The following is a 72,089-nucleotide window of genomic DNA, read 5'->3' as shown; positions in this document are numbered from 1 at the left end:
GTGGCTTGACCTGGGGAATGCGGCACCTGTAGCCCATTTCCTGCACACGCCTGTACACGGTGGCTCTGGATGTTTCTACTCCAGACTCAGTCCACTGCTTCCGCAGGTCCCCCAAGGTCTGGAATCGGTCCTTCTCCACAATCTTCCTCAGGGTCCGGTCATCTCTTCTCGTTGTGCTGCGTTTTCTGCCACACTTTTTCCTTCCCACAGACTTCCCACTGAGGTGCCTTGATACAGCACTCTGGGAACAGCCTATTCTTTCAGAAATGTCTTTCTGTGTCTTACCCTCTTGCTTGAGGGTGTCAATGATGGCCTTCTGGACAGCAGTCAGGTCGGCAGTCTTACCCATGATTGCGGTTTTGAGTAATGAACCAGGCTGGGAGTTTTTAAAAGCCTCAGGAATCTTTTGCAGGTGTTTAGAGTTAATTAGTTGATTCAGATGATTAGGTTAATAGCTCGTTTAGAGAACCGTTTCATGATATGCTAATTTTTTGAGATAGGAATTTTGGGTTTTCATGAGCTGTATGCCAAAATCATCAATATTAAAACAATAAAAGGCTTGAACTACTTCAGTTGTGTGTAATGAATCTAAAATATATGAAAGTCTAATGTTTATCAGTACATTACAGAAAATAATGAACTTTATCACAATATGCTAATTTTTTGAGAAGGACCTGTATATAAAGGTATGAGGTCTGTTGTTGTTTGCCAGGGGATTTTGTATGCGAGTGCTGCTGAGCTTCTTGCCGAGGCTACCGTGCCGGGACGTGGGTTGGATGTTTTTTTTTCTGCGACGCGTGTGAAGTGATTGGGAGGGATAGTTTGTAGTTTTGGGTTCCCTAACTAAAGTTCGGCGGCCGTCGCTTGTCTTCTCGAGCGCTGTACCCGGTAGTGGGTAAGAGGGCCAGCAGCCCATTATCTGCCTTTATGGTTTATTGAATTGGGTGTGTATATATGAAGTGTTTCATTCGCCGGGACGTCCTGGTTTAATGTGATTGATTAATGGTTACCGGTCCCCCGGCGTTTGTATGTGTGTGTGTGTGTGTGTGTGTGCGCGTGCGCGTGTGTGTGTGTGTGTATGTGTGTATGGGGTATTAGGGCAGGTTATCTTCTTTCATGTGCCATTTTTCACATTGTTTTATATTGACGACGGCTATGTGGTTAGCCAGAGTGGTTTTGGCCCATACTGAGTGATGTTGTGGTGTGTATTTAAGTGTGTGATTTAACTGCTGCACTTGTGCATTTGTGTACCTTTTTGGTGTTTGCTGTGTAATGAAATTGTGTATAATTGGCGAGCACATGAACTAATTTTAAGGTGTTGAAGCTCTTTGCTGAATACTTCCTGCTCATCGACTGTTTATTTATTGTAGGTCATTTGTGATTTGTCAAATACATTATTAATTGAAGTATAGGCCTACATGTGCTAACCATCTTAACCTGCTGCTTTGCCCTTTTGAGGTTTTAATATTGTAGTATTATTGTATAAGAATAAAAGTGCCATATTCATTTATTAAGGTTGTGTTCTTGAGTCTCCTGCTATTGATGCCCAAATAAATGATCTGGTCCAGTCAGGAACCTTGTGGTCTCTTTATCTACTCCTTTGACATTATTTTGGAGTGTTACACATCCTCAGTTTAGTCACGAAATGACCAAAATGGTGATTAAAACGGCAAACCTGTGCATTCATGTATGTGTATTACATTTAAGAATGTCTCTCCAATGCATGAAGCCTACTGAAATATTCTACAATTCGAGATCACAATAGGGTGCAGGATTATATGCTATGTCATTTTTTTTAATTTATAATTTAATGCACAAGTAGGCCAAATGTGAGCACAGTGCAGTTAAATGTACTAGAAAATACGCACTAATTTAATTTTGTTAATTTGTAAAGTACAAAAATTAAAAGAAAATGAAACCATATTTGAATGCATGAAATAACTCATTTTACATTCTTACATTATATTCCCTTGTACAGAGCTCGATTTAAGTATGACAAAAATGCTGCAATGAATTCATTTCGACAACTAATAGAATGTTAAACATTGACTGATAACTTTTTCAGAGCTCATTGATTATATCAAATTCAGTGAAGGTTGACTATAGTTATCAGCATGTCTCATCCATGAGTGGGCCTGTGCAGTGATGGAGAACAAGGTTTTGGGGGTGTTAAGACCCAGAACCAAGCTTACCGAGCAATAAAGCTATAGGCTAGTGAGCCCTTTTATTAAAATACCTGGAGCCTAGGTAATACAAAAATTGTCATTCACTGAGTATTACTTGATGTAATTCACAACTATCTCAATTACAATTAAATACAAAGTAATTGTATTCAGTTGTGTTACACATTTGAACGGGCATTTGATTTGCATTTGAGAGAAACTGAGAAGATCGTAAACAAGGAGACAAACTAGCCATATTTCACTGAAAATTGCCGTTGTAAATCCAAAATAGTCCATCTGTGTAATTCAAGTAGATTCAATGAGTTGAAAACTCTTGCTACTTCATACTTCAATACAAAACAATGCTGACTTTGACAAAAAAGAGATTTTTAAATGTTATAATAGTGATTTTATAGTGTTTAAATATAAATCCATTAGCAAAACATGTGAAAAGAACTATATTACAGAGTGGAAATGGTAAAGGAGACAAATGATCCTCTGCTGCGGTTTAGTGGTCATAGTGGGAATCATGACATTCCTTTTAACAGTATTTGTTTTTCAGCCAGGTGAAATCTTGGCAGAAATATTCCACTTTCCATGAATTAAGTAAAAATGAAAAAAAAAAAAGCAGATGTTCTTTAAAATAAATTTTACTATATAAAAATGGGCAAAAATATTAATACTTTTGAGGCAAATGAGATATATATTATATAAGTGAGCAATATTACATGTTTGAAAATTAAAAATTAATAAAAAGTGTTCTACAGTCTGGGCTCTGCCATCAGCAGTTAATGGGGATGTTATGTGACACACTTTTCTTTTTTCTTATATTTACTTTTCACTTTTTTCCCTATGGCTTTAAGAAAGGGGGAAGGGGGTTCAAACCACTTGTTACACTCCTGATGAGTTTGTATCCTTCCGTGCAGAAGCTAGAAATGAGCTTTTGGTCATTGACTTGCAGAAAGTTTTCTGCACGAGTTAGTGTTAGAGGCAACACTGATCTTGCATAGCCCTCGGGAAATGTGCAGTTGCGCCCCTTGCCCCCCGAAACACGAGGGGGCCCCCTTGCTCTCAAAGATGGTATCATTTTAGTTTTGTTATTGATTGGCCAGTGGTTATGAAAACATGAATGATAATTTATTTTAATGCGGTGCACTGTCACGCTCTCTACATAAAAATCAGCCAAATCATGTTATGTGAATGTCATACAGTCTCTTGCTCTTAAAGCAAATGAGTTGAAAGCTTACCGAGCCGCGGAAGAGATACTGTTTCTCGCAAGTTTTGAGACACGGACAAATGCGTTTCATCCATTCTTTCATCCCCTCAATTTTAATTATAAATGTTAAATAAATGTGTTCATTACCTGTCTAGCAATATGTGTTTGTTGAAATAGGCGGCCCATGAGAGAAAAATGTTTGGCCCGTGCTAATTTCGAATGATGTAGCATGAGACACCGGACGCAAGTGGCTCCTGTGCGATGCAACAAAATACAATAGAACCTATTATAATCAATGATGCTGCCTATACTGGATGGGGTGTGCCGCAACACGACAAATCCGATGGTAAACCGATGCCTCGTTCTGTTTATGACGTACTGACACGAAGTTCACATGATCAGCAGTGGCTGCCTTGTTGCGTCCAGTGTAGACAGCCTCACTCAGACAGAATCACTCAAATATCATAGCTATTCAAAAGCGAGAAGCGCACTGCACTTCCAACAAAATGCACAAGTTTCTAATCTAATTCATAAATATTAAACCTTTGTAATATTATTAAAACTACATACTGATTGACTGATACCTGCTTTGTCATGGAAAACACTTGCTGGTTTGCACTGAGTTTGCAGTTTTAATGTACATTTGCTTTCATTTATTTTCAAGATCTAAGGTAAACTGTTGTTGCTTTCCGTTTGGCTATAAATGTCACACAATATGATATTCAAACTCACATTATACCATTTGAACAGTCACGTAATCATTACCTGAGATTATCACTGTCAAGGTTTGTATGTTGTTCCAGCTGCGATGTTGCAGAACATAGAAACCATTTCGAAATCAGAATCCCCTGTCGCTGTCGCGCATGGTTAGGACAAAAGCTACATGGATACCTTTTATCGCGTCATGTCACGTCTGGTTGGGACACAGTGATGCAGTTTGATACCCCAAAAATGTAAGTATAAAAATATTAATGCTGACAGATCTAATAATTGAATCTGCAATTAGGGAAAGTGGAGAGAAGAGACCCAGTCTGGAGATGATCAAGAACAGTTGACTTGCATAGCAGACATGGAGATCCAGTTTTTTTGTTTGTTCATTTGCTTTTAATATTCAATATTTTAATAACAGACAAAGTTCTTTAGTTCCTCTTCAGGAACTCGAGCTGCGTCAGGAGACGCTTTAGGGAACGCCTACAGCGTAACCGGCTCTAAATACCAATGAAATCTGTCCAATGGATGGGAGGGATGTCACGGGCGAGGTGACGTAATGACCAGTTGGTATAAAAGCACGTGCAGTGAAACTGGCGTCAGCTTTCTGTCATTCAGCTAGCGCTCTGTGTTTCTGTCAGTCTTATTTACTGTTGTCTGTCTTTAGCTATGTCTAAGAAGAGCCAGTTTAAGGCTTGGAATATGGGAGAAGTGCAATACGAGCTGTGTGTTCCTCCCTGCAAACGTTTTTTGTGTGCGGGGGATACACACAGCTTGTGTGTGTTTGGCGTTCCCCGTGGCGCTGCCCCGCTTCCGCTGAGGCGGAGCGAGGACGGCGCTCGTGGGGTTCGCATCGGGATCTGATGGAGGGATCGGAGACGAGCGAGTCTCTATCTCCATCCTCACCTGTCAGATCCCATGACCGCTCCTCGAGTTCAGAAGCCCGCCTTGCGGTTACTTCCCCTCGGGCAGCGGCATTGGCGTTTCTCATGTCTTCCTCCGAGGAGGTTGACTTGGGAAGCGTCGAGCAGTGTTGGGGGTAACGCATTACAAGTAACGTGAGTTACGTAATAATATTACTTTTTTCAAGTAACTAGTAAAGTAACGCATTACTTTTTAATTTACAAGAAAATATCTGAGTTACTTTTTGGCAGCGGCTATTTGCACTAAGTGCAAATAGCATATTTTTTAGTGACAGATGCTATTTACACCAAGTGAAAATAGCAATATTTTTTAACGATATGCTATTTACACTAAGTGCAAATAGCTATTGATTATATTTACACTATGTTAAAATAGCAAGATTTTCTGCTATTTATACTACTTATTGCAAATAGTGGCAATTATCTGCACCTCAGTATTGTAGTACATTATAAAACAGTACACAATAATAACATACTGAGTGTAAATTATAATTTTAATTCAAATTTATTATTGGGACAATAAAACCCTCCCTACACCTACCCGATACTTTTTTCAACTTTTTGATTATTTCCTTCACTTTTATTGAAAATAAATGCCTTTCTGATGCGATATGAGATTTGAAAAGGGAGAAAAAAATGTTTGGCAAAAGGTGGGATCAAACTCGGGTCGATCGCGTCAAAGCATACGCCTTACCATCTACACCACTGAAACTGATGTTGAACTAACTTCTTTTTTTATTGTTGACTAACCCAATCACACGTTAGTGGGCGGAGTTAGTGTAAATAGCCTTTGCCAACAAGTAAATAGTACACTCCGTTACTTTTTCCCCATTTATTGACTGACAGTGCGCTATGTGAGCATGCTGTTACTATAGATCTAAATGTGAATGAGCATGAATTCATCCCACTCGCAAAAAACAGATTTAGTATTCATCAAAATGAATTAAACAGTGAAATGCAAACTCAGAATATGACGCAAACTGCAATAATTAAATATGTTAAACAACACAAATGTATCTAATCCCATTTTATTAACCAATGTCTTTGCTGCTGACCTTTGATGATCCAGTTTAACCATACTAGTAAGCAAGAATGACTTTAGATAAACTAACAATTGTACTTCATTGTTTTTTTATTGCCGATTCTACTTTATTCTACTTTACAGACGTGAATTTACTTTTCCTTCACAAGATACAGGGCTTTTACATTTGTATTAATGTAATTTCTTGTATTAAAAACAATCAAGCCCTGCTCATATTTAAAAAGTAACGCAAAAGTAACGTAACGCATTACTTTCCATAAAAAGTAGCTAAGTAACGTAATTAGTTACTTTTTTAGGGAGTAACGCAATATTGTAATGCATTACTTTTAAAAGTAACTTTCCCCAACACTGGCGTCGAGTATGTTGCACCCACTCTGTCACCCCAATATGAGGAGCTTGTGGAGTGTCTTGTCGAACCGCAGAGAGGGTTATACGAGCGTTTTCTACGGTTTCGGACTCTCCTCCACATCAGAGCCTGCCTTTTTTTCCCCGTCGTAGGGAAAACTATTCGGCCCGCCTCTTCGTCCCCTCATTCGATTACTACGGTAATGTGATGGGTATGAGTGAGCGCGGTTACAAAGCGATGCCACGTGTGGAACAGACGCTTGCGAGCTATCTGTCTCCTGACGCTGCGTCGTCTCTGAAGGCAAGGGGTACACGCCAGCAGGTCGGCTGGCTTCCCTGGCGGCGCGGAGAGACAAATCAGCGGTTTTGCGGAGTTCACGGATGTCCTTCGCACTAAATCTCTCGCCCCTCATCCAACTCCTTGAGCAGGTCAGCCTGGCATGCCCGCAACACCACCATGATGTGCAGACATAACCCTCATAAGCCCTGATCCCACTCACATCAGGGCTTCTTGGCCGAGGACCTCTTTGCCTGCTTGGCTGGGAGGTCCTTGACCGCGCACCCTTCTTACCGCCCCGACCCGCTCCAGCGGGGGGCGAGCTTGCCTATACGAGGAGCCAGCACGCGGCAGGGGCTGCTCTCGCCCAGCAGCCCCGTGAGCTAGAGAGCGGTGAGGGAGAAACCGCTTCATAGTTCCAAGGAGGATGGAGGATTGCGTCCCATTTTAGATCTGCATCAATTGAATCGCTCAGTCTGCAAGACTGAAGTTCAAGATGCTCAGGTAAGTATCTCAGATCAAGTCCGAGGACTGGTTTGACACGTAGATCTAAAAGACGCATACTTCCATGTCTCCATCCTTCCCACTCACAGGAAGTTCCTGAGGTTTGCTTTCGGGGGCAAAGCTTACCAATATCGTTACTTCCCTTCGGCTTAGCACTCTCACCCCACACTTTTACAAGTGTGTGGGCGCCGCGTTAGCTCCGCTGCGGCTACAGGGCGTCCGCATACTCAATTATATCGACTATTGGTTGATTCTCGCTCAATCAGAGCGGAGGGCGGCTCAACATTGAGGTGTTGTTCTCGCCCACTTAAAAGTTTTGGGGTTAAGACTGAACCCCTAGAAAAGTATGCTTTCTCCATTACAGAGAACCACTTATCTGGGAGTGGTGGGGATTCGACCACGGTGCAGGCACGTATGTCTCCTGCTCGGATCGAGTCAATCCTCACGAAAGTCAGGAGGGTGAAAGAAGACCAGTCACTCACTGTCAAGCAGTTTCAGATACTGCTGGGTCTGGTGGCAGCTGCGTCCAACGTGATAGCATTGGCCTGCTGTACATGAGACCCCTACAGTGGTGGCTCAAGACCAAGGGGTTCTCCCCGAGGGGAAACCCGCTTCGCATGATCAAGGTCATGCGGCGATGCCTACGTGCCTTAGACATGTGGAGACAACCTTGGCTCTTGTCCCAGGGCCCGGTGTTGGGAGCTCCGTGTCACCGCGTACGCTAGCGACGGACGCATCCTTCACCGGTATCAATGTGAAAACAACCCATATAAGCAGCAAACACGCAGAGTTGTAAATGTGAACTGGTGGATCAACAAGAAGATAATGTGTTGTAAAATGTAACCTATTAAGGCAGTAAAATATATTTATATACGTTAATTAATATTATACTTTGTTTTTGTGAAAACCTGCATCTGAACTGTAAATCATGCTTTTTACAGTCATTTAATTTAATTTATTTTATTTTTGTGCAGGTCTTAAAAAAGGTCTTTAAATTAGGGATGCACCGATACTGGTATCGGGTCGATACTGAGCTCATGTACTCGAACTCCTATTCGTTAAAATGCCCCGATACTAAATGCCGATACCACGCATGTGATCAGTGCCATATTCAGACAAAGAAACACCAACAACAGAAAAACAGACAGCAGAATGTAGTTATTAGAGATGTCGAAAAATGTACATGCAATGAATATAATGTTAAACATTCAGTATTAATGCCTGTATAGCTGATGTGAGCAAGCTGATAAGCAAAACACGCTGAGTGGATCCAGCGCGCGGCGGCGCAGATGCGCGAGCTTGTCGAGTGAATATCCCTTTCTCACAGATATCACTGGAAAGTTTGTACTTCGGTCGGAAATGTCAAAAACGAGTAAGTAAAACAATGCACAAGTTACTTAACAGTAGGGGGAGAGAGATAGAGAGAGCGCGCTCGCACTTCTGTGGTGTGATCTTTATTGATCATTATTCGCTCAGTACGCATCATTTGAATTAAAACTAAATCGTAAATTTATATGATAAATCGACATATAGGGGCATTCATTCACTTTAAACATCATTTATTTTTAACCTTAAGCATTGAACACGAGTGAAACACAAGTGAAACTATCAGCCTGTGTGAAATGCACTAGGCTGTTCTGTACTTGTCCCTTTCATCTGCTCCGGTACACATAAGTGCGCGCACTGTGCGTGTTTTCCTTGCTTCATGCGTGTTTCTGCAATTATATGGATTTGGAATCTAAATGTTTCAGATGGAAAAAAAATAAAATAAATTCTATATCTGAAAATGATTGATTTATAACGAGTGGTTCCCTGCATAATTACAGCAAAAAAGCGTGGTTACAGCACTGAGCCGCTGCAATGGAGCAGCTCTAATGCTATTTAAGATGATGTACCATAGAGCAAATAAATGAATAAAAAATTAACAGTGAAAGTAACAAAAAAATTGTAAATTACATTTTAATGGGCATAATTAAGTGTGAAAAATAACCGAAGGATATACAGTCAAACCAAAAATTATTCAGAGACCAGATATAATTTTTTTTTTTTTTTTTTTACTAGTGGGTGCAGGACACTATAGTTAATTTAAGTAACTGAGGATAGCAAAATAAAGTAAACTGTGACAAATTATACCCAAAAATTATTCATACAGTGGACAGTAAAATTGATACAAAAGTGAGACCAAAAATTATTCAGACCAAGTAATGGAAAAAATTGAAATTCAGGCTTTCATGAACCTGGTTGACAGCATGCCCAGGAGACTACAGGCTGCCATTAAGGCTAAGGGTGGCCCGACAAAGTATTGATAGTTGTGTAAATATTGTCATACCAACAGCTGTCTGAATAATTTTGATTGATTGATAGAAAGGTATTATCAAGCTAAATTTGTTCTGACACAGTTTAACTTGGAGTTCTTGTAATATTTTATTAGCATTTTCTAAACTATAGCGAATAAAATGTGAGATGTTGAAGGTGTCTGAAAAAATTTTGGTTTGACAGTATCTATTTGATAAATGAAGTTAATCAACTAACATTTTACATACTCATTTGTTTTCTTTACCCAATATTAAAAAAATGTAAAAATACAATAAAAATATCGGTATCGGCAAGTACCAAAAATTAAAGTATCGGTATCGGGCGAGTACTGGAAAAAGTGGTATCGGTGCATCCCTACTTTAAATGTCTTGAAATTAAGCTTAAATATCTTGCATATACCCTGGCCTGGCAAAAACCATCAATTGTTTTTTAGAATTGTCCGGACCTCGGCTGGTGGGGAGGGTTCATTACTGGACCTCAAGCCATTTTAATTGAAGACCCCTGCTATAGGGGGTCACCTATGAGCATGCTGCTCCCTCCCGGCTCTCCTGTTGGTCGAGCTGGCATTGTTCCCCTCAACTTAGAAGGTCACCTTGAGCATGCCGCTCCCTTCTGAGCGTCTGAGTTAGCATCTCAATGTGGGAGCAGACACCCTGTCGAGGCAGGGGCTATTATCCGGGGAATGGATGCTTCACAACGAAGTGGTGAAGCAGATCTGGAGAGTGTTTGGCCAGGCTCAGGTGGACCTCTTCGCTACTCAGACAGCGCAATGTCCCCTCTGGTACTCTCTACGTCATCCAGCTCCGAGGGTCTGGATGCCATGGTACAGACGTGGCCGAGGCTTCGTCTGTACGCCTTTCCCCTGATTGCTCTGCTCCCCAGAGTTCTGGAGAGAGTGCGCCGGGACGGACTCCGGCTGCTATTAGTAGCCCAATTCTGGCCGGGCCGAGTATGGTTCTCGGACCTGATTTCCCTCCTCGACGGCTCTCCATGGGAGATTCCAGTCAGGAGGGATCTCCTCTCACAGGTAGGAGGAGGCACCTTGTGCATCCCCGCCTGGAGTTGTGGAAGCTGTGGGTGTGGCCACAGAGGGGGCACGGCTCATAGCTTCCGGTCCCTCAACCGAGGTTGTTGAGACCATTCTCCAATCCAGAGCTCCTTCTACGAGGAGACTGTACGCCCTGAAGTGGAGACTCTTCACTTCATGGTGCAGAGATCGCCAGCTTGAACCAGTTAACTGCCTGGTTGGTACAGTGCTGGAGTTCCTGCAGGCTCGACTCTCCGCAGGGTTGGCCCACTCCACCTTGAAGGTTTTTGTGGCGGCAATTTCAGCCTACCACACCCTTCTTGGTGGACAGTCAGTGGGCAGACACTTAGTTACACGTTTCCTCCGTGGTGCACTGAGGCTAAGGCCTCCAGTACGTTCCCGGGCCCCCCCTTGGGACTTGGTTGTGGTATTGATGCTCTCTGTAGGCCTCCATTCGAGCCTATTGAGGAGATCTCAGATCACCCTGAAGACCGTGTTCCTTCTGGCGATTTCATCTCTGAAGAGAGTTGGGGATTTGCGGCCCTGTCAGTGGCCCCTTATCACTTGGACTTTGCGAAGTTCCTTCGGTCACGCCACAGCCTGTCGTACTGCAGGCCTTTAGTCCTCCTCCCTTTCGGGAGCCTGACCAGCAAAAGCTAAATCGTATGTGTCCAGTGTGAGCACTGGACGCATACGTTCACAGAGCTGCCATGTGGAGAAGGGCGGACCAGTTGCTTGTCTGCTACGGTCCCCCTAAGAGAAGTCTTCCTGCTTGCTTCCAAGCAGACCCTCAGTCGGTGGATTGTGGATGCCATTCAGATGGCCTATGAGTCTTCTGACCTCCCCTCGCCGATGGGAGTCAGAGCTCATTCCACGAGGAGTGTGGCGGCCTCCAGGCCTTTCTCGCAGGTGTCCCTATCCAGGACATCTGCAACGCTGCGGGATGGTCTACACCCCTGACCTTTGTCAGGTTTTATGGCCTAGACATGCGGGCCACTCCAGGTTTTTCCGTTCTCTCGCCCTAGCTGTGCTCCGTATGGATACACACAGGGCAGGGACTTGGAAGTCTGATGCCATGGGTATCTCGTTCCCCAAAGCGTCTCCTGACGCAGCTCGAGTTCCTGAAGAGGAACGTCTTAGGTTACGTATGTAACACCAGTTCCTCGAAGGAACGAGACGCTGCGTCGCGAGGCCACATTTCCGGCATCCCTGCCAGCGCTTGCTTCATTCTAGAAGCTGACGCCGGTTTCACCGTACGTGCTTTTATAGCAGCTGGTCATTACGTCACCTTGCCCATGATGTCCCTCCCATCCATTGGACAGATTTAATTGGTATTCAGAGCCGGTTACGCTGTAGGCGTTCCCCAAAGCGTCTCCTGACACAGCGTCTCGTTCCTTCGAGGAACTGGGGTTACATGCGTAACCTAAGACGTTTTCTGTATCTGAATACAAAAATTTTCATATTTTTTTAAAAGGTGCCATAGAATGGAAAACTGTATTTACTTTGGCATAGTTGAATAAGAGTTCTGTACATCGAAATGACATACCGTGAGCCTCAAACACCATTGTTTCCTCCTTATTTAAGTCTCGTGAATAAAAAAGACCACTGAAAAATAGGCGAATCAGAACATATTGTGTAACAGTCGGGATCACTAATAGTTACGCCCCCAACATTTGCATAAACCCGCCCATGTTCTAGTCCAGCCGAACCATCAGAAGTTCTGCAGGTATTATGAGGAACGCTCAAGGATAATAGCGAAAATGGCAGATCATGGAAATAAATGTTATGTTCCAGGCTGTGCAGGAGGTGTGAAGTACTGGGATGGGTTGGTGTCTGTATTCAGAAAGTCACGGAAAGCAAATAACACGTTCTAATAAAATAACGCGAGCCACTAAAGGGACATGGTTAGCTGCTAGTGGTAGCCTGTTACATTGCAGTACATAAGTAATTTCACTTACCACATAAACAGAGTAAGGAGAGATGACTGAAGATGATGGCGAATGATTTACAGATCCTGAGCACCACTGACAAGCATCTGATCTTGTAAAATGTGTGGTAAGTACTGCTGCTCCATAGTATAAACAGAGTTCGTGTGATCGCGAATCTCGAAAGTGAAAATAAAATGCGATCGTGCATTTGAAAGCAGTTTCAGTGCCCTGCATATTAATACCAGCTCCCTGATGCCTGCATTTTATATACAGTATAATTACCAGAAAATATAACTCTGAGAGAAAGCATTGAAATATATATTTTTACCCTGTGTTTCCTTCCTGTGAGCTACTGAAATGAGCCGCACTGTGAAACAGCCAATCAGAGCAGAGCTCAACATTCCAAATAAGCCAATAACAAGCCATTTCATTCTAGGGAGAAATCCTAGGGTTGTAAATGCTCATGTAAAACCATTTCTGGAGATTTTTTGCTCTTAAATAAGCCACATACCTTCAATGTAAATATCAGAGAACAATTTAAAATATTGTATCAATGCATTCTATGGCACCTTTAATAAAAATCAGAATTTTTGTCTTGGAACTTAACAAAAACAACAATAAAAAAAAGCAGCAACAATAATAACAACAACAACGATAAGACGAAGAATAAGAATAAGAGCAAACATTTTGGTCATAACTTGGTCAGTGGCCCTTGGCTTTAAAAATTATCACAGAAAATTTTATGAAGTGTAGTATTATTTAAATTTAATCTTTGAAATGGCAAGTCAAAACAGAATGCAACATTATAATTTCAAAATTAAGCAAATCAGTCAACTGCATTAAACGGCACTTAATTATAATTTGATTATATTGTATATTATTATTCTCAGTACAAATAATCTTAGAATCCTTACAGAGAGAGAGAGAGAGAGAGAGAGAGAGAGATCATTTAACCATTATCATGTAATATTTATTTGGTTTACCATTGATCATTTGGTTTACCATCATTTTATTAATATGCTGTCATGCAAATGTATTAAATAAAAGGTATTTTATTTTTTATTAAAATCTTCGGTATCCGTGTGATGCTTTGTGTGAGAAACAGATCCAAATTCAAACCATTCATCTTGAGGGGCTACTGGCAATGTGCTTCGATGCTCTGTAACTAAAATATTTCACAAATTAAGTAATGGCGATTATAGTAATACACAATGAAATAATATCAAATATAAGATTCTGTACTGGGTCTGGAGAATATAAGGCTCAGGTGTGGCTCATATTTGATGGTTTCTTGTTTACTTAAGGCTGAGAATTGGTACCAATAATAAAACCTGTTTTGGGCCAGTTCAGGGCCAGTTAAGGGTGATTAACTGGCTGAGATTCGGGCCGGTTATGGCCCATGTGTAGTCCTTGTCTTAAATCCAGTTCTGGTCCACTTCAGGGCCGTCATTCTTTGCGGTACTTGGGCCGATTGTGTGGCCGGGAGCTGGGCCAGAAAAGATTTGCTATGGGGGAGCTGTTATTGATTCATCATACAGCTCAAAGCATTATGGGTAGAATCGTTCGTCAATCTATTCTGATTCACCAACAGTTTCACTGATGATTCATTATTAACCCAAAACCCAGGATACAGCGGCTGAGTGAATGTGGTCTGGACTGTGTGGATGAGGCTCATTGTGTCAGAGACGCTGTAGAAGGACAGAGTTCCTGCTCTGTGATCCACAAACACTCCTATTCTACTGATGATGGACTCTACAGGGAGATCAGTCACTATTTTATTGTGTCTGAATGAGGAACTGGAGGGAGTGCAGAACAAACTCCAGGACTGATCATTAGATCCAAACATACACTCAACACCTCCCTTCCTCCTGATGCTCTCATATGACACTGATATACGCACACCATTATCTCCACTCCACTCCAGCTCCCAGTAACAGCGTCCACACACACTCTCTCTGCACAACACTTGAGGATACACATCAAATCTGTCTGGATGATCAGGACACGTCTGGACTGTTTTAGTGGCAGTAATCACTTTGTTGCTTTCAGACAGATGGAGGTATTTATTCACTGTGTTCAGATCCGGAGTGAGCTGATGGGAATCTGATGGAGATAAAACATGTCAGAATCAGGAATTATGAATCTGTTTGATCTTTTCATGTAGCTGAACTTTACAGAACATGCTTGTTTTCTTACATCGTAGAAAGTCGTTCCTGGTCCAGAGAACAATGTAGGTCAATGTGACTGTGGAAATCAACAGACATGATCAGTGTTATTCTCATGATCCTGCATTCATTCCTAACACATTTCTAATGTGATGTTCTCCATGATATGAGATGATGATGGACTCGTTTCTGAGAGCAGATGAATCTCCAGGACTTTACCTCTGTCTGAGATCTTCTTGAGCTCATCTTTGCAGAAATTCTCCAGTTTGTCTCTCAGCTGACGGACAGATTCTCTCAAGTCATCAAAAGAGATGAGAGAAATGAAGGGGTCATCATTTCCATCTGTAGATTCAGAAGTTGCTGAGAGAGACTGGAAACTCTACAGAAAATAAAAATCAAAACTCATCAGCTCCACATTTTACCCAATAACCTGCAGCAACATCAGATTTGTGTGGCTCTTGTTGACTTGACTGATCTTCAGTAACATCTGCTAAGGACATAAATGTCCATCTAACAGCTCAAGCACATCAATGGAGTCTCATTGTAGGGTTGAGTAGATTTGCTCAGGAAAAGCAGCTCATAGGCTACAATTAGACTGGTCATCATTTATAACTTAACAATGACCCTTAAGACACACTCAGGTTTGGTTTGGTTTCAATACACTAAAGCATTGCTAATGTACAGATTCAATTCATGTTTGGGGTCTTCGTGATCATCAATGTGTTACAGGCCAATAAAAATCAGTTTACTCAGAATCTGTACCATCAATTTCACTGATTTCACCATGATGTAATAAATCAGAATTAAAAATGAGTTAGATGCTGAAATGAAAAGTTTTGAACTGTTGGTGGTGCTAGTGGTGTTTGGCAGCTAAATATATCTTCTAGAAGAAAGAGCTGAGAGAAATGATTCTTAAGAGATTTCTAGAACTGAAAGCCATTTGTAAGCAGCGTCTCTTACGAAAGAAGATGATCAGATGAGTCTGACTGATGATTATATAATAAGACACTCATGAAATGTTTCTCTGTGAGTGTCGTGTCACAACAGGATCTGCTCAAGTCCACTATGATCCTGTTCTTCTAGATCTGTGTTACCTGCAGGAACTGGATGTGATCCTGTGTGTGTGAAAGCTGCTCCAGCTCAGCGTCTCTCCTCCTCAGATCATTGATCTCTTGCTCCAGTCGCTCCAGTCGTCCTTCAGCTGGACAAACTGCTTGCTTTTCCTGATCTCTGATCAGCCGTATCAGCTCAGAGTGGCTTCTCATAATGGAGCGCATGAGCTCAGTAAAGATCCTCTCACTGTCCTCCACTGCTGTCTGTGCAGAGCGCTGTTAGGACACACAGTGATTCAGGATTCAGTGAGTCTGAACTGAGACTGAGATAAACTTCTCTTCTTCTCCAGACTCACCTTCTGAGACTCCACAGCCTCTCTCAGCTGCTGGAGATCTTTCTCTCTCTGCTGGATTCTCTGCTGGAACGTCTTCTGCATCTCCTTCAGGTGGTGCTGGAGGACAAACAGAAGATTGTAAGTGTCTCAGACGTGAAATGATCTCCCCATGAAATCAAAGTCCAGGAACTCTCAAAAAACAGATGCCATGCAACAAAACAATAAAACTAATCTGGAGAAGAGATCTCCAAAGACAGCAAATGACACCGCCTTGCCCAAACCTCTCTCCTTGCTCATTTATGACCCTTTTCTCCCCTCTCCCCCAGCAGGCTTCACTGAAAATTCACAAGAATATGTATATACTACATATGATGTATCTTGTGAATCTGTTGTTTTTCCCCTTCATGTTTAGTATCATTCTAAAGGTCTCTGTGCGTTTGGTAAAATGGTCTCACATTTCGCAAATTTCACAGCAGTCACTTATAATATGAGAAAGATTGAACACTTGTGTTCTGCTGATGAGGAGTGTGTCTCCATCTGTGTCTGTGAGAATGTTTTCCTTTCTCCAACCAGGTGTGCCCTCTCGTCGTGAGATCCTAACAAACCAAAAAGTTTTTTATATTTTTACAACTGATTTGAAGATTTCTTTGTTCTGGTCTGGTTATAAAAGCGAAGCGGCATTAAAGTCATTTGGAATTTTGTAACTGTCACGAATACGGTCTATGAACTTCCGTTCACTCACCACCAGAGGTCACCCACTCTCCATATTGACTCTCACACTACACAGACTGCTACACTTACACTGGACTTCAGTTCCCACAATCCATTTCACTCTGATTACGCACAAGGCTGCAGCCAATCACACTCTCTACATAAGCCATGGACTTCCTCTCTCTCACTGCTAAGTATTGTTTGCGCATATCGCTACGTTAGTGATAGCAACGTTACAGAGCACTCTCCTAGTTTTGTCTTAAATTCCTAGTTATAGTCTTAGTCTAATTTCATCGTATTGTCTCGTTGCCTGATTTCCTGTTTGTTTTTGATTCTCTTGCCTTGTCGTTTGGACTCTGTTTGCACCTTGCCTAGACGACTGCTTATGTTATCGGATTACCTCTCTTGTCAAGCCCTCTGCATACTGTTCCCCGATAGAAGACCCACGCCAGCCCTAGGATTATTCTTTGCCTTGCCTGAGATGTACCGGTGTTATCTGACCCTTGCCTGTTTCTTGACCACGCTTCTGTAATAAAGCTTTGCACATGGATCCGTACGTCTCATGCTCTGTTCAATCCATAACAGTAACCAGAACACCCCACACAGGGCATGTGAGTCTCTGCACTAGATCTCTCACGGGCCACTGTGTATCTCTCTACTGTCAGGTATGCATCGCTTATTCATATTTGAGCAACTGATGTTATGCATTTATCTGAACTGGAACTGAACCTTATTCTGGGTTGTATTCTAATTGTTTAATTATTTAATTGGCATGATACATTTTATCTGACATCTAAAATGTTTATTTTTGATATATTGTCTAAAATGTATTTCGATATCCTCTGAAATCATTATTTCTAGTAGATTAAACTACAGTCTGATGTTTCTGCAAATCTGTTTCCAGGATGGATCATACCGAGGTACCAATGACTGGAGCATAGGGCACATCATTCGGAACCTTCTGGTTTCTGTCTATCACTGACTTCACAAGTTGCAACTGTGTTACTAAAGGAAACCACACTTTTTGTACGAGTGAGCATGTGGCAGATGTGCTTGAAGGTATAGTTCAGATCAGAAGATCAGAACTGGCAGATCTGTGTCCGTGAGTTCACTAATGGCCGAATGAATTTCCATGCGATACCGGGTCCTTGATAAACGAAGAATTGAAAGTATGGGATATTCAAAATAATCTAATAACAAAATTGATACATAATCGATATTTGTGATCCGTTTTAATTGAAGCTCCAGACATAGTTTGGGAGGAGCTAATCAGTCAGGCCTGTAAATTATCATTACGAGCCTATATAAGTAGCACTTAATGGACCACCCCAGCGCCAATTCTTTCCGGCAACAGCATCCCAACATGACAAACTCCATGTAATTTCCTCATTATCTTCAGCTGGCATGTTCCTGTGACAATGCAGCACAGTATCCGTCAGCAGATTTTGCTGACATGCATGTCTTTTTATTGTTGTTAGCATAACTGTTGCAAATAAACATACATATTCTATATTTTTTTAAATGTGCTATATAATATATGAAAAACTAATTTGTATATATACAGTCAGGTCCATAAATATTGGGACATCGACACAATTCTAACATTTCTGGCTCTATACACCACCACAATGGATTTCAAATGAAACGAACAAGATGTGCTTTAACTGCAGACTGTCAGCTTTAATTTGAGGGTATTTACATCCAAATCAGGTGAACGGTGTAGGAATTATAACAGTTTGCATATGTGCCTCCCACTTGTTAAGGGACCAAAAGTAATGGGACAATTGGCTTCTCAGCTGTTCCATGGCCAGGTGTGTGTTATTCCCTCATTATCCCAATTACAATGAGCAGATAAAAGGTCCAGAGTTCATTTCAAGTATTTGCATTTGGAATCTGTTGCTGTCAACTGTCAAGATGAGATCCAAAGAGCTGTCACTATCAGTGAAGCAAGCCATCATTAGGCTGAAAAAACAAAACAAACCCATCAGAGAGATAGCAAAAACATTAGGCGTGGCCAAAACAACTGTTTGGAACATTCTTAAAAAGAAGGAACGCACCGGTGAGCTCAGCAACACCAAAAGACCCGGAAGACCACGGAAAACAACTGTGGTGGATGACCGAAGAATTCTTTCCCTGGTGAAGAAAACACCCTTCACAACAGTTGGCCAGATCAAGAAAACTCTCCAGGAGGTAGGTGTATGTGTGTCAAAGTCAACAATCAAGAGAAGACTTCACCAGAGTGAATACAGAGGGTTCACCACAAGATGTAAACCATTGGTGAGCCTCAAAAACAGGAAGGCCAGATTAGAGTTTGCCAAACGACATCTAAAAAAGCCTTCACAGTTCTGGAACAACATCCTATGGACAGATGAGACCAAGATCAACTTGTACCAGAGTGATGGGAAGAGAAGAGTATGGAGAAGGAAAGGAACTGCTCATGATCCTAAGCATACCCCCTCATCAGTGAAGCATGGTGGTGGTAGTGTCATGGCGTGGGCATGTATGGCTGCCAGTGGAACTGCTTCTCTTGTATTTATTGATGATGTGACTGCTGACAAAAGCAGCAGGATGAATTCTGAAGTGTTTCGGGCAATATTATCTGCTCATATTCAGCCAAATGCTTCAGAACTCACTGGACGGCGCTTCAAAGTGCAGGGAAAACTGAAGGGAAAATGCCCCAAGAACAAGCAGGAACTGAAGACGGTTGCAGTAGAGGCCTGGCAGAGCATCACCAGGGATGAAACCCAGCGTCTGGTGATGTCTATGCGTTCCAGACTTCAGGCTGTAATTGACTGCAAAGGATTTGCAACCAAGTATTAAAAAGTGAAAGTTTGATTTATTATTATTATTCTGTCCCATTACTTTTGGTCCCTTAACAAGTGGGAGGCACATATGCAAACTGTTGTAATTCCTACACCGTTCACCTGATTTGGATGTAAATACCCTCAAATTAAAGCTGACAGTCTGCAGTTAAAGCACATCTTGTTCGTTTCATTTGAAATCCATTGTGGTAGTGTATAGCGCCAAAAATGTTAGAATTTTGTCGATGTCCCAATATTTATGGACCTGACTGTATAAATGTATCCCACCTGACGATAATGAGGAAATTGCGTCGCTCCCTTTGCCAAGTGCATTACAAAAGCTACATAATGGCACACACACACTTTACTGTATATATACTTGGCTAACTGAACTTTGGATTGTGGAGGAATTGCTCTGTGTTTGCTGGTGACCGGTCTGTTTTCACCTTATGTGAAGCTTTTTGCTCTTGTTTCATGTGGATTACGATTTTGGATTACTTTATTAAAGATCCAAGTGCAGCATTTAATAGAGTCTGCGAGCGTTTCGTGACAATTGGTTGGATTACTGTTGTTTTTCAAATGACGTTTTCAACACTGAATAATTAAGTCATCAATTCTGCTTGGGTGTGTGCAGCAAATATGACGTCATCGCAGTGTTGGTGGAAGTTCTCTATGAGTGTGCGCAACCTCATTTCGCATGGCGGTGTGCACAGAATTTTTTGTAACTTTCCACGCAGCTCCACTTCCGAAGATGCACGACTTCAAAGCGACTCCAGCTGAACATGCACAACTTTTTTTTTTTTGCGTAGTTTATCCTTTTTGACTGAAGTTCATTTTATTTTTAGTGTATAAAAATACAAATAGAATTCATGAACTTGAACTTGATTGAGATACTATTTGCTTAAAGTTGTCTTGTGTTTGATGTGAAATAAACACAAAAGATTAAGATTATTTTAATCAGTTTTTACATAAAGAAATTATTAATTCATCAACTCATTCATCACACAAGAAGTCTTGTACCAGCAAATGACTTCTTCTCACCAGGGATCAGTGTTGCCAACTGCCTTCAATTGAAAGTAGCTAAAACTGGTAGTTAAAAGAACACACATAAGTGCAAATTAAATGTTATTTTCAACACTTAAATACATTGTATATGTAATTAACTTCAAATTTGTCACATTTTAAAGTGATATTAAATGCAATAAGTTTAAATTTGTAGTGTTTTTTTTAAACCACTTAAGTGGTACTTTTTAGTACATCTTTATATGTACTTTAATAATTGTTTCTAGTGTCTTTAAAATATGGTTAAAGTGTACTACTAATGTACTGACAAGCAATTAATGTCAACTAAAATATACTTAAATGTCATTTCAATGTTGTATATCTCTGGCAATGAAGTTGAAATTTAGTATAGGCTATTTAAAAATTTTTTTAAAAAAAATAAAAATCTCTTAATTACCTAGTTACAACCAACACAAACACAAAATGAAAACCCATTACATTTATTGACAAAATAACATCTAAAAAAAATATACAAAAATGCTTTTTGCTTATGCACAAGAAAAACCAAACACTATACACAGCTGCAACACTTTAACTCACTTATTAGAGTCTGGAGTACTATGCAAAATCACTTACATACATAAAACAAAAGTACCTAATCTCCCCATCATAGAAAACATCATTTTGTATTATGTATAAGCCTGTTTTCTCATTGGGGACCTAAAAATGTCCACAAGGTCAAAATTTACTGGCATTACTTTCCTTGTGGAGTCATTTGCTCTCTATAATGTATAGCATTACTAACACACAAATTTAAAGTGCACTTAAGTATGTTAAGACCTATTGTCATTAAAGTGTACTCTCTTTAAGTACACGTAAGTGGCCTTTAATTTAGATTATATTATATTATCTGCAAGTGCACTTTTTAAAAAGTATACTATTAATAATTGAAGTACACAAATAGTACACTTTTACTGCAATTAAGCACACTTCTTTTTCACAAGGGCTTACTCATTGTCTGTGGTTCTGTAACGAGATACAGAGGTTTTGTTGGAATAGAACTGAATAAAATTTTGGGTGTTTCTTTGGTTACAGATCCAGTGTCTTATCCACTGGGAGTGTCTCCCAGTCTTTCATAAAATTTGGGAACCTTTTCTGACATATGTTGATCTTGACATTGCTTCCATTCTGACAAGAGGATTTATCTAAGCGTGTCATGGCTGATTTTGTTAGTTGTACTATAAGCTTTACTCATTGTCAGAACTTCAATATTCTTTTATTTCCCCCCGAGTTACTGAATTCCCATGTAAATGGACATACATGTAACCCTTGCTTTTTGTGTGTGAGAGGTTTTTTGTTGTTGTTGTTTACCTGTTGTTGTCATTGTTTTTGTATTTTGGAAGGATGTTATTTCTTTATAAAGTGAAAATTAATAAAATATATATATATATATATATATATATATATATATTCCTAAAAAAGAAATACAGCCTAAATTTAATGATCACTTGAAATTGAAATCAGATTAAACACGGAGCTTGACTAAAATTTTAACAAAATCCTGATAAATTAAGTGAACTTTGCAGAAACGCAATTAAAAGACTTACACACATTATACCTTCGCCTACCCATTGATTTCTGTTGTTGGGCCAGTTTGGGGATTCCTTACAGAAACTGAAACTGACAGACATAGAGCTTCACACTGACAGTGTTTCTGCTGTAGCAGAGCTTGTATTTTGCCTGATGAAAGTATATATTTTTCAAAGAACAGATGAATTGATCACTCCATTATTTGTGCAGTGTGAATGCTGTAAGCTCTAAATATGGTGAAACGAGTGTCAGCAATATTTAATCAGTGTCAAGTTTTTTTTAGCTCTACACAGAAAATAAACAGTCTGTTAGATAACTACACAATTATATTAACTTGAGTTTTAAATACCTGTTTCTCTGTCCTCTGTGTTGCAGCTAAAACAGTGTCGTGGTTTTTATGTTCATCCATCGTACACAGCACACATATACATTTCTGGTCAGTGCAACAGAAAACCTCAAGGAGCTTCCCATGTTTCTGGCAGATCATCTCCTGCAGTCGTCCAGTGGCATCAGTCAAACTGTGTCTCTTTCCTTTAAACCAACTCTCATGTTCCTCAAGGTGATTCTGACAGTAAGAGTTCAAGCACATCAGACAGGACTTGACAGCTTTGTATTTTCTTCCAGTACAGACATCACACTCAGCTTCAGCATCACAGTCAGCAGGACGTTTCCTCTTCTTCAGTTTCTCCACCACTTCAGCCAGCATGGTGTCTCCAGCTAAAGCAGGTCTTGTACTGAAGGTCTGTCTGCACTGAGGACAGCTGTAGACTCTCATCTGATCCTCCTGATCCCAGCGGCCTGTAATACAGCTCTTACAGTAACTGTGTCCACACTGGATGGTCACTGGATCCTTCAGGTGATCCTGACATACTGGACACAAGAACTCATCCTGAAAAACTCTGGCTCCTGCCATGTTACTGCTTGAATACAGAGACACAAACACACAACAGCTCAACTGCACTTCAGTTTCTCTTTCCCTGAACACGTGTTTCCTGTTTCTGTGTTTGAGTGATGTGTGTAAAACAATTGTGTCTGCGAGTCTGTAAAGCTTCTGTAGAGTTTAGTATTGACACATCTGAATCTTATTGAAGTAAACAGTGATGGTAATAATGGCGTATAAGCCAAGTATGATAACCCATACTTGTAGTCAAGTCACCTTTATGTATATAGCACTTTATACAATACAGATTGTGTCAAAGCAGCTTTACAGTGTCAACAGGAATATAGTTTGTCAATAATGCAAGAGGACAATAACAAAGAGTCATTTTTACAGATAAAGTCAGTTCATTGATGATTCATTGATGTCATCATCCAGTTCAGATCTCTTCCAATAGTGTCTGCACAATCACTCTGCTGAAAAAAAAAAACCCAATAGAACCATCGCAGAACATTCTAATGGTTTCCAATACAAATACCATTACAAACCATCAAATATTAATTGTATTTTGTAGTGTGTGGAATATTTGGGACATATTCCATTAGGATTTATTGGTTTTAGCAAGCCACCAATAGAAGGTGACCAATTACCAGTAGAGATCCACAGGGTCCATTACAGTTTCCATTAAAACCAATACAAGTCCCATGATAACCAGTAAAACCATTACAAAATTTGTGATGGTATCTATTGTTTTTTCAGCAGTCAAGCATCCCCAACTAACGCCGGGTGTACACCGTGCTGACGGTCGGAAGATCGTATGTCCACGCACACGATACGTGTGTGTTTATTTGAAAATCGTACAGATGTACCACATGATTTTAAGACCTGCTAAATTCCGAAGCAATCACATGAAGTGCCCTGATGTAATAACATGTACTGAATTGAGTTGAAAGAAGGGCAGGGTATAATAAAGCCATTTACAGTACATTTAAATAAAACTTCTTTCTCTCTCTCTCTCTCTTGTGCGCATGTGCGAGAGGTTTGTGGAGCGAGTGAGAAGAGTGCGCGGTGAGTGACACCTGAGTGTGTTTTCTAACTTTTTTTGTGTTTGTTTGTTTGTTTATGTTTTTTGTGTGTTATTTTGTGTATGAGGAGTAGTTTTCTTTAGAGAAAGTTGTGGAAGTCTGCTCCCGGTGTCTTTGTTGCCGGGAAGCATGGCTGCGTCAGGTGTTACGAGTAGTGATGGTCTAACTCGGCGTCATGGGATTAAGATTTTGTGTAAATTCAGTGTGGAGGAATGTGCTTTAGCGGTTGGCAATGTAGTTGGTTGCAACGCTATTGTTTCTGCATCTAAAATGAACAACGCGGTTGTTTTATTTTTAAACGCGATCGAAAAAGCTAATGAGCTTATTCAAACATTTATTTATAGCTCCGCCTACTTTCCAAGATGGCTGCATGTCTTTTTGTCTGCTCTTTGTTTGTTTATTCTCAATTTTTTTAAAAGGTTTTTAGTGCACTTTTCACTGAAATAATCCAGACAGTGTTTTCATTTAATTTTAACGAAGTTTTGTAGTTATGGATATCTTATTTTGTTATTTTTGTGAGCTCTTGGCCTATTATTTGGTCTGAGGCCTATCTTCGTGCTACTTTATGCTACAGTTCAGGGATCTGCTGCAGTGTGGCTTGTCTTCAGCCTAGATCTGTGACAGGCTCTTGAAACAGGATTTACAGCAAGATAACAACATCTATCGCCAGCTGCATTGTGGTTTGCTTCCAGCACACACTAAAGCCTACGCTATCTGGCTACAGCTATTCTGAGAGGTTCTCGGCCTACTCCTCCTGGTCTGAGGCCTACATGGACCTGCTGCCGTGTGGCTTGCCTTCAGCCTAGATCCGTGGCAGGGGTCTTCGGATCAGGATTTACATCAAGATACATCAAGCCTTGTTTTCAGCATACTTTGAAGCCTGTGCTACACTACTATAGCTCTGAATCATGCTTTTCTTTATAAAAATATTACTGGTTTTCTGGATTTTGTCATTTACCTTTTTGCTGCATGTTCAGTATCAGGACCCCGGGCCTGCTGGTAAACGCACTCTAGGGTCTGCCACAGCATTTCATTGTCGGGGAACATTAGACTTCATTCTTCAATCGAGAGATGTCCTATCCTATTGGATTACTAAATCTGTTGGACTTTCTGTCACCCAGGTATTTCGAACTCTTCCATATTTTTCAATTATGCTATTGCAGGAACTGTTTGACTCCAACTTGTTACTGGCTTTGCCCTCTGTAAAAGACAAACAATCGATTTGTTCTGGTGTTGCTCTTAGACGCATGTTAATTATTTTCATGTTATTGATCTCTGGTAATGTTCGTTCCAAATCCTGGGCCAGCTAACTCAGTTACTGCCCAGCTGTCATTTGGTGAATTTTGTGACCGTAAATCATTGGGTTTTTTACATGTAAATATTTGCAGTCTGCTGAATTCTAAGCATTTTGACACTTTAAAAACATTGGTTCATACAGCTAATCCTGATGTCCTCGCTATTTCTGAATCTTGGCTTAAAAAAGGGAATACTGATCTTGACATCTTTATACCAGGTTATAATGTGTTTCGTCAGGATAGAGCTACCAGGGGTGGTGGTGTAGCTATGTATGTTAAAGATCATCTACAATGTACTGTTGTTCTTTCTAAGTCAGGTCCTAAACAACTTGAATTATTGGTACTAAAGCTGAGGCTTTCAATTACTTTCTCTATCTCTGTTGCTGTTTGCTATAGAGCACCTTCAACTCCAGTTTCTGCACTTACAGCCTTTAGTCAATTCCTAGCTCCATACATATCCTCTGAGTTTGTCCTTATGGGTGATCTGAACTGGGATATGATTAATCCCCCAGATACAGTTTTGCAACAGTTTGATGCTCTAAACCTTACTCAGATGATATCTGAGCCCACCAGACTTAATCTTAAATCTTCCTCATCATCTACTCTGATTGACCTCCTTTTGACTAACAATCCATCTAATTATCAAGCCGGAGTTTTCAGTCAAATAACTGATCATTGCGCTATTGCATGTGTACGTTCTGGCCATTCATTCAAAAGGCCCCCAGTAATTGTAACCAAGCGCTCTTTGAAAAAACTAGACATGCAAGCTTTTCTCCAAGATGTTGCGGCCGTGTCCTGGGACAGAATTAATTCTTTCCACCTCTTGGAAGAGGCATGGTCTTTTTTTTAAAAATTAGAATAAAAAATCGATATAGTCCCTGGTTTTCAAATGACTTGGCTGAGATTATTCATCATAAAAATGCTCTTTGGAGAAAAGCTCGCTTTACCCAAACTCCAATTGACTGGCTGGCCTTCCGCCAATGCAGAAATAAAGCAACACAGGCCATCAGAAACATTTCATTTTAAAGAAATATTCACCACATGTGGCACTAATGCTAGGGCATTCTGGAAAACAGTCAAGGTAATGGAAAATAAAGTTATTTCACCTAATTTACCAGTTTCTATGTCATTTAATGACATCATTATTACCGAGAAGTCTCGGATGGCCTCACTTCTAAATCATCACTTTATTAATGCAACCGATACAGCTTCAATGTCAAACCTTAATCCAGTTTTAGTGGATACTTCAGTTCCAACCTTAGCAGATGCCCAACTTTCTTCATCATGCAACAATGGCTTTTCTTTTATGCCTTTTTCCACCTCTGAAGTCCAGGATGAACTCTCCAAGCTGAACACAAATAAATCTGCTGGCCTTGATGGTCTTGATCCCATGTTCTTAAAAGCAGCATCCCGCATTATTGCCGCTCCCGTCACAAGACTCTTTAACATGTCCTTACAGCTTTCTGAGTTCCCTATTGATTGGAAATCAGCTATAATTTTTCCCCTCTTCAAAGGGGGTTCTGAATCTGATCCAAATTGTTATCGCCCAATTTCCATCCTACCATGTCTTGCCAAAGTTCTGGAGAAGCTCGTCCTAAAACAGTTAAATGATTTTCTGGATAAAAATCATATATTATTTGACATGCAATCTGGTTTTCGGGTAGGACATGGGTGTATAACAGCTATCACAAAGGTCCTTGACGAGATAATTACAGCATTAGACAGCAAACAGGTCTGTATTGCCACCTTTATAGACCTCGCCAAGGCCTTTGACTCTGTAGACCATAGGATCCTTTTACATAAGCTTTCCAGTATTGGTCTGTCCTCTTCTAGCTGTGTTTGGTTTGCCAATTATCTCACCAACCGTGCCCAGCAATTGAAGGTGGAAAATATTATGTCAGACCCACTTAATATCTCTAAAGGTGTGCCTCAAGGCTCCATCCTGGGCCCAACCCTTTTTTCTATCTATGTTAATGATATAGCCAAAGCTGCTGGCACCTCTAGGATACATCTTTATGCAGATGATACCATTCTGTATTCAGTTGGTTCCTCTCCCAATTCTGTGGCTTCCAGTCTTACTCAGCTTCACCTCTATAGAGCAGTTTTTTGATAATCTCCACCTTCAAATTAACACCAGCAAGACTAACTGTATCCTTTTTAGCCGAAAACCAGTTACCGAGACTCCACTTATAATCACCTGCATGAACGGTATGGCTCTGGAGTATGTCAAAAAATATAAATATCTAGGTATATGGTTGGATTCATCTCTGTCATTCATCACACACATCATTAACCTTCAAACAAAAATTAAAGCTAGATTAGCCTTTCTTTTCCGCAATAAAGCTTCCTTTACTCATGCAACTAAACGCACCCTCGTTAAGATGACAGTACTGCCAATTTTGGACTATGGCGATATTATCTATAGAATGGCACCAAACAGTTCTAAATAAACTTGACACACTTTATCATTCAGCCATCCGTTTTGTCACTAATGTACCCTTTCACACTCATCATTGTGACCTGTATAAACGGGTGGGCTGGCCTTCTCTTCATACTCGGCGGCTCCATCACTGGTTTCTCTTCATATATAAAACAATCCTGGGCAAGACACCTCTCTGTCATCTCTTCTTCATGCTGCTCATAACGTTTATCATACAAGATCAAGTAATTTGATTAAATTTAGTACCCCTCCTACTTCTACTATCTTTGGACATAATGCCTTCCGCTTTGCAGCAGTACATGACTGGAATATACTACAAAACACACTGAAACTTACATCTTTGATTCCAATTTCCACCTTTAAACAAAACCTCCAAAATTACATAGCTGACTCTTGTTCCTGCTGATAATTATGAACTATATTTATACACGCATATTTAAGCACTTTTTCTTTTTTTTTTTTTTTTGCTGTTTACCTTTTTTAATTCAATTGCCTGTCCTATGTGTGTTATGTGTTTGACTATGTACAGTTGTATAGTATGTCCTTATTGATTTTTGTAGCCTCTTGGCCAGCATGTTTGTAAATGAGAAGTGGTTCTCAAACAGTTTACCTGGATAAATAAAGGTTAAATAAAAAAAAAAAACGGGAGTCGTGATTAATGATGCGCTTACGCATGTTCTGCCGCTAAGTAGCCCTTCTAGAAAGATTGTTGTGTCGAATGTTCCTCCTTTTGTTTCTGATGCAAGTATTGCTAAAGAATTGTCTTCCTTTGGTAAGATTGTTTCTCCCATTAGGAAAATTGCTTTTAGTTGTAAATCACCCTTGCTGAAACATGTAGTGTCTTTTCGGAGACAGGTCTATATGATTTTGAAAAACAATGCTAATGAGCTGAACCTGTCCTTTAATGTTAAAGTTGAGGACTTTAATTATACAGTTTATGCAACATCTGAAAGTATAATGAAATGCTTTGGCTGTAACAAAATTGGCCATTTGATACGTGCTTGTCCTGAAAAAATGGATGAAAATGCTACTGTACAGACTAACACTCAGAGTAATCCTTCTGAAGTTGTGTCTGTCACAGAGGATGTTTTGGCCCCTGCTGCTGCTGTTGCGTTAGGTTCTGGTGGGTCGGTTGGGAATAAACCCACTATGGCTGAGGTTACTGCAGGTCGTTTATCTGTATCTGATTTTATGATTTTTGACACTGTTAATTTGAGCAGTGACATCAATACAGATAAAATGACAACTACTGGTAAACAGGTCAGTGAGGGTGTTGTCGGAGAATCGGAGATGGAAACAGAGACAATCTTCAAAGTTCCAAATAAAAGGAAAAAAGTCCACCTGACCAAAGTCTTTAAACAAACCAAAAAAGACAAAAATGAGGCTGAAAGTTTAGTCCCAGAGAATGACAGTGATTCTTCAGATTCCAATATTTCTGATTGTTCTTATCTTTCATCGCAAAATGAAAATGATAATCAGACCACAGTATATAAAGTTGAGGACATTAGCAAATTTTTGAAAGAACCTAAAGGCTTACCTGGAGTTCAGGTTGAAAATTACTTCCCTGATCGCTCAACTTTCATTAATGATGTATAAATTTTAATGAAAGAAGGTGCAGACAAAGAAGTTTTCCGTCTTAGGAAAATTGTGAGTAAACTTAGAAAGCAAAATCTTAATGATGAAAAACAAGATATGGTATAATTTATTCTCATTGGTAGAAGTCTTTGCCTTGCTGACTGTTTCTTTTAATTATCTCTGTCTTTTTAAAACAGAAAAACATTTTTTTTATGAGAGATTTTAAAGTTGGAACTCTCAATTTAAATGGTGCCATTCTACTATGCTACTTGGGCACATAGTAGAGATAATATTATTTCTATGGCAAGACTGGATAGGTTTTGTGTGTCTAATCATCAAGTAAATCTTGCCAGAGAATGTAAAATAATTCCTGTAGGTTTTTCTGATCACTGTTCTGTTGTTTGTAATATTTTTATTAATTATGTGTATTTAAAGAGTGCTTATTGGCATTTTAATACATCCCTTTTAAATGATAAAAAGTTTATTGGAATTTTTAATTTGTTTTGGGAAAATTTTAAGAAACAAAAACAGTTTTATACTTCCTTACAACAATGGTGGGATTGTGGCAAGGTCCACATTAAACAATTATGTCAAGAGTACACTCTTAATGCCACTAAAGATATGGCCCAGTCAATGAAGATTTTAGAAAAGGAAATTTTAGAACTTTTAAATACAACAGCTTCTACAGGTGATGGTGTTTGTTTTGAAAGCAGTAAATCCAAAAAGGAAATGCTTGCAGATTTGTTGGGTACCAAAGCTCAAGGGGTGTTAATACGTTCACGTTTTCAAAGCATCTCACAAATGGATGCACCATCTAAAAAAAATTTCAATTTGGAAAGAAAAAACGGCCAAAGCTGTATGCATTCATTACGCTCGGATATAGGGAAAGAGCTTACTGAGCCTAGTGAGATACGCAAACATGCTGTTGGATTCTATTCAAACTTATATAAATGTGAATTGTCTCAAAGAGAAGATAATGATTTTATTTTTCTAAATGATCTTCCAAAGATTGATGAAGAGTCTAATATTATGCTTGAACAAAATTTGTCACAAAATGATTTATATACCTCTATGATGAGCATGGAAAATGGAAAGACTCCTGGCATTGACGGGATTCCTGTTGATTTTTATAAAATTTTATGGCCAGTAATTGGAGAAGATTTTTTTTAGTTCTTAATGATAGTTTGAATAAAGGATTGTTATCGTTAAGCTGTAGAAGAGCTGTTAGTACCCTTTTGCCCAAGAAGGGAGATCTCCAAAACATAAGCAATTGGAGACCTATATCTCTTTTATGTGCAGACTATAAAATTGTATCAAAGGCTTTAGCTACAAGGTTAAGTCAAGTTCTGAGTCAAGTAATACATCCCAATCAGAATTATTGCATACCCAATAGGTCAATCTTCGATAACATCTCATTGGTCAGAGATGTTTTGGAGGTTGCAAGGCTATTTGGTGTAAATGGCGGTCTAATTTCGTTAGACCAAGAAAAAGCCTTTGATCGCATAGAGCATGCATATTTGAGAGAGGCTTTAGAAGCTTTTGGTTTTAGTCAGGTTTTTATAAATATGATTGAGGCCATGTATCGTGACATTGAGAGTGATCTCAAAGTCAATGGTGGTTTGAGTGCTCCGTTTAGGATTCAGAGGGGAGTGAGACAGGGATGTGCCATGTCAGGCATGTTATATTCCCTGGCTATTGAAACTCTGCTTCATAAATTAAGAAATGAGTTGAGTGGTTTTACTATACCATACTGTAATGTCACGTTGCACCTTTCTGCCTATGCAGATGATGTAGTTGTTTTTATATCTGGTGCTGATGATATTGAAAAACTGAAGATTATTGTTAACAGTTTTAAAAAAAATTCTTCTGCAAAAGTTAACTGGGGAAAAAGTGAGGCCCTTTTAATGGGCGATTGGAATAGAGGTCCTCCCAGTTTGCCTGGAGGTTTAATTTGGAAGAAAGGCGGATTTAAATATCTTGGCATTTTTCTAGGGAATGATGACTTTGTTACAAAAAATTGGGATTGTATGCTAGAAAAAAATCAAAGGACGCTTGCAGAAATGGAAATGGCTACTCCCCAAACTGTCTTATCGAGGTCTTACGCTCATAATCAACAATCTGGTGGGCTCCTCTTTATGGCGTAAACTTGCTTGTGTCGATCCGCCTCTGGGACTGTTACCAAAACTTCAAGCAGAAATGGTCAATTTTTTTCTGGGACAACTTGCACTGGACTCCTCAAAGTGTGCTTTTCCTGCCAAGGGATGAAGGAGGTCAAGGCTTGGTGAATCTGGTCAGCAGAGGAGCGACTTTTAGGTTACAGTTCATTCAGCGACTGCTGATGGGTCCCCAGAATCTAGTGAGGAGACGATTAGCACAAATCATTGTATCTGGGGTGAATGGAATGGGACTTCATGCTGCACTGTTTTTGACGGACTATACTCTCCTGGATTTGTCTAGACTACCTTCATTTTATAAAAGTCTTTTAAAGTGTGAGTGTCTTTTAAAGTGTGGAGACTTTTTAAACATAAATGGACAGAGTCAGCCACATCTCTTTTCTGGTTGCTTGAGGAACCTGTCGTGTTTGGAAGTCGCCTTGATGTGTCAGGAGTTGACCTTCAAGGGATAAAAGACTTGCTTGTGTCAAAGAAGCTATTGCAATTGAAAGATATTGTTGAAAAAGCAGAACCTGGACTAAAAAATGTAGAAACCGTGGCTATACATCTGGGAATAAGATCAGTGAGATTTGTTAGAGGTTTTCTGAACAAACTGGATGGGGGTTTAAACTCCAAGGAAAAAGCTCTACTTGAGAGTTACAGTATGGGTGATATTGTCCCTGATGCTAATGACCTCTTCCCAGACATCAGAAGTACACCTGATCTTGAAGAATCCTCACATAATAGTCCTCTGTTGTGTTTGAATACAAATGAAAATGTTGATTTTTGTACAGTTAAAGGAAAGATCTTATACAAATGTATTGTGAAGGTAATAAATAAACATACATTAAAAGACAGAATTGACACAGTTTGGAGAGACAAACTAGGACTGGTAGAGGAAATAAAACCAGAGTGGAGAGTACTATACAAACCACCGTTGACTAAAAGAGCAGGTGATCTTCAGTGGAGAATACTGCATGGTGCAATCGCTGTAAACGCCTTTGTGATGAAATTGAATCCCACTGTAAATATAATTGTCCTTTCTGTTCAGAAAGAGAAACAATATTCCATTGTTTTATGAATTGTGACAGACTTTCTCCACTCTTTGATCTTTTAGAATTTTTATTCTCTTTATTAGGGATTTCTTTTACAAAGCAATGTTTTATATTTGGCTTCAAGTATAGTAGACTACAGAAATATAAGTGTCAATTAATGAACTTTATTGTTGGTCAGGCCAAATTAGGAATTTATATTTCCAGAAGAAATGAAATAGAACAGAGAAATGGGCAACATATTGTATCAGTTTTTAAGAATATGTTTAAACCAAGAATTCTTGTTGATTTTAATTATTACAAGATGCAATCAATGTTTTTGAGATTGAATGGTGTTGTGATGTTGGTATGTATTCTATGAGACAAAAGTACAGAATGTCACATTTTATTATTAGCCGTTTCAACTCATACATGTTTTACCAAATAAAAAGAACAGCACTTTTAGAGTTCATCCCACTCATTGATGTGAGCATAAGTATTGGGACAGTTGAACATAAGGCAGATATAAAAGATGAAAAGCTATTATTTAGTTGCAGATCCCTTGCACACAATCACAGCAGTGAGTCTGTGACCCATAGACATCACCAGACTCTTGCTCTCATCCTTTGAAATACTTTTCCCAGCCTTTAATGCAGCCAATCCCAATTGTTGCTTGTTTTGGGGAGTTTTTGCCTTTACTCTCCTCTTCAGCTGGTGAAATTCATGTTCAATCGGATTTAAATTTAAATGAATTTAAATGAGTGCAAAACAGATGTGGTAGTTTTTGGTCCTCTTAGCTCTTCACCAATTATTTATAGTTATTTGGGGCTTCTTTTATCCATTCACAAAAAATCTAGGTGTATTATTTGATTCAGAGCTAAATTTTGTCAAACAAGTTAATACTGTGGTGAAAACTAGTTTCTACTACTTAAGGTTAATATCTAAGATTAAACCTATGCTCTCATCTAGAAATTTGGAGACAATCATCCATGCTTTCATATCATCTAGACTGGATTATTGTAATGCTGTGTATTTAGGCATTTCTCAGTCATTGGTAAATCGATTACAGCTTGTTCAAAATGCAGCTGCCAGACTACTGACTGGTAGGAGAAAGAGGGATAGAATAACTCCAATTTTAGCATCCTTGCATTGGCTACCTGTTAGATATCGGATCGATTTTAAGGCCTTAGTAATAATCTTCAATATTGTAAACGGTCTTGCACCTTTGTATTTGTCAGATCTTGCTACCTTGCATAAACCTGTTAAGAACTTGAGATCTGCTGACAAGCAATTACTCCAGGTACCGTGGTCCCAACTTAAGCGAAAAGGGGATCGGGCCCTTTCAATTGTCGTTCCTCGGCTATAGACTAATCTACCTCTAGAAATTTGTGCTGCCCCCTCTGTGTTCGCTTTTAAAACAGCTTTGAAGAAGCATATTTATTTTATGGCGTTTGAATCTGATTTAGGAGAAACGTAATGAATGCTTTTCTTTTTAAGATGATGTGTCATTGTTTGTGTTTTTTTTTTTTTTTTTTGGAATGATTGTACAGCACTTTGGGCTGCTCTGAAGGCAGTAGAAATGTGCTTTATGAGAAACTAAACTAAACTAAACTAAACTAAATCTGGAGATTGACTTGAGGAATCTAAGACTTTCATTTCTTTGCTCTTATAAACTCCTTGACTGAACTGCAGGGTGTTTTGGGTCATTGTCCTGATGCAATATGAAGCACTTCCCAATGAATCTGGTGGCATTTTCTTGAATATTGGTAGGCAAGATGGTTTTGTACCCTTCCAAATTCATTCTGCTACTGTCATCATACATTAAGTCATCAGTAAAGTTGAGAGGGCCTGTTCCAGAGACAGCCATGCATGCCCATGCCATGACACCACCTCCACCATGCTTTACAGATGAGGCTGTATGCTGTAAGCTAGGCTGTAAGTCTCCAGGACAGTAGATTGTCAGAGCATCACCCCAGCTTTCTGGAAGCTGTTGGTGATTTTACAGACACGTCTTTTAGGATTCATTTTCACAGCTTTTATGATTTGTCTGTCATCAGCTACTGTTGTTTTCTCAGCCGATCAGGTCGTTGTTGGTTGCTGGTGGTTTCCAAACTCTTGATTTCTCCATGCCCTTTGTTTTTGCTAGAGCTCTAACTGACTTCCTCTTTTCTTTTAGCATCCAAATTGCTTGCTTTTCTCTCAAAGTCAGTTCTCTCCTCATCCTGGTTTGTTTGTGATATCATCGAATGCAAGATTCAGAACGCAGAAGTAATGGATAAAACTGATACGACACATTCCCTGCGGCATGGTACATTTTGTTACAGCTTACTTTTGAGGGGTTTTCCACTGGGTATAGTACCTGGAACTTTTTTTCAGTACTACCTCAGCTGAGGTTCCAAGCAACTTGCTAGATTTAAATCAGCACAGCCAGCAAAGGATTGAACACAACTTCTTCTTTTTTTTTTTTGAATGAGAGCACCTTTTTTTTTCTTAAACTAAAAATGTCTGTTTCGTGGTCTGTTGAGGAATTACAGACGTTCCTCTCGTTGATAGCGGATCCAGCGAGAGCCCAATGGGATGATGTGTATAATCTTGCCCACTCTACAGCGGTACTAAGCTGCAGTGGAAACGCAAACCAAGCTGAGCCAAGCTGAGTTGTTCCACACAGTGGAAAAATGCCATTACCTATCTAAATGGGGACATTACATAGACTTGTATGATTTTTCTATACAGATAGTTATACATTTTCTAACCTAAACCTAATCATAAACCTAGCCCTCACAGAAAACGTTCTGCATTTTTCAAATGAAAAATGTTTACTTTATTTTTATAACAGTTTTACAAATGAGGACGTCCCCAAAGGGAAGTTTTGCTCACTTTTGGGTACAAATAAAATATGGTTAAGAAGTCTTTCTCTCTCTCTCTCTCTCTCTCTCTCTCTCTCTCTCTCTCTCTCTCTCAAACACACACACACACACACACTTATGTTTGTTTCTGTGAATTGTGGGTACTTTCCATAGACTTCTGTTACAACCCGAATTCTGGAAATGTTGGGACATTTTTTAAATTTCAATAAAAGGAAAACTAAAAGACTTTCAAATCACATGAGCCAATATTTTATTCGCATCAGAACATGGATAACATAACTGTGTTGTGTTGTGTTCTCAGTTTAAACACATAACATGTTTAAACTGAGAAATTTTACAATTGTATGCATAAAATGAGCTTATTTCAAATTTGATGCCTGCTACAGGTCTCAAAATAGTCGGGACAGGGGTATGTTTACCATGGTGCAGCATCTCCTCTTCTTTTCAAAACAGTTTGAAAACGTCTGGGCATCGGGTTTTTACGAGTTTCTGGAATTTTGGTGTTGGAATTTGGTCCCATTCTTGGTTTCCAGCTGCTGAAGAGTTTGTGGTCGTCTTTGACGTATTTTTCATTTAATGATGCACCAAATGTTCTCTATAGGTGAAAGATCTGGACTGCAGGCAGGCCAATTAAGCACCCGGACTCTTTTACTACGAAGCCATGCTGTTGTAATAGCTGCAGTATGTGGTTTTGTCTTTCAGGGGGCAGTCAAAACCAAGACTGATGTGAGACCCTTGAGTAAGGCAACAAACCCCCAACTTCTCCCCGGCCGCCACAGCATAAATGGCTGCCCACTGCTCTGGGTGTGTGTTCACGGTGTATGTGTGTGAGTGTGTGTGTGTTTGTTCACTACTCACTGCTGTGTGTGTGCACTTGGATGGGTTAAATGCAGAGCACAAATTCCGAGTATGGGTCACCATACTTGGCCACACGTCACGTCCTTAAAATAAGTATTGAACATGTCACCATCTTTCCTTTCCTTTTCCCTTTCCTTTTGCGTTGTCCTGCTGAAATAGACATCGTCTGGAGGGGAGCATATGTTGCTCTAAAACCTTTATATACCTTTCAGCATTCATAATGCCTTCCAAAACATGCAAGCTGCCCATACCGTATGCACTTATGCACCCCCATACCATCAGAAATGCTGTATTTTAAACTGAATGCTGATGACACGCTGGAAGGTCTCCCTCCTCTTTAGCCCGGAGGACAAGGCGTCCATGATTTCCAACAAGAATGTCAAATTTGGACTCGCCTGACCATAGAACACTTTTCCACTTTGAAACAGTCCATTTTGTTCTTTTCAAAATTCCTTGCTTTTTCAGCCCTTTTTTGCCCCGTGCCAACTTTTTTGAGACCTGTAGCAGGCACCAAATTTGAAATGAGCTCATTTAGTGGATAAAAGTGTGAACTTTCTCCATTTAAACATTTGTAATGTTCTCTATGTTCTATTGTGAATACAATATTTGCTCATGTGATTTAAAAGTCTTTTAGTTTTAATTTTATTAAAATTTAATAAAACGTCCCAACATTTCCGGAATTCGGGTTGTACTTTTATACTGACCAAACAATATTTTCTATCCCCTAACCCAACCTTAAAGCTAAACCTACCCCTTACAGAAAAGCTGTTTGCATTCTTACACTTTCAGATAACATATTTTTGTTTTTTTGTTTTTTTTCCACCTCATGGGGACCGCAGGCCAGTCCCCACAATGTCAAAAATTTCAGGTTTTACTTTCCTTGTGAGGACATTTGTTACACACACACACACAATATTAACATTTTAAGTCAAGTCAAGTCACCTTTATTTATATAGCGCTTTTTACAATGCAAATTGTGTCAAAGCACTGCACAATATCAAAAAAGGAAAATAATGTGTCAATAAGTTTAAACAGTGTCTTGCAATCAGGTCGACGATATCGCTGGAAATGAAGCGTCCCCAACTGAGCAAGCCAGAGGCGACAGCGGCAAGGAACCAAAAACTCCATCGGTGACAGAATGGAGAAAAAACCTTGGGAGAAACCAGGCTCAGTCGGGGGGCCAATTCTCCTCTGGCCAAACAAACCAGCAGTTCAGTTCCAAACTGCAGCAAGTCAGATTGTAAGGGCTCAGCTGGTTCCAGTGGTCTTTTCCGATGGCTGTCTAAGTGGCGGGGTCCTCAATGGGGATCTGTCTCTGGCGTTCATCCAGGTGTCTAGCCTCTGCCTACGATCAGGGACACATACGTCATCTCCCGGCGCTGATCCTCCATCTCAGGTGTTCGGTCATCTCAGATCATGTAATGGTTGGATCCAGACTGAAATTCTGTAATTCCTAGATTGGAGGCAGAAACGGAGAGACAAGCAGAGACATGATTAGCGTAGCTGCTGTTCCATCTAAGCAAAAATAAATTGTTCAACCCAAGCTAAGGAATAATAATAATGTACGTCTGATCAGATATAACTGCAGTACAAGATTATAAGATGCATTATGTGAATGCTTGGCTAAAGAGATGTGTCTTTAATCTAGATTTAAACAGAGAGAGTGTATCTGAACCCCGAACGTTATCAGGAAGGCTATTCCAGAGTTTGGGAGCCAAATGTGAAAAGGCTCTACCTCCTTTAGTGGACTTTGCTATCCTAGGTACTACCAAAAGTCCAGAGTTTTGTGACCTTAGAGAGCGGGTTGGATTATAGCGTGGTAGAAGACAAGTTAGGTACGCAGGTGCTAAACCACTTAGGGCCTTATAGGCAAGTAATAATAATGTGTAAATGATACGGAATTTAATAGGTTGCCAGTGCAGAGACTGTAAAATTGGAGTAATATGATCATATTTTCTTGACCTGGTGCATTTTGGACTATCTGTAGCTTGTTTATTGAAGATGCAGGACAACCAGCTAGCAGTGCATTACAATAGTCCAGTCTAGAGGTCATGATAAAACACATCAGAATCAGGAATTATGAATCTGTTTGATCTTTTTATGTAGCTGAACTCTTCATATTCAGTGTATCATCAGTGTCTCAGTACAGATGACCAGATATCCTGTGCAAATAATCATTTATATCATCAATTATAAAAGTCTTATTTCACCTTCTACAGAAGAACATGAACACACTCAGTGAGTTTTTCTGCTTGTTTTCTTACTGACTTGCATTGTAGGAAGTCCTTCCTGGTTCTGGGAACAGTGTTGGTGAAGGTGACTGTGGAAATCAACAGACATGAACAGTGTGAACGGACATTTCTCATATGATTTTCTCCATGATATGAGATAATGATGGACTCGTTTCTAAGATGATTCTCCAGAACTTTACCTCTGTCTAAGATCTTCTTGAGCTCCTCTTTGAAGAAATCCTCCAGTTTGTCTCTCAGCTGATGGACAGATTCTCTCAGATCATCAAAGGAAATAAGAGGAGTGAAGAGATCATCATTTCCATCTGTAGATTCAGGAGGTGCTGAGAGAGACTGGAAACTCTACAGAAAACAGAAATCAAAACTCACCACCTCCACATTTCACCCAATAACCTGCACCAACATCAGATTTGACTGATCTTTAGTAACTCACCTCAATCCAGGACTTTCACAGTATTTGCTTCATTCTTCTCATATTCATTATATCACATTAGAGCTGCACATTCTAGTATTTTCCAATTACACTATGTGTGAATTTTCAAGGAAATAGTTTTGATGATAAAACATCTGTTAAGAACATAAATGTCCCTCTAACAGCTCAAAACACATCAATGGAGTCTCATTGTAGGGGTGTTCAGGAAAGGCAGCTCAAAGACTACATTTAGATTGACCATTATTTATAACTTTAGGGTGTATTCACACCAGGAAAGTCCGCTAGTTCACTTGCTTTGGTCTGAACCAAATAAAAAAATTAGTTTGTTTGTTTGTTTGGTGTGGATTGCTTTCACACTGCCCTTTTCTTGCAAGTGAAGCAGAAATTGTAAACAAAACAACACATGTGCTAAGGTCATCCATTCATTGGTTCATCCATTCAACCGTACCAGAACTCATTTGGAAGCGGACCAAGACCACCTCTTCAGCTGGCTCTCGGGATGGTTGTTTGGTCCACACCCAAGTGTGATTGCTACCTGTCCCAACTTTTTTGGAATGTGTAGCTCTCATGAAATCCAAAATGAGCCAATATTTGGCATGACATTTCAAAATGTCTCACTTTCAATATTTGATATGTTATCTATATTCTATTGTGAATAAAATATAAGTTTATGAGATTTGTAAATTATTGCATTCCTTTTTTATTCGTAATTTGTACAGTGTCCCAACTTTTTTGGAACCGGGTTTGTACTTGACTAAGAGTAAAAGTAACCATCTTTAAATATACTCAAAGTATTAGTCACCCAAAAAAAATTCACTCAAGTAAATGTAACTCATTGCTACCCACCTCTGTCTATATGAGGATTTATTACACACATTTATTCATGTTATTTATTCATAGCATGTTATTTCACTAACAGAAGTTAAGCTGCAGTATTAACGTCATGAATAGAAAAGAAGAGAATCTATAACATCTCACTGTAACTGATTTATCATGCAGCTCCAAACATTATGGGTAGAATCTTTCGTCAATCTATTCTGATTCATCAACAATATTTCTCAGTTTCACTGATGCTCCAGATCCAAATCCAAACCCAGGATACAGCGGCTGAGTGAATGTGGTCTGGACTGTGTGGATGAGGCTCATTGTGTCAGAGACGCTGTAGAAGGACAGAGTTCCTGCTCTGTGATCCACAAACACTCCTATTCTACTGCTGATGGACTCTACAGAGAGAACAGTCCGTATGTTATTGTGCCAGAATATGTATCTGAAGGGACAGCAGAATAAACTCCAGGACTGATCATTATATCCAAACAAACACTCATTACCCCATCCCTTCCTGCTGATGCTCTTATATGACACTGATATACGCACACCATTATTTCCACTCCACTCCAGCTCCCAGTAACAGCGTCCACACACACTCTCTCTACACAACACCTGACGAAACCCATCAAATCTGTCTGGATGATCTGGATACGGCTGATCTTTGCCAGTGGCAGTAATCTCTCTGTTGTTCTCAGACAGACAGAGGCGTTTATGTGCTGTGTTCAGATCCAGAGTGAACTGATGGGAATCTGATGAAGATAAAACACAGAATCAGGAATTATGATCCTATTTGATCTTTTTATGTAGCTGAATTCTTCATATTCAGTGTATCATCAGTGTCTCAGTACAGATGACCAGATATCCTGTGCAAATCATCATCTACATCATCAATTATATAACTCTTCTTTCCTCATCTACAGAAGAACATGAACACACTCAGTGAGTTTTTCTGCTTGTTTTCTTACTGACTTACATTGTAGGAAGTGGTTCCTGGTTCTGGGAACAGTGTTGGTGAATGTGACTGTGGAAATGAACAGACATGAACAGTGTTATTCTCATGATCCTGCATTCATTCCTAAGACATTTCTAATATGATGTTCTCCATGATATGAGATGATGATGGACTGGTTTCTGAGGAGCAGATGAATCTCCAGGACTTTACCTCTGTCTGAGATCTTCTTGAGCTCCTCTTTGAAGAAATCCTCCAGTTTGTCTCTCAGCTGATGGACAGATTCTCTCAGATCATCAAAGGAAATAAGAGGAGTGAAGAGATCATCATTTCCATCTGTAGATTCAGGAGGTGCTGAGAGAGACTGGAAACTCTACAGAAAACAGAAATCAAAACTCATCAGCTCCACACTTCACCCAATAACCTGCACCAACATCAGATTTGACTGATCTTTAGTAACTGACCTCAATCCAACACTTTCACAGCATCAGCTTCATTCTCCTCATATTCATTATATCACATTAGAGCTACAGATTATAGTATTTCCCAATTACACTATGTGTGAACTTTCTAGGAAATAGTTTTGATGATAAAACATCTGTTAAGAACATAGATCTAACAGCTCACACATATCAATGGAGTCTCATTGTAGAGTTGAGTAGATTTGCTCAGGAAAAGCAGCTCAAAGGCTACATTTAGATTGACCATTATTTATAACTTTAGAGTGTATTCACACCAGGAAAGTCCACTAGTTCACTTGCTTTGGTCTGGATCAAATACAATTTTTTTTTGTTTGTTTGTTTGTTTGGTGCGGTTCGCTTTCACACTGCCCTTTTTTGCAAGTGAACCAGAAATTGTAAACAAAACAACACATGTGCTAAGGTCATCCATTCATTGGTTCATCCATTCAACCATACCAGAGCTCATTTGCAAGCAGAGCAAGACCACCTCTTCAGGTGGCTCTCGGTACGGTTGTTTGGTCCACACCCAAGTGTGATTGCTGTATCCACACTTGCCCAAAAGATCCGCACCAAAGGGGGAAACAAACTTGGATAACGCTTTAGAATAGGGAATGCTAATTCACTATTAACTATGACTTTTCTTCAATAAATTCCTAATTTGCTGCTCATTAATAGTTAGTAAGGTAGTTGTTAAATTTAGGTATTGGGTAGGATTATGGATTTAGAATAAGGTCATGTAGAATAAGGCATTAATATCTGTTTAATTAGTACAAATAAATGGCTAATATTCTAGTAATATGCATGCTAATAAGCAACTAGTTAAGAGACCCTAAAATAAAGTGTTACCCAAAATTGAGTTCGAGTCAATCAAACCAAACAAGACAGGCGTGAATACACCCTTAGAGTGGTTAGAGACATTGAATCTTCACAAAGACCCTTAAGACACAATCAGGTTTGGCTGGGTTTCTACACACTGAAACATTGCAAATATATAAATATTATAAAACTCTGCTGGATTTTAATATGTAAATATATAAACATTGCTAATATACAGCTTCTCTTTATGTTTCTCTATCAGGTTTGAGGATCATCTGTTCCAATTTTGATGAACATGATTCAGAATTGGTACTAGTCTACTGATTTGACCAGGATATAGTGAATCAGAAGGAGAAATTAGGTAAAATAGTGTTTGACAGCTAAATATATCTTTCAGAAGAAAGAGATCAGAGAAATGATTCCAAAGAGATTTCCAGAGTCTCTTTCAAATGAAGATGATCAAATGAGAGTCTGACTGATGATTATATAATAAGACACTCATGAAATGTTTCTCTGTGAGTCTGGTGTCACAGCAGGATCTGCTCAAGTCCACTATCATCCTGTTCTTCTAGATCTGTGTTACCTGCAGGAACTGGACGTGATCCTGTGTGTGTGAAAGCTGCTCCAGCTCAGCGTCTCTCCTCCTCAGATCATTGATCTCTTGCTCCAGTCGCTCCAGTCGTCCTTCAGCTGGACTCACTGCTTGCTTTTCCTGATCTCTGATCAGCTGTATCAGCTCAGAGTGGCTTCTCTTAATGGATGAGCGGATGAGCTCAGTAAAGATCCTCTCACTGTCCTCCACTGCTGTCTGTGCAGAGCGCTGTTAGGACACACAGTGATTCAGGCTTCAGTGAGTCTGAACTGAGACTGAGACAAACTTCTCTTCTTCTCCAGACTCACCTTATGAGACACCACAGCCTCTCTCAGCTGCTGGAGATCTTTCTCTCTCTGCTGGATTCTCTGCTGGAGCGTCTCCTGCGTCTCCTTCAGCTGCTTCTGCAGGACAAACAGATGATAGTAAATCTCACAGAAAACTACCATGTGAACAGATTAATCCAGTAAAAGTGGAGCTGATAACAAATGGTTGTAGGTTCAAACTCCAGAAGGGATGATTGGTTGCAATCATCGAAAAATGAATTATGATGAATATTAAGGCCTATTTCACACTGCAAGCTTAAGTATCATGAAAGTGAAACTGAAACAGACACAGAGCTTCACACTGACAGTGTGTCTGTGTAATTAAGCTGCAGCTCTACACAGAAAATAAATAGATTATTGGATCAAAACACTGAGTATTTATCACTAGATTTTAATACCTGTTTCTCTGTCCTCTGTCCTGCAGCTGATACAGTGTCGTGGTTTTTATGTTCATCCATCGTACACAGCACACATATACATTTCTGATCAGTGCAACAGAAAACCTCAAGAAGCTTCTCATGTTTCTGGCAGATCATCTCCTGCAGTCGTCCAGTGGCATCAGTCAAACTGTGTCTCTTTCCTTTAAACCAACTCTCATGTTGTTCAAGGTGATTCTGACAGTAAGAGTTCAGACACATCAGACAGGACTTGGCGGCTTTGTATTTTCTTCCAGTACAGACGTCACACTGCACTTCTCCATCTCCAGCTTCACAGTCAGCAGGACGTTTCCTCTTCTTCAGTTTCTCCAACACTTCAGTCAGCATGGTGTTTCCAGCTAAAGCAGGTCTTGGACTGAAGGTCTGTCTGCACTGAGGGCAGCTGTAGACTCTCATCTGATCCTCCTGATCCCAGCGGCCTGTAATACAGCTCTTACAGTAACTGTGTCCACACTGGATGGTCACTGGATCCTTCAGAAGATCCAGACACACTGGACACATGAACTCATCCTGAAAAACTCTGGATTCTGCCATTTTACTGCTTGAATACGGAGACACAAACACACAACAGCTCAACTGCACTTCAGTTTCTCTTTCCCTGAACACGTGTTTCCTGGTTCTGTGTTTGAGTAAAACAGTTGTGTCTGTGAGTCTGTAAAGCAGGTTCCTCTTCCTCATTATGTAGGCAGACATTATGTTTATTTAGTAGTTTCCACTTTTTTGTTATATCTTGTATTATAAAAGAAAAAGGTGGAAAATGAACCATTTTTAATAAGAAATAAACTCAAGACAAAGGAACACCCATTTACAGCAGCAAATATCATGATGGCTGCATTTTCACTTGGCATTAATATGTGATCACCACGATCTGATCAAGCAGATTAGATCATCAGTCAATCGGACATGGCGCCTTTACATTTGGCAACATCAAAGGAATTCTCTATCTAGATAACAGATTGTATCTGTCTTTCCTGCACAATATTTTAATAAGTCTGCAGATATGGCTCGGTGCAAAGTTGACCTGAAGTGGTGTTTTTTTTTTATTCCAACTGTGGTGGGGAAAATGCACATTCATTACAGAGAATAAATGGTCATGCAAATTTCAGGTACTTTCCTCCATCGTTCTTCTGATAGTTTGGGAGAGAGGGTGTGTGGTTTTGCATGACATTGACTTCCGAATGCAGACACGATGGCTGGTTTCTATAACGTGTGAACATATCCCCTATCATATTCTACAACAAAAAGAATCAGTGTGCCTTACTATAACTAGTTTTATTTGATTTCCCAAATCTACTGCTAGCTTTTAGCCCATTAGCTTCGCCAGAGCGGTTGCCGTTAATCTTGCTTACATTGCTTACAATCTATTCACACAGAACCATTGTTTTACTTACTGTTACTTGCTTTTATTGTGGATGTGTGTCTGTCTTTGAGTGCAGGAGTGCAGCTCGAGCTGGAGGCCGTGGAGAAGCAGATCCATGATCTGCTGGAGAAGCAGGCCCATCTGTGTAAGCAGAGAGCCGCGCTGGAAACATCCCGGGCTAACGCTTTACAACTATAGGACAAGAAGAGCTAAATAAACTTTCCATTGCATCTAAACCAACAACATGTTTAATAGATGCTACACCCACTAAACTACTGAAAGAGTTGTTATCTGTAGTAGAAGAATGCCTCTCAATATTATTAAACTGTCGCTATCTTTAGGTCATGTCCCAAAACCATTCACACTGGCAGTTATTAAGCCTCATATTAAGAAACCACAACTAAATCCTAGTGAACTGGTAAATTACAGACCCATTTCAAATCTTCCATTTGTGTCTAAAATTTTAGAAAAAGTTGTGTCCGCTCAATTGTGCTCCTTCCTGCAAAAAAAGGATATCTATGAAGAATTTCAGTCAGGTTTCAGGCCCTATCATAGCACAGAAACTGCACTTGTTAAAAATACAAATGACCGAGGCTGCATCTCATTGCTAGCGTTACTTAATCTTAGTGCTGCATTTGACATTATAGATCATGACATACTTATTGATCGAATGCAAAACTTTACAGGTATTCAAGGGCAGGCAGGCTTTAAGATGCTTTAGACCAGTGGCCGCCAACCTGTCGATCACAATCGACTGGTAGATCTTTATCACTGTCCCAATAGATCCAGAGAATAACAGTAAAAATCGTACAAAAATATATTTCTCCATTCCTTTTGTACTGTATTTTTGTGCTCATTTGTCTGTTATTTTCATTTTATTATTTTTAAACACTGATCTATATATAATAATTATATTACAGGTCAGTCGTCTCAATCAGTCCTTCTTCTGTTTTTGTTTCAGGCAGATGTTTTTATGTAGTAAAATTTCACAAATCTAAAGTCAGACTGTTCTCTTTTTGCCTTAAATCCTGAAATTATACATTCTAATTCAAACAACTGCTCATGTGTAGCATCTTTGTATCATGATTAAAATGCAGTGGTTGCCTCTAATTTGACATGTCTACACACACACACAATTTTAACATTTTAATTTCATGTAATTTACAGGTTTTAACCACTGATCTATAATAGAATAAATTATTAACAAGCTGTAACCTAAAAACAAAAACAAATTCCACAGTTAATAATTAAATGTTTGAAAATAAAAACAGTGACTCGTGACACCTGAACACACAAGAACACAAAACACTGGAAAGGGCCGGAGCTCCATAAAGTCAATTCAAGTAAGGTCACCTTTATTTAGATAGCGCTTTTAACAATACAAATTGTGTCAAAGCAATATCAGAATAGGAAAATAGTGTCAATAATGTAAGATGACAAGATTAAATACTACATTTTCAGTTAAAGGCATTTCATTATTGAATTCAGTGATGTCATCATCCAGCTGTCAGGGTTCTGTGGCGGCGTGACTGCGGCTACGGATGCCATATGCCCCAGGAGCCTCTGAAACTGTTTCAGCTGAACCACCGTCCTGCCTCTGAAGGAACTGATTGGGCGCGCTCCTCCATGAGATGCGCCGTCATACTCACAGAGTCTAACTCCACACCGAGAAAAGAGATTCTCTGCACAGGGGAGAGCTTGCTCTTTTCCCAGTTGCTCTTTTCCCAGTTGAACCGAAGCCCAAACTGGCTGAGGTGCTGGAGCACCAGGTCCCTGTGACTGCACAACTTTTCTGGAGACCGAGCCAAAATGAGCCAGTCGTCGAGATAGTTGAGGATCCTGACGCCCACCTCCCATAGCAGGGTAGGGGCCCCCCGCGATCTTCGTGAAGACACGGGGGGACAGGGAGAGCCCGAAGTGGAGGACCCTTTACTGCTATGCCTGACCCTCGAATGCAATCCGTAGGAACGGTCTGTGCCAAGGAAGGATCGAGACATGAAAGTAAGTGTCCTTCAGGTAGATCGCTGCAAACCAATCCTGGGGCTGGATGCATTTGATAATGCGCTTCTTCATCAACATCTTGAACGGAAGCTTGTGTAGGGCCCGATTCAAGACTCGCAGATCCAGGATTAGTCGAAGGCCACTGCCTTTCTTGGTTACGATGAAGTACGGGCTGTAAAACTCCTGCCTCATCTAGGCTGGAGGGACCGGCTCGATTGCATCTTTTGCCAGGAGGACAGCAATCTCCGCGCGCAAGACAGGTGCGTGTCGGTCTGCCACCGAGAACGGCACTGAACCTGGGAGGTCGCCTGGCGAACTGAATCGCGTAGCCGAGTCAAATTGTGCAAATGAGCCAGCGAGACGGGCTGGGCAGCGCAAGCCACGCCCCCAGATACCGTGCAAGTGGCACCAAAGGAACAATCGACGTACCCACAGTGGTGCAGCGAAGGGGAGCGAGGCGGGATGGTACAGAAGGTTCTGCGTTCTGTCTCATCCTCGTCAAACTCCCTGAGTCCCTGGATGTATGCTGCGCATAGTATGCAAATTTTCTGTATGCATGAAATACCCGGATGGCCTACTATATTTGCCAGAATCTGCTAAATATAACTCAAGTACACTGAAATTAGTACAGAAGCTATGACATACTATCGTACAACTCCTACTATAATGCCGTATGCTGTGTGAATACTGTGAATAGTATGTGAATTATCTGTATGCATGGAATGCCCAGATTACCTGCTACATTTCCTGAAATTTGATTTGACTGTTTCCCAGAATGCAACACGCTCCATGTGATGTTTCATCTTCAAACGCGTGAGTGAACTGGAGGCGGGGAATAGTAATTATAAATGTTACACTTGTATATGTACGCATATACATATACATGTAAACTAATAACTATCACTGTGCATCTAAAAACAATATCATTTGTAGGACCTAAATTGTACTTTAATCTCTACGGCACTTTTCCGATCAAGTCAAATGATGCCACTTTTATCTCTATAGCACTTTATACATTGTTTCAAAGATATTACATAATAATATTAATATTGCAGTAATATAATGTATAAATAAAATATATAAATAGAATATTTAAATTAAGCAAACAGAATTAAATTCTGATGTCAAGCAGCTTTAAAAAGAAACGGGGTTACTCTAAGGACAAATAAACCAATTTGTTAACAGGACCTTGTAAATTGTGCAATGTTACATTTATGTTTGGTTGACTGCATTTTATTTTGATTAATGGCTGAAATGTCAAGTTAGTAACGCTGAAATGTTGTGTGTGTGTGTATGTGTGTGTGTGTGAGGCACCTGCGTGATCACCAATCAGTTAAATAAAATAAAATACATAAAGTTATAGAAAACAAATAAAATGCATTAAGAGTGTCACAAAGACGAAAGTGGCCTATACTTGTCGCACTGTTTTTTTTCTTTTGTTAATCTGTTAATTAAGAGAAACATATTTAGTGTAGCCATATTTATTTTATTCATTTTATAATTTATATTTTTCTCCATTCACAGAAGCACTGCAGGTGTGCGATACGACCATGTGTGATTCCTCACAGTCTGTTGTTTATGCTGCTATTTGCGCATAAAGCTAAAGCCCCGAAAGGAAAAGAAAAAAAATTTGTTTGTCGATTTGAGAAAATAATCTAAATGAACAAAATGCTGTCATTATACAATTCTCCGAAATTCTCTATGCTGCACGCAAGTTCAGGCTAACTCAAAAACTTGCGTACACAAGCTCAGACCTGACGTGAGATCGTAGCCACTGCTCACGCTCATATTGATAAATTCCAAGTTTTGCGTAGAAACGACCGTACGCACAATTTTCGGTCGTACGTTCGTTTCATAAATGAGGCCCATTAAGTGTAAATTACGATAACTTTTATTTTAATTCATTCATTTTAGCTTGACCTTGTATCAGGGCCGGCGCCAATGGGGGAGCATTCGCCCTGGGCACATCTGTAAACCCCCCCCCAACTTTCCATCCTCTCCCCTCCTTGCTGAACGCGATCGGTTTCGAAAGTGAAAGTATCGATAAAACAGCGCAAATAAGAAAGTGATTTAGCGAGCGTCAGCAACTGTACGCAACCCCCCCCCCCCACACACACACACACACACACAAAGTGACTTGTGCCCCCGTAGAAATTTAAATGCCCCCCCCCCCCCTGATGGAGGTTGGAGGTGCCCTGGCGCCGGCTCTGCGTTGTATTCTGTATATAATGAATGCCACTATAGCCTAATTTGTGTTTTACTTCATAGTTTAATATAAAATTGTATAGCTACTAATTTTTTTCATTCTTGTTTTGTAATACCGTTAAATTTAAAGGGTTTGTTGTGGATTAAGGAGAACTAAATAAGCTATATACTGTTTATACCCCCCAAGTCAGATTCCCAGTGAAATGCTCTCCGACAGCAAATGCAATGAGTTTGCTTCCTTCTTTTCTGAGAAGATCAATAATATCAGAAAGGAGATTGGCACATCCTCAAGTTATGCAGAGGTCACACAGATTCGACCGCAATTTAAAAAAGAAGTGACTATGTGTGTTTTTAAAGAAATTGATAACAACATTTTGGAAGAAATAGTACAGCACCTTAAATCTTCAACCTGCTATCTTGACACACTTCCCACATCCTTTTTCTTAACTGTTTAGAAGCTGATCTCTTAGAAGTGGTGAATGCCTCACTTCTTTCTGGGACTTTTCCAAACTCCCTTAAAACTGCAGTTGTTAAGCCCCTTCTGAAAAAGCGCAATCTTGATAACACCATGTTGAGCAACTATAGACCCATATCAAATCTTCCTTTCATAGGTAAGATTATTGAAAAGTTAGTTTCTAATCAGCTGAACAACTACTTAAAGTCAAATGGATAGCTGGACAATTTTCAATCTGGTTTCCGAGCACATCACAGCACAGAGACAGCACTCATTAAGATAATAAATGATATTCGCGTCAATTCTGATTCTGGCAAAATATCAGTGCTGGTACTACTAGATCTTAGTGCTGCGTTTGACACTGTCGATCATAACATACTTCTAGAGAGACTGGAAAACTGGGTCGGGCTTTCTGGGATGGCACTCAAATGGTTCAGGTCATACTTAGAAGGGAGAGGTTATTATGTGAGTATAGGAGAGCATAAGTCTAAGTGGACGGCCATGACATGTGGAGTCCCGCAAGGCTCAATTCTAGCACCGCTCTTGTTTAACCTGTATATGCTCCCACTAAGTCAGATAATGAGGAAGAACCAAATTGCCTATCACAGCTATGCTGATGATACCCAGATTTACCTAGCCTTATCTCCAAATGACTACAGCCCCATTGACTCCCTCTGCCAATGCATTGATGAAATTAACAGTTGGATGTGCCAGAACTTTCTTCAGTTAAACAAGGAGAAAACTGAAATCATTGCATTTGGAAACAAAGATGAAGTTCTCAAGGTGAATGCATACCTTGACTCTAGGGGTCAAACAACTAAAAATCAAGTCAGGAATCTTGGGGTGATTCTAGAGACAGACCTTAGTTTCAGTAGTCATGTCAAAGCAGTAACTAAATCAGCATACTATCATCTCAAAAACATTGCACGAATTAGATGTTTTGTTTCCAATCAAGACTTGGAGAAACTTATTCATGGCTTTATCACCAGCAGGGTGGATTACTGTAATGGTCTCCTCACCGGCCTTCCCAAGAAGACAATTAGACAGCTGCAGCTCATCCAGAACACTGCTGCCAGGATTCTGACTAGAACCAGAAAATCTGAGCATATCACACCAGTCCTCAGGTCCTTACACTGGCTTCCAGTTACATTTAGGATTGATTTTAAAGTACTTTTACTCGTTTATAAGTCACTCAATGGCCTAGGACCTAAATATATTGCTGATACGCTCACTGAATATAAACCGAACAGACCACTCAGATCATTAGGATCGAGTCAGTTAGAAACACCAAGGGTTCACACAAAACAAGGGGAGTCTGCTTTTAGCCATTATGCGGCCCGCAGTTGGAACCAGCTTCCAGAAGAGATCAGATGTGCTAAAACATTAGCCACATTTAAATCAAGACTCAAAACCCATCTGTTTAGCTGTGCATTTGTTGAATGAGCACTGTGCTATATGTCCCAACTGACTGCAATAAATTTTAGGTATAATCATTTTCTTTAAATTTATTTTAAATCATTTTCTATATCATTTTAAAATTCCTTGTTTTTATTATTTTTATTTCCATGTTTTTATTGATTTTAATGTCTATTTCACTTTCTTTTATGTAAAAGCACTTTGAATTACCACTGTGTATGAAATGTGGTATATAAATAAACTTGCCTTGCCTTGCCTTGCCTTATAATGTTTATACATTTTTCATTATATTTATTGGTATTTAATATACATATAAATTAATGCCATTGTTTGCAATTATAAGGTTAACGGGTGTTTTTGGAATAAGATCAATTTCTCTTTCATTAGATTACTTCCTCTTTTTGGCCGGGTTATGTTTCTCCGTGTCGTAAACTCTAGGGGCGAGGCTTCTAAACCAGGGGCTGCGTCCGAAATCGCATACTACTAGTGTAGGTACTACATTTGAATTCAAACGTACTTCTAGTGGGGTGGAGTAGGACCGCGACACATACAGTAGCTTATGTAAAGTTCTTCAATTATGAAATTAGTTCAATTGGGCAATATTGATAACTAGTATGAAGCCTTAATAACAAGCCTTTGTTAAAATAATGCTTAGCACATTTGTTTGTAAGGTAACAATCTTGACAGCTGTGAATTACACACTATTCTTTAAAAAATAGTAGGCAGTATGCACTGTGTACTGGGCAGTAAGCAAGTATGCCATTTCGAACACAGTCTGTGTGTACACTTGTGGATGGGTTAAATGCAGAGCGCAAATTCTGAGTGTGGGTCACCATATTTGGTCACACACCACTTCCCTTTCCCTCCTTTTCCCTTTCCCTTAATTTCTGTAATTACATTTATAATTACACTGTTGACCCATCCCTTACACCTTAACCCTACCCAAACCACCAAACCTGTCCCTAACCTTACACAGATCCCACTTCAATAGCAGCAAAAGTGTTTTGCAATACAATATGACCACAATAACTACATTGTACTTATTTATGATGTAAGTACTTAGTAGTTAAAGCCACTTAATATAAAGTGGGACCCTACTTACTTCTGGGGTTGTTCCAATTCCGATACTAGTATCAGAAATTCCACCGATACTACAAAAAGTCTGCCATCGGTATCAGTGAGTACTTGAACCCATGTACTGATCCGATACCATTTTCTTAAACAAGACGTAGTAATTCCTGCTAGCTTTTCTTAATGCTGCAAATCAGAAATCAATTATTCTTTGCTGCTCAGAATGCAAACACAGGAAGTTGTGCTGTGCTGCCACAAGCAACCACTATTTAGAGCAGCAAAGAAGTAATGCAAACATGCTAGCAGTATGTCTGCGGTTTGGCAGTATTTCAGACTGGACCAACTTGCCAGCAAAATGGTGACATGTCTCATATGCTATACTGCAATTTCGAAGGATGGCACAACTTTAACACGAGTAATTTAATAAAGCATTTGAAGATGTGTCCCCCCGTAGAACACGATGGTTACACAAAAGCTTAGGCAGAGAAGGATGAGCCGTGCCAGACTCAACAAACTTTGGAAGCTTTATTCAAACTAAGATAAAAGTTTTCACAAGACAGTCAACAAGCGATAAAAATAACTGACAAAATGATCATGTTTATTGTTCTGGATGAGCAGCCACTGTCAGTGGTCGAAAACGTGGGATTTCACCACTTAATACCATGGATTTTTACTGAGGAGGAAGCTAATGATTACAAAGTAGGCTACTAAAAGAAAAGTTCAGGCATTACAGTGACCATATTTAAGATACGTGCACAGGCACTAAATGAACTGATAGATGCATATGTGACTGATTTAGAAAATAAGTCTAAAGAATGCAAATTCACACAGTTGACAGAATCACTGATCCAAGACCACATAGTGTGCAGTGTGAACATTGATCAAATCAGAGCTAGACTCTTAAGAGAACCGGATCTGGATCGGAATAAAGCTATAGATATCTTCAGAGTCACATAAAGCCAGATTAAAGCTCTCCATGAGGAAGCCGAAGTGACAGTAAACAAAATTAGTAAGATGCCGTTTAGAAAGCAGTCAACTGAGAAGAATCCTGCTTCAAGTGCAGTGTCGAAGAAAGAAGGAGAGTGTACTAGAAGTGGTTACAGCCACTAAGCCAAAGAAGCGTCCCACATATGGACAAATATGCAAAGTATGTCACAGAAAAAATCACTTCAGCAGGATGTGCAAAACACAAAAACAGAAAGACAAAACAAGGTTTTCAATGAAGAATGTTCATGAGATAGAACAAGAGGATCACACAGAACTGTTCAAGGGTGCTATCGAAGAGAAGCAGACTGGAGGCAAAGTGGAGATGCAAGTTAATAAAGTAACTGATGCTATAGTAGTGAAGAAAGACAAGTGGACTGAAACACTAAAAGTAAACAAAAAAGCACTTTCTTTTAATTTGGATACTGGAGCAGAGTCCAACATGATCTCGTACAAAGACTTTCAAGCAATTGCAATGAAATCAGTGTCAATGTACAAGTAAAACTGCATGTTAGTTGTGTATTCTGGCCACAAGATGGAGCCAAGGGGTACAACAGAACTCATCTGCCAGTTTAAAGATATTTGCCTTGTCCAAATACCCACACTTGGGCCGTTTCTCAAACGGAAGGCTGCATCCTCCAGAGGTCGCATTTGCGGCTGCATACGTCATCAATCCTAGTTTACTTCAATTAACTGAGCATCATATTCACGAGTCTTAAGCAGATATTCAAATTTATAACTGTTAATATTATAAAATGAGATCTTCTTTATGACGTATTCTGCCTACAAATGCGACCTCCGAAGGATGCAGCCTTCCGCTTAAGAAATGGCCTTCCTGTCTTTGCACTTGACCACTTGACTACTTATATGACAAATTTCCTGTATTTAGCCCTAGTGTTCAAGTGAGGACGAAAACCACAAATGTGTGTCAAACTTTTCATTACCTGATGGGACACACTTATAGTGTTGTAAAAATGCAAGTGTTTACATAGCTTTACTTTTATTTTAATTTTAAATACTTTGCATTTTAAAATCAACTTCTAAATGTCTGTTCAGTAGTCCCTATAACATGACATAATTTAAGATTCAAGAGTTTTTATTTGTCACATACACAATTATACAGAGTATAACCAGCAGTGAAATGTAGGTGTAATTTGTGGTGCTTGTAATTAAGTGATAAACAGCAGTTGCAAATGTTGTACAAAATAAATATCACCACTACTCATCTTTGCACCAATAAAGCATGCAACACTTAGTTGTTCTACCAAATTATATGTAATATCTAATTATTATATTAATATTTAACTTATATTGGAAAGGTTTCTGTGACCTCTCACGAGATCTCAGCAAAGTCGACTCCATTTAGAGTAACTGTCCAAATTAGTCCAATTTAGTGGTGGTTACATTAGGCTACCTTTAAATGAGCTATCAATGATCAACATTGTTAGCTGTTGCTGACGCCTAATTTTACAGAGGGAAAAGTCACAAAAAAAAGCTGTGGTGGCTCATTATATCAGAATTAAATAAGGTATTCTTTAATGAATTCGTCAGATTATAATTGTCAGGGGATGGTGCTATATTGCCTTAAACAGCATTGATATTAAAAATATACATTCACTATATTTTAGAATCAGTGAAGACATCAGCGATTCCGGAGTCGACGTACAACAAAAGTCGATTCCAGCGCTGGAGTCGACTCTGACTCTACAGCTACTCAGAGTCGAGGAATTGACTCTTTTAGTGTCGACTCCCCCTCCCTATCTCACGATTTATTTCCAGAACATGATGCATGATGGGATAGGCTTAGTGTATTTCGAAAAAAACGCCAAAGCACAGTGCCCTTAATGCACACTAAATCCACAATATCTGGAATACCGTTCTGGAGCGCTATTGGAGTGTGGATTTTGTGTGCGTTAAGGGCACTGTGCTTTGGCGTTTTTAAGACCTGGAACATTTTTGCACACTCAAGTGTCTCAAGTGGCCAAGACTGCAAGTGTGGGTATTTGGACAAGGCAACTGAAGCTAAGATTGAATTCCAAGTTATCAAGACTCACCTGCCATTCTGCCTTAAAGTCAGACAGCTAATGCAAAAGCTCTACTGTGATCGAGGAGCAAGAGACCTACCTGCTCTGAAGGATGGAGAAAAGGTTAGATTGAGAGCAGAAAGTCTCTGGCAGCCAGCTGTCATTATGGAAAAGCGTGAAAAGCCAAGGTCTACCTGGTTCATATGCAGGATGGAGAAATTTACAGAAGAAAATGACAAAACCTGCTCAAGACAAAAGAGGCACGTTTCCAGAATTCACATTTGATCCATTGATAAATGACTGTGTCCCAGAGGTGGTGGCTGCAATGCCAGTGTCACTGCCAATAACAACACCTGGACATTTGTCTTCAACACCTGAGACTGTAAATGTGATACGTTCTGGCAGAGCAGTTAGGCACCAACAAGTTATTCTTGCTAAAGTTCTTTAACTGTAGTAAAATAATTTTTAAGAGTAAAACCTTAAATATCTTTAAGGATTAAACTGTGGGTCATATTAGTAGAGTTAAAAATATAAGAACTTAAATAAACCCAAAATATATTGGTAATATTATAATCACAAAATATATGGGCAGCTGTTTCTTCAACAAGGCCACAAATTAGCAAATTTCACCAACATCAAAATATTTACAGATTTAACCCTGTTGCTCATCTTTTAAGTTGTTGCAATTGTTATAACATCGTAGGTCACATGATAACGCCAATCGCATTCATACTTAATAAGATTTAGCTGTAGAGTATGTACTTTTCTAGCGCTCGTTAAGTAAGTACTTATTGAAATTAAGTACCTACTCATTGAGTATGTGGTTTTTAACGCAGCCACTACATTAAAAACTAAATGACTGATTTCAATCAACACAAACAGAGAAAGGCACAGAAACACATGGTCACCCAGCAGGACTCACACTTACAGAAGTTCAGCTGCAGTAGCCTATTAATGTCATGAAGAGAAAAGAAGAGACTCTATATAACATCTCACTGTTCCTGATTCATCATGCAGATCAAAGCATTATGGGTAGTCTATTCTGATTCATCAACCTAGTTTTACTGATGATCCGACATTAACACAAAACCCAGGATAGAGGGGCTGAGTGAATGTGGTCTGGACTGTGTGGATGAGGCTCATTGTGTCAGAGACGCTGTAGAAGGACAGAGTTCCTGCTCTGTGATCCACAAACACTCCTATTCTACTGCTGATGGACTTCACAGAGAGATCAGTCCGTATGTTATTGTGTCTGAATGAGTTACTGGAGGGACAGCAGAATAAACTCCAGGACTGATCATTACATCCAAACAAACACTCATTACCCCGTCCCTTCCTGCTGATGCTCTTATATGACACTGATATACGCACACCTTTATTTCCACTCCACTCCAGCTCCCAGTAACAGCGTCCAAACACACTCTCTCTACACAACACCTGACACACATCAAATCTGTCTGGATGATCAGGATATGACTGATCTTTGCCAGTGACAGTAATCTCTCTGTTGTTCTCAGACAGACGGAGGTTTTTATTGATTGTGTTCAGATCCAGAGTGAGCTGATGGGAATCTGATGGAGATAAAACACATCAGAATCAGGAATTCCTCATCTACAGAAGAACATGAACACACTCAGTGAGTTTTTCTGCTTGTTGTCTTACATTGTAGGAAGTCGGTCCTGGTCCAGAGAACAATGTTGGTGAATGTGACTGTGGAAATGAACAGACATGAACAGTGTGATTCTCATGATCCTGCATCCATTCCTAACACATTTCTAATATGATGTTCTCCATGATATGAGATGATGATGGACTGGTTTCTGAGAGCAGATGAATCTCCAGGACTTTACCTCTGTCTGAGATCTTCTTGAGCTCCTCTTTGCAGAAATCCTCCAGTTTGTCTCTCAGCTGATGGACAGATTCTCTCAGATCATCAGAAGAGAAGAGAGAAATGAAGAGATCATCATTTCCATCTGTAGATTCAGGAGGTGCTGAGAGAGACTGGAAACTCTACAGAAAACAGAAATCAAAACTCATCAGCTCCACACGTCACCCAATAATCAGATTTGATTTATCTTTAGTAACTCAGCTCAATCCAGCACTTTCACAGCATCAGCTTCATTCTTCTCATATTCATTATATCACATTAAAGCAGATTCTAGTATTTTCCACTTACACTATGTGTGAACTTTCTAGGAAATAGTTTGGATGATAAAGCATCTGCTAAGAACATCAAGCTTAAGCTCAAGCACATCAATGGAGTCTCATTGTAGATTTGCTCAGGAAAAGCAGCTCAAAGGCTATGATTAGACTGACCAGACAGAGCAGGATCTGCTCAAGTCCACTATGATCCTGTTCTTCTAGATCTGTGTTACCTGCAGGAACTGGATGTGATCCTGTGTGTGTGAAAGCTGCTCCAGCTCAGCGTCTCTCCTCCTCAGATCATTGATCTCCTGCTTCAGTCGCTCCAGTCGTCCTTCAGCTGGACTCACTGCTTGCTTTTCCTGATCTCTGATCAGCTGTATCAGCTCAGAGCGGCTTCTCTTAATGGAGCGCATGAGCTCAGTAAAGATCCTCTCACTGTCCTCCACTGCTGTCTGTGCAGAGCTCTGTTAGGACACACAGTGATTCAGGATTCAGTGAGTCTGAACTGAGACTGAGACAAACTTCTCTTCTTCTCCAGACTCACCTTATGAGACTCCACAGCCTCTCTCAGCTGCTGGAGATCTTTCTCTCTCTGCTGGATTCTCTGCTGGAATGTCTTATGCGTCTCCTTCAGCTGATTCTGCAGCACAAACAGATGATAGTGAATCTCACAGAAAACTACTGCCACTAAATCATCATGTGATCAGATCAGAGCATGTGAGCAGAGTGGAGCAGGGAGCGTAGCGGTCATATTTCCTTCGGAGTGGAGAGCGCCTTTCTGAAGATTCTGCTCCGCTCACTCAACCCAAAATGCCCTTTGGTAATTTGCTATTTCGAGAATAAGCAATAGTATGTCTAATGTTTCTAAAAGTAAATTCTAAAATCCTGTAAAGATTGACAGACGTTTTAAGAACCAGAGAAATGTTATGTCAGAGCGTGATCTGAGCAGGATTTGGTCGCGAGCGGAACATTAGCAGAGCGTTTGCTATGGCCGTGAGCAACTGAGCGGAGCACATGCCCACAAAGCGTCACGCTGCTCCTCTTTGCTCACGTGCTCTGGAACAGGTGAATCCAGTAGGGTGAGGCAATTTAAAGGTCACTATGAACCTCATGGCTGTAGGTTCAAACTCCAGAAGGGATGATCGGTTACAATCATCAAAAAATAAATTATGATGAATATTAAGGCCTGTTTCACACTGCAAGTGTAAGTGTCATGAAAGTGAAACTGAAACAGACGTAGAGCTAAATTTTAATACCTGTTTCTCTGTCCTCTGTGCTGCAGCTGATACAGTGTTGTGGTTTTTATGTTCATCCATACACAGCACACATATACATTTCTGATCAGTGCGACAGAAAAGCTCAAGGAGCTTCCCATGTTTCTGGCAGATCATCTCCTGCAGTCGTCCAGTGGCATCAGTCACTTTGTGTGGCTTACGTGAATGAAATTCTTCATGGCGGTCAAAATGGGTTTGACAGTATGATTCCAGACACACCAGACAGGACTTGATGGCTTTGTATTTTCTTCCAGTACAGACGTCACACTGCACTTCTCCATCTCCAGCTTCACAGTCAGCAGGACGTTTCCTCTTCTTCGGTTTCTCCACCACTTCAGCCAGCATGGTGTCTCCAGCTAAAGCAGGTCTTGTACTGAAGGTCTGTCTGCACTGAGGGCAGCTGTAGACTCTCATCTGATCCTCCTGATCCCAGCAGACTGTAATACAGCTCTTACAGTAACTGTGTCCACAGGGAATGGTCACTGGATCCTTCAGGTTACCCTGACACACTGAACACATGAACTTAGCCTGAGAAACTCTGGCTTCTGCCATTTTACTGCTTGAATACGGAAACACAACAGCTCAACTACACTTCAGTTTCTCTTTCTCTGAACTCAAGTGTTTCCTGGTTCTGTGTTTGAGTGATGCGAGTAAACAACCCGTTCTCATCAATCTGCGTATAAATAACACGGCTTTAAACTTTCCAATTGCGTATAATGCATACGCCAAAAGCCAATTTTGCGTGCATATGATACGCGAATCCTTCTCGTTATCTTCAGTTATGAGCAGATGCTCATCTTCAGCGAAAGTGACGTCACCAGCGAGGCGCGGTTCACCTGATGCGCGCGCACCTTCAAACAGGTAAGGGTATCAATCTCTTCCTTTTTAATGAGATCATTATTTTAATTATTTCAGTGCTTCTGCGTTGCACGGCTTGTGCTAAAATGAAAGCGTTTGCATTCAAATTAGTTGTTAGTGGAACAGAGCCTAACAGCTGCTAACGTTAGCCTAGTATTGACATTAGCCTAAGCTAACTTCTATTATGGACCTGCTGCTGTTTGAAATAAATAAATAAACCCGTTTTAAATCATGTTGTGACATGGGTCTTCATCTTTTAGACGTGGCTGATGACTGCACTACAAATCAACCCAGTATCTCGTTATGACCACGCTAAAAGTCCACACATTTACCATATTTTTACCATAGTAACTGTTTCTCTACCGTGTCATGTGTTTACCATGCTTCTCCCACCATAGCTGCAGTTTTACTATGGCATTTGTAGATATGGTAACCACACCATTTTTGGTGGTTTTACCATATAACTGTGTTTACTGTCTACTCTTTGTATTTAAAGAACAGTAACACAGCTTCTACCATGTTTTTACTGCATATTTGTAGTTAAAGCACAGTAACACAACTCTTAAAATTGTTTTACCACAGTAACCGTAGTTTTACTATGGTATTTGTAGTTAAAGCAGTAATTGAACTGAAGAAATTATAAATCAATATTGTTTTTTGTCTTGCAGTTCCGTCAGATCACGTTCTCCAGCAGTTCTTTTAAGAAATCATCTCTTGTAAAAGCCATCACTTATTTTTCCCAACTGTAATCCATCATTCATTTACACATAGTTTTGCTCTCTCGCTCTCATTCTGTGCTTCGTGACATTTTTAAATCTCATAATCTAATTTTGATCAATTCTGACAGAAAGCTGCAGGGAACTTGAACTCGAAGCTCCCGATGCTGATCTTGAAGAAGCTGCCAAGGAGGCTGAACAAATCCTTCAAAGATTCAACCCTTCACAGGTTTTGTTAGTTATAATATCCTTATTATACGTGTTAATAATAGCATAAATATTTCGGTAACAGATCATTTTAACACACTGTCTCAACATGTATTTCTCGTTGTTTCAGCTGAAAGGGAAGAGCAAAGTCAGGCCCGTCCTGGGATTTGATTTTGGCTGTATTGTGCGAGACCAAAACACTTCCAGTGGTACGTCTGTGTTGGTCTGAGCACCTTGATTGAACTGTACTGCAGATACATTTTGCAAAGCATTTGATGTTTCTTAAACTTTGCTTATCACACTTATCACACGGCCCCATCAGCAAGAACCCCCAACAAAGTGTCATGTCGAAGTAGTAATAATTCATACAATTTAACAAGTATTATTGATCATGCATACAGGCAAGCATAAGAACCCAGAATTTGAACACAACACCCAAAGTTGCATGTTAAGCGTTTTCCTATAGAAAACCGTTATAGAAGATGCTGCATAAGAGTTGCTGTTTTGCGTTCCATTCATATTTTGGGTCCACCTGAATGCCTGTATATACAGTATGCATGATCATTAAGTTATGTCTTGAATTTGGTTCAATCTGTCTTTGTACTTCAAGCCACGTTAAGCATTTTTCATGTTAAGCGTTTGTCCTGCAAGAAGCGGTGTGGGATGCTGAAGACCAAGAGGTTGCCGTGGTAACGAACAATGATGCTTTGTGCTTTTGAAATGAGATGGTTTACTGTATGAAGCATGTGATGAATGAAAGGGACAGCTTATAAAACTAATAGATCAATGAAGTAGACATCTATAAATTAAGTTTATATGCATAATGGATTTCATTTCTTCATAAAATGCCTGTATTTCTTAACTGAAATATTAGTCTGCAATGTTTGAAGCCGTAACTATCTGGCAGAGTAACTTGCTGGTACGTGCTACAAATTAACAAGACTATGCAGATAATTTATCTGAAATCGTTATTTAATGATAGATTATACAGTTTATAGATTATACAGGGGGGTGGTGATGGCGCAGTGGATAAGACACATGCCTTTGGTGTGAGAGACCCGGGTTCGAATCCACTGTGAGACACCAATGTGTCCCTGAGCAAGACACTTAACCCCTAGTTGCTCCAGAGGCGTGCGACCTCTGACATATATAGCAATTGTAAGTCGCTTTGGATAAAAGCGTCAGCTAAATGAATAAATGTAAATGTTTTAGATTACAGAACAAGCAATGTTTGCGGTGTTCCTGCATGGCTTTGACCAGAATATGTCGCTAGTGTGCCGCCACTCGTGCATTGCGCATGCGCGGAGTAAGTCATTATTTAGAGAATGTTTCTCATTATTACGAGAAACTAAGTCATTATTATGAGAAACTAAGTCATTATTATGAGAAACTAAGTCATTATTATGAGAGTTTCTCATTATTACGAGAAAGTTTCTCATTATTATGAGAAAGTTTATCAATATAAAGAGATGCTAAGTCATAATTATAAGAAAGTATCTCATTATTATGACTTGCAGAATTAAATTTTTTCCTAAGGAGGCGGGAACAGGCTTCCATAAAAACCAGAGAATATATTTCTGATGTGCAGCAAAAGATAATTGAGCTTCACAAATTAGTGAAATGGCTTTAAGAAAAGAGCTAGAGCAGTGAGAATTCCCATTTCCACCATCAGGGCAATAATTAAGAATTTCCAATCAACATAAAATGTTACGAAACTGCCTGGAAGAGGATGTGTGTCTATATTGTCCTAATGCACGGTGAGGAGGAGAGTTTGAGCAGCTAATGACTCTCCAAGGACCACAGCTGGAGAATTGCAGAAAATAGTTGAGTCTCAGGGTCAGAAAACCTTTAAAAAACAATTGTCAAACAGCTCCTACATCACCACATGTTGTTTGGGAGGATTTCAAGAAAAATTCCCCTTGCTCATCCAAAACTGTAGTACAGTGAATACTTTTAGGTTAAATTAATTAGTTTATTTCAAAGCTATTTACAAAAAAACATTTACAAAGCTATAAAAATCACTCATCTACATATAATATGTGATCCCAAAACTTTCATAAATAAGAGCTCAAATCTATAGCTAGCTTACCTCTATAGTTAACCTCTATAGTTAGCTCACGGTTGTGATGACACTGAACGTCTCGGTTACGTACGTAACCCTCGTTCCCTGATGGAGGGAACGGAGACGTTATGTCGTGACGACATTAGGGGATTCACTTGGGAGCCCCGACTGCCTCTGATAAGAGAAAACGCCAATGAAATTTGGCTAGTGGATTGCATACCTGAGCCACTCCCCATGCATACGGGTATAAAAGGGCGACAGGTGCATCCACTCATCAGGTTTTCCGCTGAGGAGCCGAGAACGTGTCCCTGGCAACCAGCGATGGTTCAAGATTGTGGCATGGGGACATAACGTCTCCGTTCCCTCCATCAGGGAACGAGGGTTACGTACGTAACCGAGACGTTCCCTATCTGTCGGTCACTACGAGTTCTGTCGTGACGACATTAGGGGTCTATGGAAAGCGCCACAACCTGAACCCCGTCACGACCTTGTGGCATGCAGATGTTGACAAGCTAGCGCGTGACAGACAAATGCGATGCGAAGGTCGCAACCTTCCTGTCGCCCCAGCGCAAATTCTCTAACCTTGGCGCCCGCAGGGACCACTGAGTACATTGCTGCTGGAGATAGCCAAGCCGCTGTTCCTTTCCCCAGAAATCGGAAGGGATTTCGACCTTCTATGAAAGACCGCTTCAAGTCTTTCCTATTTGTTGTTACAGCTCGGCAGTAACGCCGGGGAAGCGAGCCTTCCGGAGAAGGGCGCTACGGAGGCCACACCCTGCCCGAAGGGAGGTAACGTGTGGAGACACTGGTATGGACAGTGCCTGGGGCAGTGCTACATACGCCTGGACCCTGGGGCAGATCCTACCTAGGAGAAGGGAGGAGGGCTGCCAGCAGAGTCTGACAGAGCTCTGTCAAAGGGAAGACACGGGTTTACCGTGAGGGAAACCGTACCGTGGATGGATACACGTGTGGGATCACCCGAAGGGAATCAGGGCACACGGGCACCTAGCCGAGTACAGGGGCTGACCGGAGACCCGGGCAAGCTAACACCAGTACTGGGCCTGGCGTCAGGCTGCTCCGCCCAGTCTGACTGCCGGGGGTGCTGGAGGAACTCCGCCAGGGTTCGCCGTCCGGGGAACTAACTGGAGGAGAGAAACAGGCGCTCATATCCCCGGGTAAGGGGGAATGGCGTAGCAAGCGTGACACCGGCCAACTCTTCCCGCCACTTACCTGTTACCCAACACACGGGAAGAGACTGGCACAATGCGGAGACTGTAAAATCTCGCGAAGGTGTTCGGTGTCGCCCAGCCCGCAGCTCTACAGATGTCTGCCAAAGAGGCACCATGGCAACACTCCGTGTGGAGTGAGCCCTCACCCCGAGGGGGCACGGCTCGCCTTGGGATTGGTACGCCAAGGCGATGGCATCCACTATCCAGAGGGCCAACCTCTGCTTGGAGACAGCCTTCCCTTTCTGCTGATCTCCGTGGCAGACAAAGAGCTGCTCAGAGCTTCTGAAGCTCCGGGTGCGGTCCACGTATATGCGCAGCGCTCTTACGGGACACAGCAACGCCAAGGCTGGGTCTGCCTCCTCCGAGGGCAGTGCTTGCAGGTTCACCACCTGATCGTGGAAGGTGGTGGGAACCTTAGGCACGTATCCAGGCCGGGGTCTCAGGACCACGTGAGAGTAGGCCGGCCCAAACACAAGGCACTCTTCGCTTACCGAAAATCCTTGGAGGTCCCCGACCCTCTTGATGGAAGTGAGCGCGGTCAGGAGCGATGTCTTAGCCGACAGGAATTTCAGCTCGACTGAGTCAAGCGGCTCAAAGGGACCCCTCTGAAGTCCAGCCAGGACAACAGAGAGATCCCAGGAGGGCATCAGGGGTGACCTAGGAGGATTTAACCTTCTGGCACCCCTCAGGAACCTTACGACGAGATCGTGCTTCCCCAGGGACCGGCCGTCCACTGCATCGTGATGGGCCGCAATAGCAGCCACGTACACTTTCAAGGTGGAGGGCGACAGCCTGCACTTCAACCTCTCTTGCAGGAAAGAAAGCACTACTCCAATCGTGCATCTTCGGGGGTCCTCTCGACGAGAAGAACACCAGTCCGCGAACAGACTCCACTTCAGTGCATAGGCTTGCCTAGTTGAAGGGGCCCTAGCCTGAGTGATGGTGTCCACCACACTTTTGTTTTTCTTTAGTTGCTAATGCAAACTTTTTACACAACAGACTGAACAGAATTAAGCATTGCTTAGTAATTGGTTTACCTAAATTGGTATTATCTAATTGTGTACTTAAATCTAACAGCTGAATAATTTTTGGTTGATTGTAATCCATTACATACCTTCCTATCAAAGTAATCTTAATGGTTCAGCTCCTGTGTACCTAACTAGTCTTCTATCACGCTACAATGCATCATGCTCCCTAAGCTTGCAAAACTCTGGACTTTTGGTAGTACCTAAGATAGCAAGGTCCACTAAAGGAGGTAGAGCTTGTTCGCATTTGGCTCCCAAACTCTGGAATAGCCTTCCTGATAACGTCGGGGTTCAGACACACTCTCTATGTTTAAATCCAGATTGAAGACACGTCTCTTTAGCCAAGCATTCATATAATGCATCTCATAATCTTGTACTGCAGTTATATCTGATCAAATGCACATTATTATTCCTTAGCTTGGGTTGAACAAATAATTTTTGCTTGGTTGGAACAGCAGCTACGCTAATTATGTCTCTGTTTTTTCTTTGTTTCTGCCAAACTATGAATTACACAAGGTTCAGTCTGGATCCAGAACACCTGATAAGAGATGATGCCAACCCCTCAGAGGACCTCAGATAATGCCAACACTGAAACAACATACGGAACTACCAAATTTTGCTATAAGTGTGATTGCAACATGCTGTTAATAGTGTTCATCGTCTGTTTGATTATGTCATTAACTGATCATTATTTTTACTGTACATTTCTGCCATATGTACATCAACTTGACACAGTCACCACTGATAAGCTACTACTAATATATTGTAGAATCTTTAATTTTCTGTAAAGCTGCTTTGCAATCATTTGTATCATGAAAAACACTATACAAATAAACTTGAATTGAATTGAATTAATCTGACATTATCAAGAAGATTTTTTTTTCTGACAGTTTGAGTTCTTGTCATATTTTATTACCACTTTCTAAACCATAGCGAATAAACTGTGATATAATGTGAGAAATTTTGAAGGTGTCTGAATAAATGTTGGTGTATGAAGCAGAGCAGACATTCCTTATTATAAAAGGAAAAATGGAAAATTAGCCTATTTAATAAAAAAATAAAATTTAAAAACTCAAAGATGAAGAAACACCCATTTACAACAGGAAATATCATGATATTATCATCTGATCTGTAATACTGTGCAGGTACCTCTGTAAGGGGCGTGTTCTTGTCTCCAGCTGCTCTCTGATTGGCTGGTGACACGTGGCCCCGCCCAGCTGGAGTCTGAGAGCGTCAACAGAGCTGCTGATTGTCACACGCGCTCAGTGACTCTGAGAGGAATAACGTGAGGAATATCTGGAGGAGGAATAAAGCAGCTCTGAGGAATATTTGCGTTTGATTTGATCCGTCATGAGTTTGTAAAACATCATCCGAACAGCAGGAATCATGGAGAGACTCCCAGCAGTGCTGCTGCTGCTCATCACAGTCTCAGGTGAGTCTCTCTCTCCTCAGAACTCCTTCATCTGTCAGCAGCGATGCTTTGTTTGTTTGTTTGTTTGTTTGATTGATTTTGTTTATTGATGTTCTGGGAAAATATCGGTACAATAGATCAGAACTAATAACACTGTTCATTTAATTGATTCAGTCTCTGATCATGTTAATACTGCTGCTCATATGCAAATGAGTCTTGTGTTATTAGTAGAGTTATTCATTAAGGCTTTAATGAGTTCAATTATCAGTCATTATTTCATCTGATCCCAGTGTCAAATCATTTACTTCATTCTTTCTTCATTTATTATTATAATTATTATACGTAATTTCTTTATTATTTCATTTAGAAAATACAAATATTGTGTTTAAATGTAGAATGATTCTCTGTTGGCTCTGTTCTCTGAGTCACTGCAGGAGCTTCTGCTGAAGTTCATGTTCATGAGACTGAGACAGACCGACCTGAGGCAGACATTGACCCTGACCTTTGACCTGACCCTCATTTTCATATGACTGGGCCTTTAGGGTTGGGGTCAGACTGGGTGGGGGTTTGATTGAGATCTCATTATAAGGGCCCGTAATCCTGCGTGGCAGCTGCTGAACACAAACACACACACACACACACACACACACTCACAGGCCGCACAGGGTCACAGGGTTAATCCAAAAGATCTACACCGTCTGTGGTCAAACCATCTCTTTCTGTGTGTGTGTGTGTGTGTGTGTGTGACTGTGTCTGGAACACACACACACACACACACACACACGTGAGCAGCGACTGATTCATTTTCCTAATTAGCACCAGAATCTATTCAGCACTGTGGGAACCAGATCAGTGTCATGAATATGATAATTTGTTAGTGGAGACACACACACACACTCACTCTCTTTCTCTCTCTCTCTCTCTCTCTCTCTCTCTCACACACACACACACAATCACGCACACACAAGCATAATATAAAATGTGCAGATTACAGAGTATCAGTCACAAACTCCAGCAGTACTCATAGTTTTGATGTCTCACTCTCATTAATGAGTGTTAATTGAGACAGACGAGCCGCTGTAAGTCTCATTAGATGCTCGATTCTCCCGCTGAGAGTCTGAAAGCGTGAAGAATCAGGACAGACTCTGAGTTCAGACGACTCTATCAGACTCTATACACACATTCACTCCATCCTCATCCTGACAATAATAGAGCAGCGAAATATCATTAGAATTTAAACAGCTGTTTTCTGTGTGAATATGTGTTAAACTGTAATTTATTTCTGTGATCTGCAGCTGTATTTTCAGCATCATTACTCCAGTCTTCAGTGTCACATGATCTTCAGAAATCATAATAATATACTGATTTACTGATCAACAAACATTTATCATTATTATCAATGTTGAAAACTGCTCAATATTTTTGTGGAAACTGTTATACCTTTTTATTTTCCTGCTCAAAAGAACAGCAGAAAGCTCAAAAGGACAGCATTTATTTTGAAATATAAATCTTTTGTCATATTATAAATGTCTTTACTGGCACTTTTGATAAATTGAATGCATCCTAGATGAATAAAACTATTATTATTATTTTTTTTATTTTTTTTTATCTTACTTAGCCCAAACTTTTGAATGGTGTGTATCACTGTTTCATTATAAAGATATTTATGAAAACAGCTCTAAATTGATAAATGCAATTATAATGCATGGAGATATTAAGATAATATAAACATTAACATAATGATTTTCTGTAAAGAAACTGTGAAACAGTGTGAAAAGTGCTGTATGAATAAATTTGACCTTACCTGAATCAATACCATAGTCATATATTATGATATTTGCATGGTACCAATACTATATATTGGTAATACCAGTATTTTACACTTTAAAAAGCATAAAAATGGTACTGTGTGCAACGACCGTGGTATTTTGGTTGATGGTGGGTTCTAGTGATCAGTGTTTTTGGATTAAAAGGATCTGTGATGCTTCACTAATAGATTCAGCACATTTGACTACGGCCTGCGACGCCGTACTTGTTTTCCTCATAAATAAGTGTGGTTCTGTCCGCGGGTCACATGGTCACACAGACGAATATTTGACATTCAGATTTGTCCCGTCTGAGCAGCAGATGCCACAGAGACGGCATTAATGGAGTATTTGACATGTTTATTGGCCGCTGAAGTTCACGGCCACTCCAGAGACAATGAAGAAAGCGGGAGGAGGAACGGCGGATTCTCTCATGACCTTTAGGATCTGAGGTCACGTTGTGCCGGTGGGGGCGGAGCTGCTCTCTGAACCCTGCGGGGGGGGTGTTATCCAGTGTTTACGGCTGAAGATGGGCTGCTATTGTGAGGAGGAGAAAACAGCTGCAGCTTCAGGCGCTCCAGTCCGTCTCATTCAAACACTAAAGTGACTGACTTTAAAGTGCGCGAGCATTTAAAGCGGCAGACATCAAATCTGCAGTATATTATAATAAACAGAACATTATCATTCTTGATTGTTAAAATAGTTGTCTCTATTGTTATTGCTATCGTCCATTGGCGATAATGCTAATATAGTTACAGTTATAAGTATCTTCATATTTCTTGTTATAGTTATCCTTATAACTATATTGATGCTATACAGATGATAACTAGTTATAGTTAGTTATCATTATAGTTATCGTCTGTTTGTGTGGATGGACGCTAATAATTATTGTTATCATTATAATTATAACTAGTTATGATTATAGTCATCGTTATAGTTATAACTCCCATGATTCCAGGCAGAAGCTGCTCTCTGGGTCCTGTGTTAATTCCTGCCAGAGAGAGTCTGATGGACAGACTGAAGTTCATCTGGTCTGAGGAGACCCGGCTCATGTTCTGAGGTCAGACTCCGGTCCAGATGCCAGACGAGCGCAGAGGTGCAAGAGTCTGGTTTTTCCATGTGAGCACGTTCAAGTTCAAGTGTGACCGGAGTGTTTTGTTGTGTGTTTGGCAGCTGCGAGGGGGCGGCGTGCGGTGCGTTTGACTGATGCGGTGGCATGGGAAAGTCACCCTCGCGCTGCGCCACGGGGCGGAGGAGGGGCAGATGGCTCTTCAGACGGGGCAGGAATGATGGGCCGGGGCAGATCTGGAGGGTGTGTTTGTGGGGGGGTGGGGTGGGGTCGCATTGTGTGGCTGTTTTGGGCTGATGGAGGGTTTTGTGTGTGTTTGTGTGAGTGCTTCTGAAAGAGCCATCAATCACACGGCCCAAAGTCAAGTTTAAGTTCAGTGGAGATGAATCACTTTGATTTAAGATGCTCTAAATTCAGCCCTGCCTCCATCACATCAGCAACTCAAGCGCAAGACAGACACCATCTACTGATGCAAGTGTGTGTTTGAGGACTAAATAAACTTCATGACTTTTTTCACGAATGTGAATATCTGTTCAGAAATGAAGCATTTAGTATTTTTCTCAGGCTCCTATGTTTATGGTAATTTTTTTTCACTTTAATGGCAATGAAAATAACCTATTAATTTCCATTAAAGCGAAATTACTGAACCTACACATAGGAGTCTAATGCTAAAATGCTCATTTTAGAAGACAATTTCAAATGGCACTAATAGGCTTTTGCATCTGAACTCTTCAAATGCACTTCATGGTGTTTGAAGTCTGTTTTTATGGTTAAAACAAGAACAAATATCTGTCAATGATATCGATAACTATAACGATCACTCTTTCTGGTCCTTGTGAAAAGTCTGAATGCAGCAATTTGGATCATCTGGAGGTGAGATAAACAAGACTGTGAGTGAAGTGAAGTGACATACGGCCAAGTGTGGTGACCCATACTCGGAATTCGTACTCTGCATTTAACCCATCCAATGTGGACACACACAGCAGTGAACACACACACACAGCAGTGAACACACACACAGCAGTGAACACACACCCGAACACACATCTGTTTATCAATTTTGACAACTGGGGTAAAAATAATTCCCAAATTCTGAGCACAAGTGCCTACAGTATTAGTTATAGGATGCAGGGTTTTGGAAGGGATAGCAGCACATTGAGGCTGTCCCAAAACAGCACTTCATTTAGCTGTAAAAAAAAAAATTATCTGCCATCCAAATTTTAACTTGACTCACACAATCAAACAGATACTGGAGAGAGAAGATCTCATCTAGTTTAATTGGAAGCTAAAGCTGTATATCATCTGCATGAAAATGGTATGAGATTTGATGCTTCCAAAAGACCTTGGCTAAAGGAAGAAGATAGAGGGAGAACAAAACAGGGCCTAAAACAGAACCCTGCGGTACCCCACATGTACATGCTGCAGAGACAGAGGAAAAATCATCAGCGCCTACAGAAAAAATATATTTCCTTAAGATAGGATGAAAACCAGCAGGGTTTCAAAAGAGTGAGCTTACCAAAAGAGCTAGTATCAAAAGAGCTGAGCTTAGACCCAGAAGAACCAAAAACCCACATTTCCAAGTCAACAGCTAATAACAGATAATTTAACACTTTCTATATACTTCTCATAACACTTTCTCATACTTACTAGCAGTAAGTGTAATTTTAACTGTAAAAAACTGTAACAACTGGATAAACATTTAGTTTGTTGTTTTATTGCGTATCAGTTTTTTATGTTTAAAACAAGAATAAATATCTGCCAATAGGGTTGCAAAAGAGCAGATTTTGGACATTTTCCAAGTGTTTTGGAAATTTTCCACCCCTTTTAGCATAAATGTTATGTTTGTGTGTGTTCTTTTTTTTGAAGGGGGGGGGGGGGGGTTGTTTGAGGTCAGTTCATTCATGCTTAACAAGAATAAATATCTGCCAATGGGATTAGAAAATTCAACATTTTAATTAGGTTAATTTTTCTTACCTCTTTGACAGATGTTTGTTTTGTATCACAAACTCGCTTCATTTTCCAATTTCTCAGAAAACAAGACAACTTATATCAGTCATTTTCCTTCTCCAGTAAATGTATCAAGATTTTAAGAAAGTTTATATTTGTGCTGGAAAGCAAGAGAAAAAATACTGAGGAAAACATCACTTTTTGCAGTAAATATATAAAATTAAAAATACTGAATTTAAAAATAACTAATCTGATATGATATTTTATTTTTGGTATTTTATTTGGTTCTGTATCGGTTCTACTGCATTGTTATCTAATGTTATGTGGGTAACAGTTTTCCTCCATCAAGGTTTCATCATCTCTCATGATGCATCATCATCACCACCACTTCATCATCATTATCCTCCTCCTCATCATCATCATGAATCGTTCGTAAGCTCTCAGATTACTCAGACTCATGTCTCTCTGTGTTTTATTCCTCATTATCACGCTCTCCTGCTCTGGTCCTTCAGGTTTGGGCAGAGCTTCAGAGTTGGCCTTCATCAAAGAACCCAGTGATGTCATCGCGGTGAGGGACCGCCCCCTCATGCTGGACTGTCAGGTAGAGGGGGAGGGGCCTATCACCATCACCTGGCGGCGGAACGGCCTTCCCGTTTTTCTGGGAGCCAGAGCGGCCGTGCTGGATAACGGAACGCTTCTGATCCGGAACTTCCAGAAACGGCGCGACGGTGACGAGAGTGACGCGGGCGAGTACGACTGTGCGGCCCAGAACCGATACGGGCTACTCATCAGCCGCAAAGCACACGTGCAGCTGGCCTGTGAGTGATGCAAACACGCTTCAGACACGCTTCACTAAGAAAAAGCACTGTGATATCTTAACAGCTTCTCCTAGAGATTTCATTTACTATCCTTAGGAGAAACTTCAAGAGTTGGTACACGTGCTTAAACCAGCTTAATGTAGCTTGCTGGTGGCTTTAGAGGGCTTTAGGGTCTGTTTCTGGAGTGATTTGAGCATCTGTAACTCATTTGTCTTCTCTCTCAGCACTTCCCAAGTTCCACACGCACCCAGAATCCATGAGCGTGGACGAGGGTGGCGTTGCTCGATTTCACTGCGCCGTCAGCAGCGTCCCAGAGGCCAACATCACCTGGGAAAGAAACAGAACAACTCTCAACGCTGATGATAACAGGTTAAACACACACTCACGGACATGAATAAAGCCTGAAACAAACACTAGAATATTAAATATGTTGTACAGAACTGAAAACCTGCAATGTGTGGACATTTGCCTTTGTGCATATGGATGAAAAAAAATTCTCTAAGCCAGAAACCCACTGTGGTTTATCTGCATTCACAGCAAAAACAATAACTATAAACATAACAATAACTATAATGATAACAAAAATATTAATGAGAACTATAACAATAAATATAACTAACTATAATGATTAT

General features: G+C 40.2%; 4 protein-coding genes across 4 annotated transcripts in view; 1 reads left to right on the top strand and 3 right to left on the bottom strand.

The window, feature by feature from the left end:
• Window positions 1–13,192: 13,192 nt before the first annotated feature.
• On the bottom strand, window positions 13,193–15,100 carry LOC306887857 (stonustoxin subunit alpha-like; the record flags this gene model as incomplete). The annotated part of the gene is made up of 4 exons (XM_079445858.1): window positions 13,193–14,551; window positions 14,645–14,692; window positions 14,833–14,992; window positions 15,044–15,100. 4 exons carry the CDS (start codon window positions 15,098–15,100, stop codon window positions 13,968–13,970), a joined length of 849 nt encoding a protein of 282 aa, XP_079301984.1. The 3' UTR covers window positions 13,193–13,967.
• A 7,283-nt stretch (window positions 15,101–22,383) lies between these two features.
• On the bottom strand, window positions 22,384–39,741 carry LOC306887856 (E3 ubiquitin/ISG15 ligase TRIM25-like; the record flags this gene model as incomplete). Its single annotated transcript, XM_079445857.1, has 5 exons — window positions 22,384–22,389; window positions 22,454–23,024; window positions 38,554–38,605; window positions 38,717–38,876; window positions 39,718–39,741. The coding sequence occupies 5 exons, from the start codon at window positions 39,739–39,741 to the stop codon at window positions 22,384–22,386; spliced, it is 813 nt and encodes a 270-aa protein (XP_079301983.1).
• Window positions 39,742–39,972: 231 nt separating this feature from the next.
• On the bottom strand, window positions 39,973–59,148 carry LOC306887855 (uncharacterized protein). Its single transcript, XM_079445856.1, has 13 exons — window positions 58,293–59,148; window positions 57,581–57,676; window positions 57,267–57,500; window positions 56,742–56,901; window positions 56,554–56,601; window positions 55,947–56,462; window positions 47,167–47,263; window positions 43,338–43,995; window positions 42,922–43,017; window positions 42,605–42,841; window positions 40,958–41,117; window positions 40,769–40,816; window positions 39,973–40,544 (listed from the first exon to the last, which is right to left on the bottom strand). Exons 1-13 carry the CDS (start codon window positions 58,860–58,862, stop codon window positions 40,000–40,002), a joined length of 3,465 nt encoding a protein of 1,154 aa, XP_079301982.1. The 5' UTR covers window positions 58,863–59,148; the 3' UTR covers window positions 39,973–39,999.
• A 12,062-nt stretch (window positions 59,149–71,210) lies between these two features.
• Window positions 71,211–72,089, top strand: part of LOC306887730 (immunoglobulin superfamily DCC subclass member 3-like) — a 15,774-nt gene continuing 14,895 nt past the window's right edge. The window contains exons 1-2 of the mRNA XM_079445720.1: window positions 71,211–71,457; window positions 71,682–71,826. Of these exons, the coding sequence (XP_079301846.1) occupies window positions 71,226–71,457; window positions 71,682–71,826 (377 nt within the window). The 5' untranslated portion in view covers window positions 71,211–71,225. The remainder of the gene's footprint in view (window positions 71,458–71,681; window positions 71,827–72,089) is intronic.

Source organism: Barbus barbus, assembly GCF_936440315.1.
Source record: "Barbus barbus genome assembly, chromosome: 21".
Lineage (NCBI taxonomy): Eukaryota > Metazoa > Chordata > Actinopteri > Cypriniformes > Cyprinidae > Barbus > Barbus barbus.
Note: the sequence above shows the minus strand (reverse complement) of the source record. Positions and strands in the feature narration are given on the sequence as shown.

What these genes read in the sequence shown, in the direction of transcription:
- LOC306887855 (XM_079445856.1), bottom strand. Translation starts at nt 58,862, where the DNA reads ATGGCAGAAGCCAGAGTTTCTCAGGCTAAGTTCATGTGTTCAGTGTGT. An exon ending in CAAGAAGATCTCAGACAGAG is followed by an intron (nt 56,602 to 56,741) that starts GTAAAGTCCTGG and finishes TCATTTCCACAG; the next exon opens with TCACATTCACCAACATTGTT. An exon ending in CAAGAAGATCTCAGACAGAG is followed by an intron (nt 40,817 to 40,957) that starts GTAAAGTCCTGG and finishes TCATTTCCACAG; the next exon opens with TCACATTCACCAACACTGTT.